This window comes from Amblyomma americanum, chromosome 1 (genome assembly GCF_052857255.1).
Source record: "Amblyomma americanum isolate KBUSLIRL-KWMA chromosome 1, ASM5285725v1, whole genome shotgun sequence".
NCBI lineage: Eukaryota > Metazoa > Arthropoda > Arachnida > Ixodida > Ixodidae > Amblyomma > Amblyomma americanum.
The window spans coordinates 479,080,031-479,152,119 of NC_135497.1; the positions used below are offsets into that span (position 1 = coordinate 479,080,031).

The 72,089-nt window shown below is 45.7% G+C and overlaps 1 protein-coding gene across 1 annotated transcript; it reads left to right on the top strand.

Annotated features, from left to right (window-relative positions):
• The first annotated feature begins 6,426 nt into the window (after positions 1–6,426).
• LOC144116063 (spastin-like) lies at positions 6,427–34,789 on the top strand. Its single transcript, XM_077650722.1, has 11 exons — positions 6,427–6,624; positions 9,458–9,693; positions 11,074–11,319; positions 16,935–17,081; positions 18,032–18,107; positions 20,203–20,294; positions 21,321–21,400; positions 24,798–24,920; positions 26,411–26,481; positions 30,486–30,526; positions 34,200–34,789. Exons 1-11 carry the CDS (start codon positions 6,528–6,530, stop codon positions 34,320–34,322), a joined length of 1,332 nt encoding a protein of 443 aa, XP_077506848.1. The 5' UTR covers positions 6,427–6,527; the 3' UTR covers positions 34,323–34,789.
• The last annotated feature ends 37,300 nt before the right edge of the window (positions 34,790–72,089 follow it).

A 72,089-nucleotide genomic window follows, 5' to 3' on the forward strand; every position in this document is an offset into this window, starting at 1 on the left:
CGGCGCGGTTCAGGTGTCCGTCGATATGTGACAAATACTGCGCCATTTCCTTTCCCCAAAAAACCAATTATTATTATTATTCACCTGCTTACCCATGATCCCTCATTTATATGGCGCACTTCACGCCATCAAGAGCCAACGGAAGAGCAGTCTGTAACATCAGGCTCAATATTTATCAATTTTTACCGTCACCACAAAGAAAGCTGTTCAGCTCATTATGCTCAGATTTTTCTCACCGCGGCGTGAATTTTCGGAAGTTCCGCGGTTGACAATTATTGATTCCTTTCCAACGTGTACTACCCTGCCTTCATTGTTTCATTCGGAAATAAGCTCCGCGTTTAGTTACCACTCGTGTGTGCCAGGAAATTTTCTTAGTTCTTTTGGTGCGAAAGCAGTTCTAGCTGCACTCCCCGGCTTACAGCGGTGGGTGTGAAGCCTCTAGAAACCTTAATCGCGCTGGGAGTAGGAGGTGGCGTCCAGCTACAAATGGAGGCAGTTATGCGCCTTTCCTTTTCTCGAAACTAGCGGAAGGTTTAGACTGTGTTGATTTTAAGGAAAGTAAAGGCGCTTGGCTCCCGGGGTCAGTGGACACCTAGCTCTATCGCGCGGTCAGGTAGTTGTGGTGTCCACCTGCCAAAAAAAAAGTGCTTTCGCGCAATATTTCGTGCTTAGCAATTCTAAACCGCCAGCCATACTTTTTTTTTTTGCTTATTCTACAGTGGTGGGAGCGCGCGCACGTTAGATCGATAGTGCGAAGCTGCGCGTCACCGTAGGCAGCTCGAATGGTGGTTCTGGCGAGTACATTTCGCGGTTAGGTTCAGTGCCTGATTATGCCCAGCAATAGACGGCGTTCGAAGGGTCTTGTTGCTTGCTCAGCAGCACCAGGTAGCCGGAGGAGGGGGGGGGGGGGGGGGTTATTGCCGTAAACGCCGCGTTTTGCTTATCGCGTACGATCGACACATGTAGCGCGCGCCTGACCTGATATAGTAGCTGGACCCGACGACCGCAGCGCGCAATTTGCATATCGATGAAGGAAGGAGGGTTAGAGGGGGTCGCCCTGCGGTGACTGCCGCGGGGATCCCACGGGTCTCAGCTTTTCGATCCGCCCGCTCCTCGGCACGACGTCGTCGCGTGCTCCCTAGAGTCGTGCTTCCTTGCGCGGTGCCTGTGCTAACTCATGGCTGGCCGCTAGGGGGCTCTTCGGTTCCAATTTTGCCCGCCGTTGCGAAGATCTTTATCTCGGCTCGCGGTACTCTGCTTTTTTTCGTGTCTAAATTGCGGAGTAGGCTTGGGCCCGAAGCAGCGCGTTTCCTCACAACAGGAAAGGTTGTTGAACCTGGGGCATATGTAGTGGTGGTCAAATAAGGATGTGGTTCAGCAGTGCGGGTGTGAGCATTTAACATATATAGGCAAGCTTGCGTGCTAACAAGAAGCATGTGGTTATTGTTCATGCACCAGTAATGAGGACTGGCTCGAAGGGGACTGTATGACACTTTTCATTATAACAAGCGTTCTTAGAAAAAAATATTCCTTCCTAGATCTGTGCACTTAACTCTCATGTCTGACTGGGATGTCTTTGGAATATGGTGCCTATGTTGTAAAGAACTCGGTGATGAGGTTCGAAGCACGCAATGAATCATGCGATTTCATTACAGGACTGCCTATCAGTGGCTGCAACCAATTTATTTCGCTTAGTTTACTGTTGAAGCTGAAAAGAAAATGTAAAGTTAGACTAGTTAATACATGGTTGTAATAAATTAACTTTTCAAGAAGTGAACGTCAAGTGATACGATAGAAGACACACTCATAACTTTGAAATAGGCTGTTTATTTTTAAGGATGACTCAAAATCTAATTTTTCAGTTCAGTTTTGTTATATTCTTGGCCTTTCCCTGTAGCACAGTGTATCTCTGTCCATGGATAAAAGCAGGTGTTGAGTTTTCCGACTTTGGTGGCCTTTCTTGTTTTAGTGATTTTGTGATTGACTTTAGTGATTGTATGAGGCCCTGAGGATAGTGCTCTTCTCAGCAGATTTCGAGGAGTTGGCCATTGATTTGTACCGCAAGGGCATTGAAGAACTGCAGAAGGGCATTGCCATTGACTTCTCTCAAGGAAAAGGTGACTTCCCCAATTTCATTTGTCACCTGAGAGGGAATGTGATTGTGATCACTGCCAACCTGCACTCATTTTACTGTCTGAATGCTTGAAGAGAAGTGTTGTCATGTTGGCAGAGGACGAGAGAGGGACATAACTTTATTTGTATGGCTGCCCTCTAAGGCCCGAGATTTCCATTCAGGGGTACATGGTTAGGTTAAAGAAATACAAACTGTGAACGTCTGATATGGTAAAATAGTAGAGGTCAAGTAACTTAGGCCATTTGATGTATGATTTACATGCTTCGCAGTTAACCATTGGGTAACGTGCCCAAGCCTGCATTGGCACAAGGAAAGATAGAATTAAAGGCCTTTCATTTTTCATGACTGTTATTTCAGCTTCTTTCTGCTGTTGGTTTGTGACTAAATGAGTGGCTCAGTAAACACTGTCAGAGCTTATGGCAAATTGTGCAGCTAGGCATTTCGGTGCCGCAGGTGGTGCAGACATGTATATTTGGGTGTCTATATTTGGTTGTACGATTGAGACGTAAGCATTGAAATGTGACCAATAAAGATTCGACATAAACAGTATTGGAGAACAGGGTTTGCTACATAGAATTTAGGCAAGTCAGGGTCAAGTCTCAAAGTACTCTATCATGCTTGAAATTCATGTGAAAGGGCCTAAATATGCGAGATATCTAATATCGGGTGGCAGCAACTGGGGTTATTTTTTTTTAAATGTGAGGGTGTAACAAGGGCAGTGGAGTAGGGAATTATATCAGTTTCATGGGATGCTTCCTTCTTCCCTTTTGCTTTGTTGTGTACTCTGCACTTGTAGGTGCAGGCACTTTGCCCAGTCTTGTCACCAACTTGGCCCTTGTGCCGGCAGACGCAGGTCCCACCTGGGAGCGGGCGCATAGGCTCACAGACAAGATGAGGACGAACCTGCAGATGGCCAGGGACAGGCAAGACTTCCTAGATTGGTTGTCATTTCTTGTTTGCTCTTACCTCCTCCTTAGCCCCTTTCCTTTACTCCTTATGATACTATTTCATACATGGCGGGCAACACTTCCAAAGTAAGCATGCCTCTTTGCACTGTCCTTCCATGCCCGAAAAGTAGTTTATCACACCTCCGAAGTACAGATGTGCATCTTTCGTTGTATTGTGACTCAAGCACTGTGGCTTGTAATGTCTTGCACTAAATTTTACCTCTTAATATGTTTTGTCTCCCCCCCTCCAACCCTTCCCCATTGAGACCTTGAAAAATGAGTGACGTGCAGTGGAGGGATATGCCACTGGCGAGACTATTTGATCAGACTCCATTTGCGCCTAATAAGTAGTTCACCATCAGCAAAAATAATAATCGGGGGATTCAAGAACTGAACTGCCCTACTGCCTTAAGCATGATTTGCAGTGCGAAGCATGTCGTTTTTTACTGTTCTATGCTTTCGTTAAAACTCTCGCTGAGGCATTGAGAAGTATGAATGATATGCAGCATGTTGGCATGCTTTTACGGGCGCAGTATTTGAGTACCTTCCATACTGCTCCATGCTAATTAAGTATGAAACAGAGTATAGCTCCCTTCCTTGCTTCCTTCTTTTCCTTCTTCCTCATTGCCTTACTCACTTCCTTACTTGCTCCCATCTTCTCTCGCTTTGTGTCCGTCCTCTGCCTTGCTCTTTTCATCACCCTCTTCCTAGCTCCATTCCTCGTGCTCTGCTCCTTGCGGTTTCGCACCAGTGGTTTGCATGTTTTGGCCACTTTGGTGATATGTAGCCATGTAGACCAAAGATTCTTGCAATATCACAGAATTGGTACTGACCAGGTTTCTTAACAGTTTGCTTGTAGGCATTTTTTCGCGTGTTTATCTGTGTGACATAAGGACAGTGGCCAAAAGGGACCTCCCATAAGTTTCTTTTGATGGTTCAGCTGCTTCAACATGTTGGCGTGTGCTGGGAGTGATTTCCTGAAACTGTTACTTGGGGTTATGCCCAAAGTAACAACTTGCTGTTGGGCTAGTCGGTTCATAATGAAGTTTGAATGGCGCAAAGAAACAAAAACGGAGACAGACAGAGCATATTAGGGTTATGCCACCTGCTGGTGATTTGATGGGTTCATGCACCAGCATGTTGGGCTGTCTTGAAGCATGATGAACATGTGTGCACAAGCAGTGCTAAACACAGCATTTCATGCATAGTGTGAGCATTTCCTGCATTTTTGTGCCTTTTGCCAACAGCACTTTGCTGCTCGTTGCTACATGGCATAGCATAATGAAGCACGGCTTGTGTCTAGCACACTTGGGTTGGAAACTGTGGTGAAGCATCAAGAAGGTAATGAAAAATGCACAAGAAAGACCACTTTTAATTTTCTTTATAAGTCATGTGAATGCTTATTATGGCACGGTGATTATCAGCTGGCTTTTATTTTACTTCAGGATATGTGGAAGTGACAGTGCTAATATCAGAATCACGAGCTTACAAGGAGCATTGCTGAAGTTTTGAGTAATGGATCCATTGAAAAGGAACTTTTTGGCTCAAGTAAAACCTCATCCTTCGGGCCATTAACATTGCACTAGAGAACATTGTGAAGGATGATGACAGTGTCAGGAAGCTTAGCATAATTGGTCATGTCAGGCAGGAGTGGGAGAGATTCTGCTGTATTGTTAATTTCAGTATCTTGCACGTGTAATGGTTTGTATGAATAAGTTCAAAATTTTGACCGTAAAAATTGCTTGTTCAAGGGAATTAACAGGTTTTTGCTATATTTGTAACTGTGCCGGACTGCCAGAGACCATTGTTGACCCTTTGTGGCATGATGTATATGATTGTGCATGCGTCTTCTCAAGCTTTTTTCGAGGCGTTTAGAACTTTCTTACAAAGTCCGTAATGCGGCCATATTTGTAATCCCAGCTACACAGAATGGTAGGGCGATTTTATGCCTACAAAAACGTTTCACGGTGCGCCTGGGAAATGTGGTTGGGTGCTGTACGTAACTTCTTTAGTCTTTTATGTGGTGGAATGCTTTGGTAAAAAAGCTGAAGCTGAGTTTTCGTTGCAGAAATGGCTTCAGGTGCACAGGAAATATTTAATTTGGCCTGAATGTGTCTTTTCAGACAATGTGGTCGCCTCGGTGGCTCGGTGGTTATGATGCTCTGCTGCTGGCCCAAAAGATGTGGGTTCGATCCTAACCGCGGCGGTCGCATTTCGATGGGGGCAGAAGAGTAGTGGCCCGTGAACTGTGCGATCTCGGTGCACGTTAGAAAACCCCAGGTGCTCAAAATTATTCCGGAGCCTTCCACTACAGTGTGCCTTATAGTCTCAGTTCCTTTGGGATGTTATACCTCATAAACCAATTATAAAAAAATACGGCTTCAGTTCCATAAGTGTGGAAATGTGCGGCGCGTGTGAATGTCTAAATTTCTTGCGCCATTCATGTTGTTTTCGTGAAACAGGGAGCTCCAAATATACGTAACTTTCTAGATTTTTCTGGGTAGTAAGTAATGCTTATGTGAAAGTATTAACCAACTGGTTTCAGCTGGGAATGGGCTGCAAGCAAGTTTACCTAGTTGCTTATTTTAAGTTAGCAAAGCAAAGAAGCTGACCATTAACTAACATTTCCTGGACATATAACATCTGTTTCCTTGTAGAAGCTTTAGTATCTTATAGTAAACTTTTGGCGTCCTACTCTTACCGTTGCCACCCTTGCCAGCATTGTAAGTTCTCATGCAGATGGTTGCACAAGAGGCGTGAGGGCTTTGCTTGCCTGGTTGAGAATTTTTTCTTACACCACTCTCCTGTGCTAAGTTGTTCACTATGCAACACTATACTGCAGGCAATGCTTTCAATATTCTGTTTATGGTGTGTGTGCATACTTTGTGCCTAGGATTATAAAAGTTGTGCCATTTTGCACGGCTTTGCCCTGTTGCATTTGTCGTAGCAGCAGCCAAAGCTCTTCAACTACCCGCAAAGCTTGGAATACACCAAATTTTTCAATACTGTGCATGCTGATTAGACCGAAATGTGGATATCAGCGGAGTCTTCCACCATCTGTTGCTATTAAATGAACTGCATATGGGTCTCATAAGTGGTCACTCCAGAGGGGGACCTTGGGGGGGGGGGGGTGGCACACTCATATATTCAGATTCTGTTAAGAGGCTAGCTGCTTAGAGGTGGCCTGATTTTGAAGCAGAATTTTGCGGCCGATGTGGTTGACGAGAGCTCTGGCAGCGTAAGCATGCTACTAGCATGTTGCATGTTTCTTGGCCATCGTTGCATGTGCAGAGAGCATGGTAAAGATTGCGCACCTAGGCGAGGACCTGCCCTGGCATGCGGGTGTGGCGCGGCCCCAGGGTGGCCAGAAGCGTCGAGCGTGGCAGAAGACGGCACCCGGCGACGACGCCGCCTCCGCGAACAGAGACGGCCCTTCTTGGCTGAAGATGGCGGAAAACGGAGGCATTACCGCCAATGGCCAGTCGCATGACAGGCACAGGCGTTGCAAGTCACCCATGCTTACACCCCAAGCACCCTCTGGTGGTCAGTCTTGTGCCATCATTACGCTTTGCCGTCTAGACTACAAGAATTAATTTTGCGTGCAAGTGTTTGTTTGGGAAGTGCTGGCTGCCATTGCAAGCTGCTGTGCTGGTTACGCAAAGTGTGCCCTCTGGCAGTCGTTTATGTCGCCGTGGAAAACATCCAACTCCGTGCCATATATTTGTGACGCTGACATGATAATTGAGGGTAGTATAGTGCAAACTTGCACTTCACAAGGTTTAAGGTGCCCGTGATCAGGCTTCGACATCTTGAAGGAGTATAGACACCTAACTTCCGGGTGCACATTTTGTTGTTTGTAATGATGCTTAAGTCATCATTATACATCGATTACCACTTGGTGTTCTCCTGCGACCCCTAAATAATTTGTAATTAAATTTTTCTTGTTCTGTTTTGGTTTGGTCTCGGTTTCAACAGCCAAACGACTGTGACATGGTTATAGGTCACTAGAGACATGAAAAAAACTGCAATAAAATTATTGCTTCTACATTCTTTGTCATTCCGGCTCTTGAGGAAGGCTGGTTTCAGCACTCTAGTGAATTCATTGCACTGGTTTCAGCACTGTAGATGATGAACCAGTGCTTATATCGATGTTTATTTCATGCCTCGCATGACATAAACCCTCACTTTGACGTCAGAGCTATTGTTCAGCTGTGAAAACTGAAACCGAAACTGCATGACTGAAAAACTCGATTCTAATTTATTTAGGGGTCCTAGGCAAATACCACATGGTGGCTCATCCATACATATTATTGCCTTCCGTCTCATTGTAGATCAGAAAACATACGCACCAAAATTAGGTGTCTATGCTCCTTTCATTATTCGCAATATATTGGATAGGTTGGTTAGGGTCGTCTTAGAAAAGTACTGCACGCAATGTGTGCCACAAGAAAACAGTAAAGTTCAAAGCAAAGTGCGTCCTGCACTCTTTTGCCATGGCTGATTTCCACATTGACAGAGGTGATGCCAAAGGCACATGCATGATGAGCAAACCCAGATGTTTTTTGGTTAGTCATTTTGGAGCGACTGTGACACACTTTTAGTGGCATCTCATGACCTGCACTATGCAGCTACCACGTGCGCTTTCCCCATCGCGTCTGTTCATTGAGTGTGAAGAGGAGAACCTTGCTTTGCCTTTGGACATGTTTGCGGTGGAGAGAAAACTATGTGTATAAGATATGGTGAGCATTTTAAATCTGTATGAATGGCTTGGGAGCTTATGAAAATGGCACACTTTGGGAGGACTCAGGCTAGTGCAGTCAGGGCTCATTAATTGTACCCCTGGTAATCCGGAAACCTGGATAACTTGAATTGCCAGCGCGGTCCTGGCTTATACCCATGTTAGTCTGGCGTTGGAGGCTCGGTGATATGGACGCTGCGGGTCTCGCACCGGTTAATTCGAGCAGGATTCCAATTAAGGGCAGCCACGTCCAGTAGTGACCACTTGGGCAAGCGATCGTCATAGGCATGTGCTCAAACCTGAATCGCGTGCTGTAGAGTCGCCCGCTCACATGTGATGTGCGTGCATTGGAAGGCGTAAATTAATGAAAAACGGTCAGTTGCCTCTACGGGTAGTTCCACCGCGTAGTTTAGGTTTCGGTTTTCAGAACTTTGCGCCAGCACGTGGTGACGGCGGCTATCAGCCGTGCATCAGCCAGGCAACCGAACCCAAGTTGCATAGAAAGTTGCATAGAATTCGAATGCAGTAGAACCCTGCTATAGTAAACTCGAATATTGTAGAAACTCTCATGCAGTAAAGTGAAACTGCGGTTCCATTTCGCCATAGAGGCCTGCATTTTTTTCACTGTTGTATTTTTTTTTCAAAAAACTGCTGTAGTAGAGCATCTGGCTGTGGCGACGCAGCTTCCGCGTAATGATGACTACCCGGCACGCGCAAGGCCGACATTAGGAGGTAAATGCATACCAAAGACGATAAAACGATGCTCTTTGAGATAGCTTCACCGCCAAGCTGAAAAGCTGTGGGGAGAAGCCAGATTCTAAAAGACCTTGGGCCGGGAGGCAATGCGCGCGGCGCGTGCAGAAAAAAAAAATTAAGCTCCCATGAACATGCAAAGGAGGCGTGGCTCGCTGAGAAAGGGAAGACAGTAAAAATGCAGTGAAAGGGTAGAGAAGGGAAGAAACGGGTGAACATTCGCATCACGGCAGCGCGAATCACCGCAGCTTTCGATGCATAGGGAAGCGGCAATGGAGGCGGCGTACATGGGCGGTACCGTGCCTCGACTGTGTCGCGCGTCTTATTGCCTTTTAAACGATGCTGAGGTTGCTGAAAATGACGCCGTGTTCACGCAAAAATTTTGTTTTCACATGAAATAAAATTATCGTTATATTCGTAGTTGCATTGCATTTGTGCATTATATTTGTATATTTGCATTGTATTTGTAGTTGTATTGTATTTTGTGTACTTGTGCACTTCAGGATGTGTAGAAAATTGGAAACATGATAACATGAAATGTGATAACCAAAAATAATTATCACATATAAAGGGACAATAAGAACAGGGTAGAGGGTATTCGTGAGTGTTTCTTTTATAAACCAACACTGACTTTAATGAGCTGCGAATTAATTACCAAAGAGCATCCTCAGAGCCATGCCATCCTAACAATTGATATAGTAAAAATCCCCATAGTCTCTTTACTACAGAGGGGTTCTGCTGTAGCACATCTGTTACCATGCACTTGTCCAATTGTCAGCGAATTCTTTTGTGAATTCCCCAGAGCACACATGCAGGTGTTTTTCGATGGCCTCGAATGATTTAATATTCTTGATGTTTAAATTTTTTTCCTTATGCGAACATCAGCGACGATAAAAAAGCAGACACCAGCATGTTCACGAGGAAGCATGGCTACACACGGTGTCCCAGCACAAGCTCAAACCCTGCCACGCAATGCACCATCTGGTCCTCGGACGACAGCAAAGTCGCCATCGCGGGTCGGCGGTCAGCCGGCAAGTAACTATGCAGCTCCAAATCCGGCGCCAACGGCAGCCAGGCAGCGCTTGGGGGCGCAGCAGCCAAATGCTCAGCAGCAGCCCAAGGTGAGGAACCATTGTTTGTGCTTATTTTTGGAGAGCGAGCTTGGCAGGCAAGTTTTGAACCAGCTTTTTCATATCCTTCAATTCGGCAAGGATTTACTAGGTGTTTGTTTTCAAATTCAATATGTCTGTAAATTTCATTGAAGTCTAAGTCTTTTCATGTTGTGCTTAAAGGACTCCGCTAAGGGGCGTAAGTAGCGTTTGTTAGGTTTTTGCACAGATATCAAAGGGGCACCATATTGTGGCTTGCACTACCTGAAGGTTTCACCAGCTGCGTGCATCTCCTGGGCTGCCACCACTCCATGTTTGGCGCGATTCTGGTGCTTATAGGTGCTGACCTGCCCCACTGTCACTACTGGTCGCGAGGGTTGGAACAGTTGCTACTGTGCACGGTTTGCTCTTGTTTACTTGTTGCGCCGCTTAAAAGCTGCTTTTTATGTAGAGCTGTCCTGCCTGTCTACGTTGAATGGCTGTATTGGCAAACAAATATAACACGCGTGGCAGCATGTCGACTCACATGAGGCTTGTGCGTTACATAGAAACATCTAGCTTACAGAGCCGTGCTGGGTGCTTATAGGCTGGTTATATGTAAAACAAGTTTATTACGATGCTTTGAAAAGTCAACTTTGAAATCACATGGCATACTCTGCTGTGTCATTGTCAGGTATATCATCTTTAGAATGACGTTCCATACTTGCACGATGTGTTGTAAGATTTACTTGGCTTTTCTTTACGAAGGAATGACATCACAGGTGCACTGGGAAATTGGAAAACTACTTTGAAAACTTTGCATGTATTTCTTTTGATATGGAACCTCAGCTTTTACCCCACCTGGCAAAAGCAGTGCCAGCGCATCTCGTTTATGTCACAGACCGATGTTGGTCTGTAGACTAGAATTCAGAGCAGTTCTTGAGCGTGGCCATTTTCTGCTGACTTCTTTTGACCTTCTGAAGCTTGATTTTGGACAAAATATGTGTGTGTTTTGTCCATGCGGTGCAGCGGGGGACATTTGGAGTGCCTTCATCATCATCATCAAAGGAAGCTTTATTTCATAATTCAAAAAAAAATTGTACAATATATTTGGACCGATAGCCTACATGGCTAGTGTCCGGTCCAATACAAATCAAGTCATTTAGGCATTTAGGCAACCACATAAATATGTAAAGTGAGAAAAAAATGAAAACAGCGAATTAACACAGCAAAAGCCTTGCGGGGCCTAAGTTTCGTTCAGTATCCTCTTTGTTAAAATCTAAGTTTTTCCATTGACCAAGGGCGTGGAATGCTGGTCAGGTGCCAGAGGGGGGTTGAGTGGGCGTTCCTGCGGGCAGCATGAGTCTTTTTCGTTCCCTTCTTACAATAAACTATTGCCACCAACTGTTATAGGGCCGGCAGCAACCGCAGCCGTCGCCATTGTCGCGGCCTGGTGCGCGTGGTGGCTCCTTCCGGGGTGGCAACACTGCAAACAGCAGGATGTCCACTCTCAAGGGTGTTGATTCGAGGCTAGCACACATGATCCTCGATGAGATTGTGGACGGAGGACCCACAGTTCTCTTCAGCGACATTGCCGGCCAGGAGGTTGCCAAGCAGGCTCTCAGTGAAACGGTCATCCTGCCCACCGACCGGCCAGAGGTGAGGTTGGGGGAAGGTTACCATATGTGTACGGTTGACAGTATTGTGTGACCTGTTCAGTGTGCGGTCCTCATGCATGGTTCACTTGGTGTTTGTAGTAGTTACTTGGATCGCAATAAAAGCGCATGAGACAATTGCTGTTCATGCAGTAAATGTTTTTTAATGTGTGGGGACTGGCCAGGAGTTTGAGCATAGGTAGTTTTGCGAAGCACAGCTGAGCTTGCCTAAGCACATTTGTGTTGTAGGATTTTGCGTGCTGTGGAATCTTGGCAATGATACGAATTGGTGAAATTCCTCCGCCAAAGTACATTCTGTACAATGTACTATCAGCAACAAACGAAACGTGAACAAGAAAACTGAGAAGGCAACTGAAAAACGCCATTATATTAGCTCCTGGACAGCCAGTACAACGGAGTTGAACACTTTTGAAAAACAGTATTCGTGCTTCCGGAATTATTAAATTACCCTTCACCAGTATTGAGCTTTCCTTGCCTACATGCTTATTTTGTGCTTCGTGGCTCAGTTATCTTGTTCACGTTTCATCTCTTGCTGACAGTACAGAAGAATGGTTCATAAGCTCTGCCACGCCGGTGTGGGTGATGCGAATGAGAGAACTGTAAGCAGCCAACAGCAGCATTGAAAAAGGAGGCCAATACACAAGGAGGAGACAAGCCCTCCCTCCCGGCTGGTCTCCTTGTCATTTCACTTGAACACAACAAATGTTCTTCCACTGATGGGGCTTCTCACCCCGTGAACCAGCCAACCGACCAGTCCTATGGCGGTGACATCGCTTGGTCTGTCCGCATTTCTTGCGTCTCCACGCACACTTGTCGCAGTCATCGTCTCGCCCGCACATTGCCAGCTTGCCATGGACGAAGCAGTCCGCTTAGTTCACTCACTAGCAAGGTGTGTGGAATTTTAATTATTTGCATCTGTTCCAACAAAAAAAAAGGTCGCATATGCGGAAGGTGCTCTTCTAAGGAAAAACTAGAGTTCTTAAAGAAAGTGGATGAGGAGCCAAAGAAAAATGCAAACGTCCCCCATGAAGCTAGGCCTATAGTGCTCTCTGTTCTTGTCAACTATTGGTCAGAGCGACCAGATCATGTACAGTGTGCAGCACTTTGGCGTTAACGCAAGACGCGACGACATGCCCATCATGTCGAGGTGGTGGAAGTCCTTCTGACACGGCTTAAACATTGACAGCATTGATGGCAGTTTTGTGCAAAAACACTTTCAGCATGGAAGATTGTCGGGCCTCCAGTGGTTGAGTACACAGGCATGGCCTTGCCTACAACAAAGCGAAGACGGTTGAGGCTTCCATTACGGAGGATTGGATGTCAATGACACTGCCGACGCTCATCGTGGGCCACCTGGGTCGCAGAATTGTCTACGTGGATGAGCCTGAGCTATTTTATAACCTGCAGTCGAAAAAGAGCCATTGTATTAAATTCAAAGCCTGCCACGGCAGGCAAAAAAGCAAGCAGCAACTGTATTTTTCTGCTGCAGTGCTGACTGCTCAGAAAAGATGCCACTGACAGTCATTGGAAAATTCACAAGCCCCGATGCTTCAAGTTATCTGGTCGGTTGCCTTGTATCTATAAGACAAACAAAAAGGCTTGGATGACGTCACCGCTGTTTTCGGAGTTGGTGCCGAATCCGGATAGGAATATGTCCTGATTGTCCCGACTGTTTTGATTTTAGATCAATGTTTAATGTGCCCACAAGAGGTTATGCTGCAAAGTGTAAAAGTTTTTGCCGGAAAATGTTAAGTCATTTGCAGCCTCTTGATTCTGGCATTATTAAGAATGTTACGTATAGCTTGAAAAGTGTCGGTGTGCCTCCTCTTATCGAAAATCGATTGAAAGGACTGAACCTCCAGATCAATCTTTTGGGCTCTGTGCGCTTCATCACAATGCCCTGGCAGAGTGTGTCTCTTACGACTATAGCCAACTGCTTCAGCTAGTGTGGTATGTTCAAATCCAATTTGGCTGCCTCAGATTTGATTCCCATTGAAAACTGGGACAGACTTTGCGTGGACTGCTCTGCTGACAACTTTGTGACTACTGATGAGGATCTCGCAAGCTGTGGTCTGCTAACTGCTGCCGACATTGTAGAGAATATGGCAACATCTCAGCCTGAATTCGCAAGCAGCAATGATGAAGACAGCTGCAACTGCAGCGATGATCAGCCACTGGCAACAGTGGAAACGATGCATGCCTTCGGCATTCTGTGGCATGTTGTGGCATCAGACTATGCGTTGGAAACACTTGTGCTGTTATTTTCTCTTCAAAATTGTTTGCTGGCTGACCTGGTAGAGCTACGCACCGGCAGACATCCGGGGCTTGCACACAAATGAATTGCTGTATGTGGGCTTCATGGTTGGAAAAAAAACTTGATTTTGCTTGTTTCTCGGTAATACGAAATTTCAATTCATGCATATATGTACTTGTTTTTGCAAACCCGGTTTTTCACAAAAAAGTCATGGTCTGTCGGAAAGATAACCTGGTTTCACGGACCTTCGAGTGACCTCATGCCCATCAGCAATTGTCACCATGATGGAAATTGAACTACAGTGGAATCCAGATTATATGACTTTCTCGGGCGAGCGTCGTAAAATCTGAACATAAATTATGCCTATAAAAATACTACTTTTTTCGCGCGACGAGTTTACGAGAAACTTCAATGTAAACTACTAACATACTCTGCAGGGCTTGGAAACCGAAATTACTAAAAGAGTAAATGCGATAAGAATTAATGCTGCAGTACAGGTACCAATCATGCTTTATTCAAACGGACCTTTCCGGCACTCCGCTGCCCACTGCCGCAATTCCCGCCAGCCGGCGCGAACATTAAAAAGAGTCTGTCAGTTTCTTTCGGACCTTATTTAATCCGTGAACTTGCAAAATCTTTCGCTCTAGTTGGGCAACGTCTAAAAGGAGGTCCTCTGCGGCGTCGCGTGAACAGATGAAGTTCCGGATGCCGTCTATGTGCCGTTGCACCTCGGCGAATGTGGTAGGCACAGGCACGGCATTTGTGTCGTCGTCGTCGTCCTCGTCCGATGTCGCAGTGGTGTCAGCACTAGGCAAAGCCTCCGTGATTGCATCATCCAGCGACACCTAGCCGCAGATCGCAACGTTGTCGTCGGCTTCCAGGTACTCGGCGAAGGTCGTGGCGAGGTTTAAACCCTCTGAATCGTCTTCGGTGAAGCCTGCATCGGTCTCAAGCGGCATCGAGGTCGTTGCGTCCCCAGCAAAGGAGGCAGTCTCTCGCTTAAAGCCACAGTGCTTGAATAAGTTGGCGGTTGTGCTTTGCGACACTGCGTTCCATGAACTGGCTATAAAATGCATGGCGTCGAGCACAGTGATCTTTTTTTCTGACTTGCTGCGCTCCATAGCCGCCAGCCGACGCTGCACTAACCGCTTCCGGTACCCTTGCTTCACGCACTTAATGATGGCGGCATCCAGCGGCTGCAGCCGTCTTGTGCAGTTGGGCGAAAAAAAAACAACATTTACGTTCCTCAGACTGGACGTATCGGGTGGGTGGCATGGTGCATTGTCCACGAAAAGCAATATTTTCCTTGCCTTGGAAACCATTTTGCAATCCAACTGCTGCAAAAATTGCTGAAGAGCGAAGACGTCACCCATGCCTTTTTGTTAAAGTTATAGCTGCATGGCATGGTCTTCAAGTTCTTAAAGCACCGTGGCTTTGCAAATTTTCCGACAACGAGCACGTGCAACCTCTCGGAACCGTCCTCGTTAGCACATAATAGTGCTGTCGCCCGCTCTTTACTGCGCTTGCCACCATGACAGCTGTCACCTTTAAACGCAAGGGTTTTTGCTCGGGCTGCATATGGTAAAAAATACCGCTTTCATCGGCATTGAAAACGTCGCATGGCTTGTATGCAGCAATCATCTCTGGCAGCGACTCCATCCACTTGTTCACCGTCGAAACGTCCACGGAAGTGCTTTTTCTGCAGGAGCGGCTGTACACAATCCTGTTTCGTTTTTTAAAGCGATCCAGCCACCCGTTCAATGCCTGAAAGTTGTTGATGCCCAGACGCAATGCCACAAGGTTCGCCTTTTCTTTTTGGATGGCACCGTCCGCATTGATCGCAGAGCTCCATGCCTGATGCAGCCACCTGACGAGAAATTTTTTTAGCTTCTCATGCTGTCCTTCTTTTGCCGCTATCCACTTGAGCCCGGACTTGTTGGCATTTTGCAATATCACCGCTTTGTTTGCCAGGATCGTCTCAAGCGAAGATTCGGGTATGTTAAGGTCCCGGGCAATGCTGGCTTTCGCGCTCCATGCCGCTTTTCTGCTTCCTCGATAATATGGAGCTTATCACCGAGCGACAGAACTGCCAGCATTCGGGACATCGTGCGTCGCGTTGCTCCACACAACTCAAAACCTTGCTGAACACTGGCCGCTAGGATTACGACGAAGATCACGTGCGATGAACCTAGGCCTATCCACGCTACCTTGTCGGCGATCTGCTGCTAGGAAACTGGAAAGCAACGCTTCCCTAACGCGACGAGAGGCGACGCCGCCGAGAAAAGAGGGAGCGAAAGGGAGAAAGTGATTGTGGAGAAGAAAACGCGCTATTTCAGCACAGCGGGTGTCGCGGAGGGCAGCTGGTGGGGGAGAGAGAAACGAACTATGAGACGAGGCAGGAAAGGAAGCTGCGCCCGCTGGAGCAAACCGATTGAGCGAGGTCAAGCGCTCCGCATGCGGAGAGACGGCGTGAAGAAAGAGATCCGCGGCTTTTTTCTTTCGCCCGCCGTTCCGTCCCGCGCTTCGCGAGAGTCATATGACGTGGGTCCGGTGTAAAATTACATTGGGTAACTAAGGTTTTTAATGCATTGCTTCTATGGGGACTTCGCCGGGTCTGCGTTAATCCATCGTAAAGCCCGGGTCGTCGCCAAACCGGGGGACGTATAACCGGGGTTCCACAGTATCTGTCTTCTGGCTGGTAATGTTTGTTGCATGCTAATCATGGCGAGATACCCTTCTTTCTAGTGTTGTTGCCTTGTTCATTGTCATTGCCAAGTCATGGGTGCAAGGTAACCAGCTCAAAGATTGGGCACTTGCTTTTGACTTTTCTTTGAAATGATGTGCAAGACACCAGAAATATGCATCACCACATGGACTTTGCCTAGGCCTGGTTAATAATTTATAATTCTTTCTTCTCTCATGTTTTGGCTTCAACAGTCTAACCCAAATGGCTATGATGTTACGGGCAAGTTGAGACTGCATGTATCGAAGGAGGGGTGTTGTCCTCTTGGCTTTTAGGGTAGGCTGACGTAACAGCTGAATTAAAATAATGGAAGCAGTTATCACAGCACTGATTTGATGTGCCTCATTTGACCTCAACATTGTCTCTTCTTGTGTCTGACATTGTAGCCACCGTTCAACTGTTGAAACCAAAACGTGTGAGAAAAAACTGAGGTACGACTTGCTTACTGGGCTTAGGCAAAATCAACATGGTGAGCCATGTATACTGTCTTGTGCTTCTAAGTTCTACCCATTAAAAGAAGCATTCAACCAGACTTTGGTGTCCTCCAAACTTATTCCCTTGCCACATTTCACAGTTACGTCAAATCGTTTTTCCCTCTCAGCTGTTCACTGGCCTGCGAGCACCGCCCAAGGGCTTGCTCCTGTTTGGTCCTCCTGGCAATGGCAAGACCATGCTGGCCAAGGCAGTCACCCACGAGTCCAACTCAACATTCCTCAACATCAGTGCTGCATCGCTTACATCAAAATACGTGAGTGCCTGCTAGGGGGATGGGGGGCAGAATTGTTTCTGGCATGGAAGCTGCTGTCACGTCCAACACTTTTAGGTGCTGCTCATTTCTGTTGCACAAATATTTTTTTCTACTAGAGTAGTCTGTGCAGGCCTCTGAATGCCAGTCAGTCAGAATTGAGGTGCTAATCTCCAGTGGTTATTTTTCAGACATGTACAAAATTTCCCACGAAGTGTTCAATGTGAAAACCATAACTTCATATGAGCGGTCCATCCTGGATATATCGAACCTGGAGGGTTTGAATGCTAAAATGTAGCACTGGTGTTCGAACGCATGTTCTCACGTGTTCTCACTAATGGCTGACTTATTAAGATTTTCACTGAATGTGTGGTCCAGGCAATCTTGGAGTGTGCTGTGGCATCAGATTTCTTTTCGCTGTGTTCGACTTGGTGGGTGGTCTCGGCTTTGTCTGAAAGCAGTAGGGTTTGCCACTGTGTTGTCATCTTAACCACACGACGCACTTGCCACGATTCTTGAAGGATGAAGTGCCAAACAGCAGCAGGTACGGGGACATTAAACCTCTTTAAACCATAAAACCAAAATCATGGTAAACGAAAATGGGCCTTTAGAGCTTTTGTATCTTAATGATATAACTTCATTACTACAAGAGGATTGAAAAAGGTAATTCTCTAATTTTGTAAAGGTAACTTGGCCCTTGGAATATTTATCGCAAGGGGAAAATGAACCATGGCCTACAGTTAACCTTTCTTTATTCCATTGCTTAACAAGCCCCTCGGTTTGCTTTGTTCAGAGCCGCCAGTGACATTTACACTATAGCCATTTGGTTGGAATAATCAATTTATGCTTTTAGCTTCTGCAATTTATGCCATTTTTTGTGTTGCTCATGATTGTACAGTTTTTGTCTCATGCCATCTATTTTTTTCCCTCCGTTCTTGTTCCTCGGAACGAAGGTTGGCGAAGGTGAAAAGCTGGTGCGAGCTCTGTTTGCTGTGGCACGCGAGCTGCAGCCAAGCATCATCTTTATTGGTGAGTGGGCTCTGTTTGGCATTTGTTGCATGTACGTTTTCCCCTGCTATGTTTCTGCAGTGACAGCTGTATGGGCTGTGCTCGGCAAAATCGTATTGTGATCGTAATCTGCGCTGTTCCCCTTTCCGTCCTCAGACCCTCTTCCTTGTCTCCTTGATTCTCTCTCTTGTCGTGCCTGTCACACTGGACGGTGTGCGCCATGCAGTGGCTGTGCATGGCCATGCATGGAATGTGTGTCGGCACTACCATATTAAAATCTACACCGATAGTTTCTGTAATAGGTTGACTCCCATACGTCCTATAGGTCCTATACTCCTGGAGGTCAGCTCAGATTAAAAGATTTTGTTGTGTTCATAAAATGCAGGGACAACACGTAAAACAGAAAAAAAAGGTAGCACATAGGTGGCTGGCACCCCCACGAAATGCCAGCAGAAAATGGCACTGTAGCGGTTACTATTCGCAGCTGATGCCTATAGAAGTGCACATGAGCACGGGCTGCCTTTTGACTTCGCTTTCTCTTGTGTGGGGGCGTGGGCACGTTCCATGGCTGTGCAAGTTTTTTCACACGTGGTGTTTCGCCGACATCATGGCACTAAGCAGATGGTGTCAATATAGCGCCACCTTCAAGCAAAAGGTAGTGCTCATTCCAGAGCAGCCTTCAATTGTGCAAGCCGGTCAAGACTTCGGCGAGCCCATAAAGAATGTTCATCTTTGGAGGGGGGTGATCTTGCCCCGCAACGGGTAGGGTCTTCACAGGTGCGAAGAAACGCAGCCATTCCGCAGTCGAATCGGTGCTAGTAGAGTTTGTAAAATCGTGGAGGTCATCGGCATTTTCAGTGACAAAAGTACTACAGGACTAAGTGAGAGCTGGCAAGAGGCTAAGACATTCGACGGGACCAGTGAAATGCGCTAGCTAACTCCAAGAGGCTGCATCCAGCGTGCATCACTAGGAGTTGTAGCTAGCTGGATCTCTGCGGCCCAGGATTATGTCCTGGAAAGCTTGGTTACACGCTCGTTCCGAAGGTGCAGCATTCCCACTGCATTTGCTGGCACAGTAGATTGTGCACTGTACAAAGAGTACAGCGTTAAGGAGGACAGCAATGATTTGTACAAGTGAGTGGGAGTAGGTTCATGGAAATAAATTCCATTTGCGTGCTGGTGGCCCTGCTGTTGTTCTGGTTTTTTTTGGGGGGAAAGTTATTTTTTTTATTTGGCCTTCAACTTTCAGATGTTGGCTTAGAATTGTGGGTGACTTAGATTTGAGTAAATCCAGTACACCTCTGTGCCATTCCAGTGGCCTGCTATCCTAATACTTTGTTGTTGCTCCCATTGTCTACAGTTCTCTGTAGCCAAAAATTTTGGTTGCCTGATGTGGGTCTTAGCATTGCCATTAGAGGCCCCATTGTGAGCAGCTGCTGGTGTTAATGTGAGGCAGTGTACATGGAATAGCCACCTGCCATAGTTGGCATAGTTGGCAAAATTGTGAGAGAGAAATGCGCTCTCAAACTGTAGGGGAGAGAGGATGGAGAGGCCGGAGATGGCTGCTATGGGATGAAAACCCCCTTAAAAAAAAGTGTTGAATGAAATGACTTCGTAAAACAGATAATGACTAATGACTCATCAGCGAAAAATGAAAATCAAATAGCATTTTCGCGAATGTGCAAAGTCCGATGAAAAACTTTGCAACAACACAAATCGCTGCATAGTGGAGAAATGCTCTTAATGCTGATGCATTGTAAACATGTAATGCAGCTAAGCACCCATTAAATTCGTGATCCTTCAAGTCTTATATCGCTTGCTGTCAGCGACTCCTCTAGCTTCACAATGGATTACTCTGACTTGCACATTACTAATTCTGTGCTGCACATTAGTACTGAGATATCAGAAGGGATTGGCAGCGTTAAGACTACAGTAGTGACTGGCTTAGGTGAACGAATATAGAAGGGCCGTCAGTTGCTTACCAACTAAGGGCCTATCTCTTGTACACGTTCTGTAATCAGCCTAAAATGCACCATGTTTGTGTTGACTAAATGCATTATACTCTCAGTCCTTCAAATAGATTGCAGACTTTGTGTTGTGCATGTTCCTTGCGCAGATGAGGTTGACTCCTTGCTGAGCGAGAGGAAAGATAACGAGCACGAGGCACCGCGGAGGCTCAAGACTGAGTTCTTGGTGGAGTTTGATGGGGTGAGTCTCAGCCATTGAGCTTCACATGTCTCTTTAAAGCACTGAGTCATTAGAAATGTGCATGCAGAAACTTGTCGACGTGGGCTTTGCAGGCTTCTAGTGGGACATGCATTGGCACTATTGCCTCCTTAAGCCGTGAAACCTTTGCATGGAGGATGGCATGGTAGTTTTATGTATGGTGTGCAACCTTTGCATAGTAATGGTGTTAGCAACTGCCTTGGTTCCTGAAGGCTCAGTGGTACCCAGAGCATGGGACTTCCATGACGTTCGCTTCCTTCATTCGGCCATGAAGCCGCCGCCGTGGTTCAGTGGTTATGGTGCTCGGGTGCAGACCCGAAAGACGCCGGTTTGATACTGGCTGCAGCGGCTGAATTTAGACGGAGGCGGAATGCTGGAGGCCCGTTGTGCTGCTTGATGTCAGTGAATAGTAAAGAACCCCAGGTGGCTGGAAATATCTGGAACCCTCCACTACGGCATCCCTCGTAGCCCAAGTCACTTTGGGATGCTAAACTCCATGAAACCAATCCAAACCACTATTGAATGCTTTTCCTGGGCTTCACATATGCGGCAGTGTTTGTGGAGGGCGAAAATTACAGAAGGGCTTGGGTGGGTGGGCAGCCATCACAGTGGGTGGCTGCCACCATGGGTAGCCGCCATGCTTTTGTTTCATATGAAAAACCACTAGTAATTAAACTTATATGTGTTTTAACAATTTCAAGCACAGTTCTCCTGCACTGCGAGAAAAAAAGTTGCGAACATCAGGTTGACCCTCATTACCATGAACTTTTATAGCATCTCGGAATATCAGTGTCGTCATAAAGTGGTCTGTAGCAAAAGAAAGACGTGTACTTTGGCTCACATCAAGACATGGGAGTAATATTTTATGCATGAACCTTTTAAAAGCTTGGCATTCCCCATTAGATTGTCTTTGTGCGTTGTTTTACAGCATTCGGATGGAGCTGCACATTTTGTCACAATGAGAACTGTCAGTGACGTGGTTTGATGAGCTGGGCTTTCTCAATGCAGCTTCACACGGGCAGTGAAGAGCGGGTGCTCGTGATGGGAGCAACGAACAGGCCTCAGGAGCTCGACGATGCAGCGTTGAGGTGAGTTGAAAATGGCTGAACTTAATGCGAGCTGCTTAGTCCTCAGCCCTCCATGTTAGCTGCACTGTATTGACGTCATGGCAATTTGCAATAAAAAATCATTAATAGATTTGCTAAGTATTGCTCGAGGAAACTATACTATCCACGACAATTTGTGATCCAAAATCAACAAGATCGTGAAAAATGTGACTAAGAATTAAGTACAAAGCTATTTATTGTTTCACTTATAGACATGTGGGTTAGCACTCAGTGGCACAAGATCTGAGGAACTTGTATGGTGCTTGCAGACTTGTATTGTAATTTGTTTTGTTTTCAGCGTAAAATAAACTTGGCAACTTATCCATGCTGTCCACGCCAAGGGTGAAAGTAACCGGAACCCCTTCGTTGTCACTGTCACTCTTTTCGATGCTTTGCCCCCTTGCACTGGTGAATTGCGGAAAAGCCACTCTGGCGGCTGACTGCTGCTGGTTTTCTGCTTATGTCACGTGCCTCGACAATGTATGATCCAAAACCAACAAGATTGTAAAAAATGTGACTAATACCCCTATCACACCGCATGTTTAATGCCTTTCGCAGCGAATGACATTGCGTGTGAATGGCGTTTTTTTTTTGCTGCTACACAGGCACAGTCGATGAGATTCACAGCTAACTACATTCCCCCATTGAATGAGTTTCCCGAACTCATGCACGCACGACCTGTGTAATCTAGACGACAACGCCTTGGTGAAATTTTACAAAATGTACAAGTTAAAACAAAATATAATCAAAGTAAACATTAACTGTAACAAGGTAACCATGTTCACCTGTGTTCTTCTTTTCCTGGTGTCTCATACTTTCGCTGGGGCAATTGTCTGTAAACATGAACTTTTGGATCATTGAACTTCTGAATTATTCTTCGATTTAAATCTGTATTTGAAGCGATTTGCACAACTATACTCTTCCTAGTCGCCGATGGCTGCTGTCGGTCTGCCGTGTTTGTTTACAAACCGCCCTCTATCCTTCCTTGAGATGGCATGGTCGCAAATTCCATCCACCATTAAGGTTCATCATGGAGAACAACCGTGCAGCTTCGCCAGCCCAGAATGAAAAACAGAAGGCACATTCAACTGATGATGCAACGTGCGCACTTCCGAAAGTGTGGAAGACCACCTCAGTGATTTGCGCTGCAAGCGCAACATGCGAGTGCATATTGCCATTCGGGAGACCACCTCAGTGATTTGCGCTGCAAGCGCAACATGCGAGTGCATATTGCCATTCGGGAGTTCCTCTGTGCGCAAGTTATCAGCAAGACTAAAGGAGATAAAATCCAAGATCAAAAACCTTGGAAACAGGTACCGGTTCGTTTGTTTGAACTGTTTCCCATTAGCAACTGTCAAAAATTCACCGATATCACAGCCCTCTATACTGCAGACTGCGGGAGGCATCGCGGGCAGGAGAGATCATGAGTGGCTTGGAGCCTGTCTTGCTTTGGACATTTCAGGTGTTGCAAAAATTTTTTAGTCTTTTAATGTTTAGCAATGTGCTACTAACAATAAATATACATATATATGAAAAATCTGATTTGTAACGCTTTGTTGTCATAGCAGTTCGCCGGTGGACATCGCCATCAATTCCAAATGCCATTTTGTGTACAAATTTAGAACGGGAACGCCAGATCGCAATGACATTCAGTGCGAATGTAATTTCTTGCGAATGACATTCAATGTCCCGTGTGACAGGGGTAAAGAATTAAGTACTAAGCCATTTATTCAGTTTCACTTCCCATAGAGGTGGGTCAGCACTTACTGGCACAAGATCTGAGGAACTTGTATGGCGCTTGCAGACATCTATTGTATTTTAGTGCGAAATAAACTTAGCAACTTATCCATGCTGTGAACAGCAAGGGTGAAAGTAACCGGAACCCCTTCGTTGTTGCTGTCACTGCTTTGGATGCTTTGCCCCATTACACTGGTAAATTGCGGAAAAGCCACTCTGGTGGCCTGGCTGGCTCTCTGCTTATGTCGGCGTGCCCCTCTCCCATGCTTGGCCCACAAATATGCCCGCGAACTTCCGGGTGGCCACCAAACATGTCTCGCATCAGAATTGCTGAAACATTTAAGATACCAGAAAAATCGTTATTACCCGGTGACATATTAACCAGAAGGAAAACTGTGCAACTCTTCTGCGCATTTTTATTGCTCTGTATCTTTGAGTGTATGACCTGGAAACATTTGGTGAGTTTCTACTATACTTGTGAAAGGAGCTAGTGGCATCACTATATGCATTTCACTCAAGTCTTTCTGTCTACAGAACCTTTATCAGTGAAAACAGCATTTTTATCATTCAGCCATTCAGCCATTTATCATTCAACATTTTTATGTCAGCCAGTTTAATTGCCTTGTTATAGATTGTCTTACCCATCAAGCGCTGGGTAAAAAGGGGCAGAAAAATCCGAAGTTAATGCCAATTTCCATTAATGCTTACTGCCTTAACACTGTTTTGTGTCTGGCAGCATTCGAAATCTTACGAAGAGCACATGCGGCAGGTTCATGACTGGTAGCTTTAACAGATAAAAACTCCAACTTGAGTGCTGTTCTGGATGATTCCTTCCGAAGCATATCTGTGAAAAAAATTTCCCTGTAATTATAATGCTATCAAAGGAATGTACAATATATTCACTGGTGTTTGTTGGATTCAGTGCAAAAAACAAGCAGCAAAAACCCCCTCTCCGACCAATTGAGTTATTCTGTTATCATAGTTGTTCTCCACTCATGTTCAAGGTGATTGACCATGACTGACCATTGGTTGGAGGGCATACTCTGAAGAGTATTTGCTGCAATACTATTTCCTGAGTTACACTTTTTGACAGAATGATTTTTGTTCTTACAGTAGGATACAGCTTAAAAAAATAAGCTGCAGATGGCACCAACCCATGGCCTGCAGGGGGTTGTGTTGCTCCCCTAGCTAATCGCAGTAGTGAACGGAATTAGCAATTGAATGTTTTATTGCAATCAACCCACCAGAGGCATCAAAGTTCTTGCATTTACAATTTCGCCTATTTTGCATTTTGTTTAGATTAAAAGGAACTGCGTGAAAGTCAAGAATGGGGGCAGAGCTTCACTGCAGACTGAAGATGTTTGACCAGAAGGCAGTGAAGCAGGCAGTGCCACAGCACTATGCTTGAGCTAAACCCGTCAGTCTTATATCAGGCCGTCGTCACCTGTCGTGTCGTCCCGTGTTTTCTGCTTTCTGCCATGTACCGGTGCAAAATATTGTTTCAGTACAATCTGCACTTTTAAGTACTTTTTGCCTTGAGGATGCGGTATCTCTTTAGGAGCTGTGTTGTAACCAAGCGCCATTGTGACTGCAGAGTTGCTTAGTAGTGTGGCTCACTGTGCATTGCATTTGTGCATTGCAGACGCTTCACGAAACGGGTGTATGTGACGTTGCCTGATGAAAACACCCGGCTGGTTCTCCTGGAGAAACTGCTGAAGAAGCAGAACAGCCCACTGTCTCTGGACAAGCTGAAGTACCTGGCAAGGTACCCTGCCATGCCTGATTGCCTTTAAATTTGGATTTGGCTTCTTAGTGGTTCGTTGTATCACTTCATATTGGATTGGGTTGTAGCTAGGGTTTATGGTTGGCAAGGAAGAAGTGGTCACATTTATTGTGGCCAAGTGTTGATTGCAGCACCAGGACGTGAGAGGGGAATAACATGGGGAATAAGAATGGGGTGGAGTGCATTTGGCAGGCACTCACAGGTGATGAGTACCAATATCCCTCAAGAGAAAAGTATATAACAGCTGTATCTTGCCGCGCAAGTAGGGCCAGAATAATGGAGGCTAACGAAAAGGGGTTAACCAAAGGGCTAACTAAAAAGGACAATGCAGCGAGTTGTGGAGAGGGAAAGTAATAGGTGTAACAATAAACAGACAGGAAGAGAGCAGAGTGGGTCAGGAAAGAAGTGTGGTTGGGTCCTTTTCGAAATCAAGAAGAAATGGGCTTGGGCAGTTAATGGTTCTCTTTGGCTCTGACGCATTTGTCTACTGCCAGCCGCGTTTCAGAAGATTTTAATGTATTGCTTTGTCAGTCGTCATTTGTGCTCCGGGTCCGGTAAGCAACCGGAGCTCGTTCACGGCTACATTCAAGATGGCTGTCATTCTTTACGCCGAAGAAACAAACAGCTGCACCCTGGGCCGCAATTTCAAGATTCGCAACAGGTGATACAGGTGTGGCAGCTGCAGCGAGGCAAAATTTTCAGCTGTCCACGCGATGTGATTTGGCTGCAAAGTGCGGGATTTCGCTGCACGACAATGTTAGAACGACGAGCTGTCGGACCACAGCAGCGATCACGATGGCAGCGCTAGTGAGGACGATGGCGCAAGTGTGGATGAGTAGTCCAGTGACTAATACATTTTCGTTTTGGAATGTGCCCATGGGTGCATCCGTGCTCGACGGCCGATAGCAGCTGGCGATGAGTGGAGGCCGCAGGATAGTGCTCTCTTTTAATAAATCAGCTGTGATTGGCTAAATGATTTCAAATTTCATTTTTTTCTCATGTTTTGGTTTTAGCAGCAGAGGGGTGGCATACAAAAACGGGTATAATAGCTGCTTGTAATTTTTTTGTCGTTGATCTCAAGTGGGGTGGCAAAGCAAGCACTGATCTACTCATGTAATTTAAAGTCCTCTCATGCTTCTTATTGACCATTCGGCTGCTGAAAGTGATGTTGAAACTACATTTTAAAAGAATTGGGATACTTACTGCACATAATACCATGTGGGGGCTCATTTTTTTCACATTGTGCTTATCATTCCAAGTAAAGAACAAGCAACCAAAAATTTAGTGTTCCTACACGTTCAAGGGTGAACTGTCTGCTTACTGCAGCCTCACCTCTAAATTCCATTGATTTTCTTTTCTGTGACCCTCCAATACCCTCCTCTCTAATGGCTCTGTTTTCTACTCTGCCCTCGTTCCCTCCTGATGTGTTTGTCATTGTGGGCAACTATGAAGAGTATTTCTATTTTGTGCAGGATTACCTCTGGGTACTCGGGCAGTGATCTAACTGCCCTAGCAAAAGATGCTGCCCTGGGACCAATCAGAGGTAGGTTTTTAGGGTTTTGTCTTCTTACTTTTTCTTGCCTATGCAAACTGAGTCAGTAACCGGAACACTATTCCGCAACAGTTGCATTGGTGTCTGCAGTGCCTGAAGCTTGGCACCACAGCATGTTGTTGCACAAGTGCAGCAGTATATGCTTGCTTCCGAAATTTCACATGTCTCTGCATCCAGAGGCATGTGAATTTAAGTGGACTTGCCATACGGAGCCCAAGGACACAGGATCTAATGTGACCACAGAAGAAGCTCTATGCTGAAAAACTACGCGTAGTCAAAATTAATCCAGAGCTCTCCATTATAGCGTCTCTTATAAGCCCAAGTCTGCCTTTGTTATGTTAGCCCCCTCAGTTTACAATTTTTTTTGTTTTGGTAGCCACCACCATAAAACGTTTCAAGACATCCTCTAAAAGAGGGAGGCAATATAACTTTGGCTGTACTAACTAGCTATCAGCACAGCCCAGTCAACCACTTTACATCCAGCAGACCTACGACGTACGTCACTTTTTGGATATACGGATATCCGTGGGAGATCTACCGATATACAACGGATCTTCCACGGACGTCTGACGGAGGTACATGTGTAACTGGAACAATCTACCACGGACATCTGATCCAGATATCCGAGGACATCCCCTGTGGATCTAATGAGGCAATTCGCATGTCATGCCTTCTGCACTTTCATGAAGCAGGCCTTGGTGATTGCAGCCAGTAATATATCTGGCAGTTCTCGTGGACTTCGATTTTGGGCATTCTGTGTGCTTTTTATACAAGTCCATGGGAACTGCCAGATATATTACTAGCTGTAATCACCAAGGGCTGCAATCACCGTATGTCCATCATATGTCAGATATGCATGCCTCTAAAGAAACCGCCACAAAAGAAAATGTATCAGTTTGAAGACAATTTCATTAATGACATTAAAGCAGCTTTCAATCTTCAAGAATTATTCAAGCTGGTCATGCCAGCAGAAGTTTCATGCTATGGGAAGGGTTACTGTGTGCAGACAGAACTTTCATGGTTGAACTCTGTATTCCAAAAAAGGATGCTCTGAAAAAAGAAAAAGACACAAATACAATACTGTTACTGAACAGTTGAGCCAATTTTTTAAGTGTGAGATACTGTAAGTAAAAATGTTAATGAAAGACAATACCAGGAGAATTTCATCATTTTAACCCAGCCTTGCTGCAACATACCAATGCAACTCAGTGACGTGATAAGAGGTACACAAGCATTTACAATGCATATAGCACACAAAACAAAATCGGGCTAGTGCCATAGTGCCAACTGCAGCTTGCAGAGGTATGTTACCTTCTGGTTGCAAAGGTCTGAAAAAGGGTGGGAAAGCACAAGCAGGCAATTTTATTCCAACCAGTTGCATTAGAAAAGACAATACCACACTTATGTTTCCCTACATATTAATAAAACAGCATTCATTTCCCCTAATGATTCTAGGCTTTTGATTAAACTGCTTTGGCTAAAATTACAGTACAAAAATGTTTTTTCCCAAGAACTCTCATCCTGAAAATTTTTATCCATCACTGTACAAGTACACTCCATAGAGCAAAGAAAAAAGTGTCGATTACATGAGGGGAGGATGCTTGCAATGGAGTTCAAACTTACCTGCAGGCTGCTGCTGTGCAGGTACTGTATAGATCATAAGTCAGTCACATCCACACTGCACGGCCAAAGAAATAAAATAGAGAGCAATTCGTACTGCACTTTGTCAACATAACGTTAGATGCCATGATGCAGCAAAACATGATCTTTGTTGACACCCTGCCCACAAGGTTCACTGATAAAGCACCATCTAGCATATTTGATGATCCACAGCTCTGCCTGAGTAAGGGAGAAAGGTCTGCTCACAATCCAGCGACATGTAGCTCTAGGGGTGCCATATATGGTACTGCTACCTTGCACAGCATTGAACCCTGTGGGCATGAAATGTTTGACAAAGCTGTACCAACGCATTGCATGATCTGACTGCACTCAGTGCGCAGCGATAGGAAGATAAGTGAAGAATGTGTGACTGGTGTTCGCAGATTTTACAGCACACTTCAGCTCTCCTAAACGATGCTACTGCACAGTGTGAAGTACTGTGCAGTAGCAAAGTACTGTGCAGTAGATGTTTGGAAACATTCACTCGACACACCTAACATTGAAACAAGTCAATCGATTAGCGGTACAGGTAGACAACTTTTACATCATTTTCAACTTAACTGTGCTTTTCATGACATGGCGTTATTTAGGCACCAATACACTCCACACACTGGCCAAATCCACACCGCAAAGGCAGTAAGAAACATTATTCTTTCCGTGCTTGTCTTATTGCAGTTGAAGAGCAAGTGACAGCGTGACGCTCTGGTTTCCGGAACTTCGTGGTAGGCTCGCGTACGCGGGAGAACATGTTTGTGGCAGCTACCGCATCGTAATTGTAACTTTCTTCTCCATTGCAAACAAGTGCAACAGAGTGTAATATTATTGCAGTGCTTCACGCATCCCACAGAAACGTCCTCATAGTAATTTTCAAGCACAGTTACTTACCTCGCAAGTGATAACACCAGGCCATTTCTTTCATCCGAAGCAACAAAGCGTCGGCGTATCGGCAAGGGATCACTTTGGTTTCACAAGAGATTCAGGTGCAGGAGGAGGTCTTGTCGAGTGTATAGGTGACACATCACGTTTCCAGTACAGCCGCAACCACATAACAAACAAACTGCACACTGTAGCAAAAAAAACAATTGAGAGAAGAGCATCGCACTGAAAAACGACGCAAAGACAGCAAAGACTGCGCCGGAACTGCTGACTGACGGATTGGATCGACTTTTAGGCCTATTGCCACTATCGCTCTGCCGCGGCCCCTGGAAGGAGTTTTAGCTTTGATGGAAGGCTGCATGCATCGCTGCATGCCTCGTTTACCTCGGTGGAATGCTGAACAAAAGGGCGTTTACTATGAGCACTGGTGCCAGAAAGTCATGCAATTAAATCGATGTTCTTTCATGTGAACACAATATTAAACTAATTGCTGGTATAGAAATCTGATCGCTGAATTTGGTCATTTGCAAAGTAAAATACCTTTCATATTTGTTGTCTGAGGGAAAACAAAATATGTATGTGATGTAAGCTCAAATTCCTAAAGGAATATTCACGAATACCCGTCAGACGTCCGTACGTGGATATCTGCCAGCCATCCGATAATGAATGTCCCTCGAACATACTCCGGATCTCCAATGCGTATATCCAGATATGGATGTCCATGGGGATGCTCCATGGACATCCTCACGAGGCACTGGAGATTCGGATCTTAATCGGACATACCACTGACATCCGTGGTTGACTGGGAGGTTCCTAAAGTAGCTGTGAATGCGCTGTTATGTCACTAAACCTTCCATGGGTGGTGTGCCTGAGATTCTGATGACCAGTGTAACAAATTTTCTATTGCTGGATAATGCAAAGGTAGGGCACTGGATTGAATGACTTTGGATTTCTTGATTCCTTAATTCAGCATGGCTCTTACATTCTGTAGCCTTGGACGTGAATTCTATTTTCATCTGGGGCCAATTGTATAGGTTGTTACGGCTACATGCTCGCAGCACAGTGGAACATGCTTGCTGTGCTGACAGGTGGTGGACACCTCTGAAGCTGTTGCAAATGGTTTTTAATTACTATTACAATGGTTAAACGGAGGACACCCAGTGAGAGGTGAAAAATGGTAAAGGAGACATGCAGAGAGCAGATTTTTCAGGGCACAGATGGGAGTTAATGAGGAGGAGGGTGTTAATGATGTGTTAGTCAAAATCGAGAAGAGGGCATGGGCAGGGCATGTAACATGAAGTCAAGATATGATGGCTGTTAAAGCAACGGAGTTGATTCCAAGCAAGGTGCAGCAGAAAGTCGGGTGGGCGGACGAAATTAGGAAGTTTGTGGGGATACAGATAGGAGGGCGATAATGATGAAGATGAATGTTGCTGAAGCTTTGCTCTTGTTTTCTGCAGAACTGAAACCTGAGCAAGTCAGATGCGTGGATCCCAAGAAGGTATGCCCACTGTAGATGTGTTTGTATTTTAGATGCCTTCAGGTTGTACGGGGTGTAAACCCCAAGGGTTTTGTCTGGGCACAAAAATGGCTGGTCAGCTTCACCCCTGTTACGTGAAATACTTAGCTGCCATGGAATGAACAGTTGGCTCATAGAATACAGTTCTGTTGGCTATTCTTTAAGGCTGGATTCTTTAAGGCTGTATCGGATGATTGTATGAACCCTTTTGAAGCTGGCAGTTCGAAGAAAAAAAAAGAAAATATGCATTGTTGGAGCTTGAGTGCCACAAACATGTGGTGTGCACCAAGGTCAGAATTTGTGCGGAAATTTCAACCTACAAAAAAATGAAAAATGACTGCACATAGCTCCAGTATGAAAAGAAACCAGTTACCTGCATTCGGCGAATGAATATGAACTGTATAACTATAAAGAGTGTTAAACGCGACAGTGTTAAATGCCCTGTTCTCCAGAAAATTTGATGTCGTGTTGTTAGCAAAACTATCATGTTCATGGCTCTGGCAGGCGGTCCCCAAAGAGCAACCTGGGAGGAAGGTTGGCCCCTTAGGGCACGTGACCTTGTGGCACTGTCACAACCTGCCCACCGTGGAAGGTGGCAGTTTAATTTGCCTGTGGAAGGTGGCAGTTAAAGGTGGCTTAACTGCTGCACCACTGTGCCAGGAGGGGTATGGGAACTCCCAGGGATCTATGAATGTAGAGTGACCTGCATATATGGTAATTAAACCATTACACTACAATATTTTTCTTTTGTTCTGAATATTTCTTTTGTGAATGGGTAATACACAGTTTGTGAGAGTTTTAACTTTGGGGCACAAGTGGCAGGGGAACTCATTCTTGTGTGCAAGCCCATTTATGTTGGAGCTAGATGTGCACGCACTGTCGTAAGCTTATGGAACACAACCTTGACAAAGATGTCAATAATCTTGCATCCGAGGACACATGCGTGATATTAAATGGCGGATAATGATGAGCCAACTGCTGTTCAGGCCAGGGGCACTGTGGGAGTCGAATGATAATTCCTTTTCATTAGTAGTAACAGGACCAATTGCAGTAGAAGTTGTTCAGACCGCCCGTGTGTGAGCTGCAAAGGAAGGTTGGGGCTTTTTCATAGTCAATTTTTTTCTTCTTCTGAATTCTGTTCGCTCTCTTCTGTTTGGCAGACTCGTGGGTCTGGCTCTGATCTGAGCGTGAAACGATTGCGGAGGTGCGAGATATGCTTCAATGAGAAAAAGGCAGGTGGACGAAACAAAAAAATTCGGTACCAGCCGCTTTATCACTGACGTGCTGCTGCTGCTCAGAAGCTGACCATGCCTGGCCGCACTCTTGAGAACTGCTTTCTGTTTGGCTTGGGGAAGCTACTACCATTAACTGAGCGTAACATAGAAGAGACCTGAATTTAACTTTGGGAAACCACTCTTGCAGGTTGGTGGTGTGACTGGTTTCTGTGTCAGGATATACAGTTACAGGATAGACGGGTGCGGGATAGAGGGGTGCGGGATAGAGGGGTGCGGGATAGAGGGGTGCGGGATAGAGGGGTGCGGGATAGAGGGGTGCGGGATAGAGGGGTGCGGGACAGAGGGGTGCGGGACAGAGGGGTGCGGGACAGAGGGGTGCGGGACAGAGGGGTGCGGGACAGAGGGGTGCGGGACAGAGGGGTGCGGGACAGAGGGGTGCGGGACAGAGGGGTGCGGGACAGAGGGGTGCGGGATATACACTGCCTTAGAATTACCTTACTTGTATAATGAACCCACTTTCCTTTCCAGAATAGTATATGGGAATTTGGTGGAGGGTTTGTTCTGCAAAAAACATTTTATTGAAATTTCATATTCTAGATCAGTCTGTTTGTCCATTAGCAACAAAAGCATGTGGTGGACAAGTTATGTCTGCATGTTACAAGTGTTTGTTTGGCTGGTGTTAAGCTAGGATCTTTCATTTCAAGAGGTGTTTGCTGTATCACGACACGATCCGATAATTTTTTGATAGTTTCCAGGCGATCGTGGCAAGATGAACAGGATAAACAGCCCTGAAGGTCAGGTGCGCTTTTTTTATGCAAGGTAAAAAAAGTAAATTTTAAATGACAAAAATGGGTGCTGGGTTCATTATGTGAGTAAATGCTTTAGTCACGTATGCGACCAGTGTATTTACTCGGCCAGCTGCAGTCAAACCTCGTCCACAGTGCAGTTGGTAAGTTGGTAAACGGGTGGCAACTCGAGCGGCCCTTACTGTAGTGTGGATGGAGACCTGATGTTTTAGTGCCACTCTGAAAGCACTCGAGCGGTTCCGTATGCCGTGGAGAACGGCCCCCCAACCCTTTTCTGCACAGCACCTTACCTGATCTGTGCAACCTTGCACAAAGCCTTTGGGTGGTTTGAGTGACCTCCAGAGGATCTGACTTGCTTCAGCTAACAAAGGAGCATAAGAGTATGATGGCACATGTAGTGATCTTTGTCTCTTTGTTATAGCCGGCCACTCTTACTGTGCCCCTTTTCTTAGTTGAAGCCTTTATTTCTCACATCACAAGATGTGGGAGGCTGTGAGGCTTGGCGCTGTCTTGAGAAATTCGATGTCATGTCTGCTCTTACAGTGGCTTCATTAGTGGCTGTGTACTATGTGCAGTGTACTGCTGACTGCGCTTTACTTTCGTTGATTGCATGAAAGTGAAGGACTCTCCATACTGTACTGCTTATGACCTAGTCGTGACGTCAAGTTATGAAGATCACTAAGGAGACACCTTCTCGTCAAGAAACATTGTCCTGCTGCTAAAGCAAAGCAGTGAATGCTCTTTAAGGAGACCCCTCAACCAATGATGACGACCTATTGCCATGACTTCATGGTCAGTTGCTTTAGCTGCACCCGCCACAGCTAGCCATTATTGTGCACACTAGTAGGTGCAAAGCAACTGAGTGCAATATCTTTGCTATAGCTCAGTGCCATTGTTTGGAGGGCCTCCTTTGAGGAGCTCACCCAGCCATTAAAGGCTCACTCAGCCATTAAAGCTCTCCAAGAGTGATGAAAAGGACATATTTGGAGAAAAAGATTACGTCTGCCAGAACAATGAAATGGGAACTCAATCACAGGTTTTTATGGACAGGCTGTGTTTGTTGGGTGTCTGCTCGGCACATCTATTAATAGTGATTATGGTGGTATGACTCCAATATACCTTCTATGCAGCTGCGTAACAAGCTGATGCGCACCCTGAAATGCTGGTCTGGCTTTGATCTGTCAAGAGTGTGAATAACTACTATAGTCTGCAAGTGAAGGTGGAAGGCGAGTGGATACTCAACATTATGCTATGTCGAGAGTGGAAAACGAACAGTATCCTTGCTGGAATTATATACACTGCATGTATTGAGTGTAATGCTAGGTTAGCTTTGGTAGCTTAGTTGACGCATGTTTTAGCTTCTACGCCTTACAAGGCCTAGCTGCTACCAGAACACCATAGCTTTTTCGACATAGTGCATATCACGAGAAAATGGGATTAGTCATGTTATCGGGGCACATCAATCTGTGTTCTGATCTGCCACACAAGTTGTTTTTCCTGCTTCACACTTCATGTTTGGCAGCTCAGTTTTTTGCTTGCTTACTAAGCTGGTTGTTCTTCTTTTGATTGTGTGTAATAGTGGCTGCATATGTTTTTCTTTTTTTCCTTGGTCAGATGCGCAACATCACCCTGGAGGATTTCATGACGTCACTGAAGAAAGTGCGCCGCAGCGTCCCATTACAAAGCCTAGAGTTCTACGATCGGTGGAATCAGGAGTTTGGAGATATAACCGTTTGACACTGTTCATGCCGCGGCTTTTTTGGCTTTAGTTCAGTGAGTTATACGACTGGCTCATGTCATCTTTTATTTGGAGACATGAACCATTGTACATAGCTTCACAATGTCTTTCGTTGTCTCTGGCCGCATGCTCATTTTCTCTTGCTGTTTGCCACTTTCGCGGTAGAACCTCGGTGCGTGAAATTTGTCTGTTAGGACAATGAGCCTGGATTGCAAAGTTTTTGTTTGGGTGACCCATTCATTTGTTAGCAGTGGATGTGGGCTTGCCTTGTAGGTAATTATTGGAGTGTATCTGCAGGGAAAAAATTCGGGCTCTTTGGTTGTACATTGCTATGTGAACCTCGTTATTGTAGGTGCAAAAATTAAAATGGGTGAGTTGAGTGGTGCTTGTTTGAAGCTTGTGATATTAATGCTGGAGTGGCTTTTGTCTTCGTTGATTCAATGGCTCATCATGGAAAGGGCATCCGGTCTGATGACGGGTCTAGCTGCAAGAGTGTCGGGACAGATTGTTGCTCATTAGCCACTGTGCATCAAACATGCTGGATAGCCTGCAGTGTGGCAATGTTGAGGGTGGCACTAAATGCTTTGGCAGTGTTGTTTGTTAAAGTTTGGAGATGTAGCATTAGTGGATTTAGTTACAAATTCATCGGAGAGTGAAGGTGGCTTGAGCATACTGCTAAGCTGCCTGTGGAACTGTCTTGCACTGAAACTTTGGTGGGATGATCCTGTGGTTCGTCTGGTTGTCAAAAGTTCTCATGATTTTGTGCTGCCTTGCCTGCCTCCATCATGCGTAAAGTTGCAACGACTGTCCCATGGACTGTGGTGCCATATTCTGGTGAAAAGTTGCAGCAGCCCTGAATGGGATCAGGATTCATAAACTTGTGGAGCACTGTGCTTGAAGAGGTTGTACAAAGCAGAGGTTCTACTGCATATGCACGTCATCATTGTTAAATATAGCACCAGTCCATAACTTCACACCTGCGCACAATCCTCCTTTGAATGGATGATGTGTGCAACGACCACGCTGCACTCTTCCTTAGGGGCTGCCATCCCTACTTCCCTACAGAATAAAAATAGGCCACTATAGATATATATATATATATAAAGGACCAATACGTATTACCTTGTTTCATAGTTTTTTTCTAAGATAGGCACTGATTGCTTAGTGAAGGAATCTCCTTTTTTTTAAACAGCCACATTTCAGCATGTTCTTTTCCTGACTTTTGGAGTATGTGCAAGAGGCAATTAGATGCATTTAAATGCTTTTTGGTTGCAGTAGATGATTTTTCGTTGCAGTAGAAGAGCCCCAGAAGTTGAGGTGGGACCATCTTCGTCCTGAGGTGGGACCATCTTCCTCAGGAGGAAGATGGTCCCAGCTCAACTTCTGGGGCTCTTTGGCGTCCCTGTTCCTTCCTGGGGGCACGCTCGCAGGATGTGCAAGATAATGAAATCAGAAGTTTGGAGGCGAGTGAGGCTCTACTCAGACTGGCTGAAGTTCGTCTTCCAAGAATCTAACGATTGGGTAGCCGCAAGACGGTTTCAAGAATACAAGCGACTTTCAGCGCAGACGACAGAGTTTTTCTGGCAGAGAATGCGTCTCATGCTTCCGGCAAAACTCCGGACAACACTTACAGAGGGTTCCGTCTCGATACTGGGCAATATCGACCTTCCTAGTAACGTCAAGGAGACGCTGCAAAAGGGACCGAAGTTTTGCTTCGAACCTTCAGCAAGACGTTCTGAACTACTAGCCATGGTGCGCCGTGTAGGGGTGTTTGCCTCTCTACAGGACAAGGAACAGGCTGTCAACGATTCTGTGGGCTGCTTACTGCAAAACGTAAGTCGTTTCACTTCACGGAAGGCCCCAGTGAAGAGACTTGTGAACTTCCTGAGCACCAACGACCTTTCAATAATGGAAGCGGACAAGGAGGGCGGCTTCGTTGTCCTGCCACAGGGAATGTTTGCTGAAAAAGCCCGGGAAGCTGTCTTGAAGAACTTTCATCCGATTGAATTCCAAGGGAAAATACAGCGAAAGCAAGCTACCAGGCTCCTTAAGAAAATGAACCTTAGTTCTGCCGCGCTTTCGGTCTCAAATGCCGAGAGGGACTCTTTGGAGGTGTTTTTCACCAGCAAAACACACAAGATGGATTGCCCACTTCGTGCTATTATTTCGGAGAGAGGCAGCTGGCAACACAATGTGGGATCCTTTCTAAAACCACACCTGGACAAACTTGCAGGCGGTGATCCTTACCTCATCCGCAGCTCGAAGGACCTGGTAAAAGTCCTGGAAGACGGAATTCCGTTATCTTCTAAGCCTTTTCCATCGACGTAGAAGATTTGTTTTACTCCGTGCCTCATGATGGTTTATTCAAAGCAATCAGAGACAGTATTGACGAACATGGTGAAGTTGACTTCCAGAATACTGCTGGCATTAGCACAGAGCAGTTCCTAGAACTTTTGCAGTTTTATCTTAACTCTACCGCTAGCTTTCATGACGGGCAATTTTATGTTCAAAAGTCTGGCATTTGTATCGGTTCTTCTGTAGCTCCTGTTTTGTGCGACATATTTTTGGCTTCCTTTGACAGGCGTCTGAAACTAGAGCTTTCAAAGCATCCGGTGTTCCATGTGTTTCGTTATGTTGACGACTATCTTGTAATATTAGATTACAGTACTAATCTTGACCTTGACAACACGGTTGCTAGCATTCTCGCCACCTTCTCCTTTGAGGGGCAAGGACTCCGTTTTACTCATGAAGTAACAAGGGACAACCGCATTCAGTATCTAGATTTAAAATTGCATTTTTCTGATGTTCATGTCTGCTGGGCTTACAGTCCCAGGTCCAACAAAAGCCTCCTACCTTATAAAAGTGCTCATTCGAAGTTAGTGAAGCGTAGCATTAGCATGTCGTGTTGTTTGTCTGCCCTTCATAAGTCATGTGTTCACTCTCTTTCATCTAATTCCATAATCAAGTCAAGCGACTTGAATCCGGGGGCTACCCTCAGGAAGTAATTCGCAGCTCGTGTGAGTGCCTTCTTCAGAGGATGAAAAAAGCAATAAGGAAAGATCCAAGTGCATACAGGACCCCTCCCTTCATCATGCCATATTTTCACTGCCTTTCCCACAGCATCAAGAAGGTGGCAGGCAAATATGGAATAAATGCAGTGTTTTCAGCGCCTTGTAAGTTGAAAAAAGTTTGTCCCTTGCTCTCGGAAGAGAAAAAAGAAACAAGATCGGAACGCAGGTCATGCAAGAAGAATCATCAGACCAAGTTCACCAGATGTGCCTCCGAGGTTATCTACCAAATACCTCTATCTTGCGGGTGGGTTTACATCGGCCAAACTGGCCGGTGCTTCATTGAGCGAGCCCTTGAACATAGACGATTGATGCACACCGGCACAGGCAGCAATCTTCCATTACACTGCAAAAACTGTGACAGCCGCAACTGCGTTCCCTTCCTAGACAAAACTGCTTTCCTCTCCTATGCACGCAGCAAAACTGAAAGGGAGGTTATCGAAGCTTTCCTGATAGCCAAAAAGGGTGACGACTGCATTAGCTCGCCCTCGCCCTCGCTGTCGCTATCGACACCAGAGCAGAGTTTTTAGAAGGGCTTGTTCGTGTTCACATCGGATCTGATTTACCTGTAAATTTCTGCTGCTGTTTCTATCGTTGAACCCTATGGTGATAGTGTTTTTCTTATTTTTTCTTATGTTCTCTGGCCTTATTAATGATGTGTTTTTCACAAATAAAATCAGTCTGCGCATTGTCTGTCGATTTGTGTGCCTCTCGTCCCGTCTTGTTCGCGCAGTTTATACCCTTTCTGTTCATCATGAACCAACTAGCCCGCCAGAACGTCCTTCTTTACTAGATCACACTACTTTGCAATCTCCTTCCGAGTTTGATATATCCAGGTTTGACTGTATTTCATCATCATCTTTAGCACACCCTTAACTTCCAGGCAGCATGAACACAATCTCCATCACAATCAAGGCTGCTCACATGCACTAAGGCTTCTAAAACAAAAGAAAAGCTCAACCCATACAACCACACAAATTGGCACTGAAAAGTTCAATATGAGGACATACTATTTACATTAAAACAAGCACATAACACTCGCACAGGCAAACATGTACGACCGTCTTTCTTTACATTCAGCATCATTTTGTATCCAAATAGATTATGCAAGTAGCTCTACAGTACCTCTTACAATGAAGTGATCATTTCTCACCCTTCAAAGAAACTACGTCTCAATGCAACACACTTTCACAGCCCTGAAAGAATGCATTGCTGGGCAATTAAGCATGAAACCCTGTCACTGAAATTACAAGCTGACCATCTGCCCGAACTTGTACAAAATCAGATCAGCCTGTAAGCTTAGGAAGTTTACACTATGAAAGCTAAAGAGAACTTATATTATGGTCTCATTTGCAATATCAATATTTGTTTCTGTACCTCACGAGCATGGCGCAAATGAACTGCTGCGTTGTAGAGATGCTGTGCTGTCGACAGCAAAATTTAACACAAGAGAACTCAAATGGACCATCACACATTACATTTACATACAAGTTAACTTCACTGCTTTCGTATACTCAATAATGACCCTTCTAAATTTTTCAGCAGTGACAGTTGTCCTTTTCATTCTGAATCGGCTTAGCTGAAGCAAAGGCTACTGATATAGTTGTCGCATGTGCTGAAGAGTTCAGTTTTCAGAAACCTTATTCCAGGAAAGCACAGTGGAAGTGCACCGCATTTAAAAAAGGCATCAGGTAAGTCTTGAAGCGCTGAGACGCCTGTTTTGTGCACTACTAATAGCCTTCAACTATATACTGGCAAAAAAAAAATCAATTTACTCAGAGGCTTATCATCTACTGCAACCAAAAAGCATTTAAATGCATCCAATTGCCTCTTGCACATACTCCAAAAGTCAGGAAAAGAACATGCTGAAATGTGGTTGTTTAAAGAAAAGAGATTCCTACACTAAGCAATCAGTGCCTATCTTAGATAAAAACTATGAAACAAGGGAATAAGTATAGGTCCTTTATATATATATATATATATATATATATATATATATATATATATATATATATATATATATATAGTGGCCTATTTTTATTTTGTACGGAAGTAGGGATGGCAGCCCCTAAGGAAGAGCGCAGCGTGGTCGTTGCACACATCATCCATTCAAAGCAGGATTGTGTGCAGGTGTGAAGTTATGGACTGGTGCTATATTTAACAATGATGACGTGCATATGCAGTAGAACCTCTGCTTTGTACAACCTCTTCAAGCACAGTGCTCCACCAGTTTATGAATCCTGATCCCATTCGGAGCTGCTGCAACTTTTCACCAGAAGATGGCACCACAGTCCATGGGACAGTCGTTGCAACTTTACACATGACGGAGGCAGGAAAGGCAGCACAAAATCATGAGAACTTTTGACAACCAGACGAACCACAGGATCATCCCACCAAAGTTTCAGTGCAAGACAGTACCACAGGCAGCTTAGCTTAGCACAGTTGTCTTCACTGCTAGGCTTTAGCACGGTTGTCCTCACTGCTAGGATTTGCTGCATGGAATATCGGGTCAGGAGATCCATGACCACCCTCAAGCACACCCAACGTTCGCCTTGTTGCGCCGTTTCACAGCTGGATATACTGAATGGTTGGGAGCAAAATTCTAGTTTGGTGTATAGCGCGACTTCACTGTTAAATGGGTTTTTCAAGATTATAATCTGTGTTTGATATTGCCAATAATTCAAAAGATCTTGGTTTGATATATCGAGGCTTGACTGTATGTCTAGGGTTTATTTAGGCTTTGCCATAAACTGGTAAAGATCTGTTTTTGATTCATTTCGGTTTTTGAGATTCTGACGAACGTTACTGGTTGCTACTATTGAGGTTCAAAGTGTTAATACAAGTACATGACAGATGCACTATTTTCACAAGTGTGCAAGTTTAAAATACCACCACTAAGGATGGATTCTATAGCTTACTGTTATTATAATGCCTACGATGCTTGTTTTTGTTCATGCTCTAAATTTGGGATCAAATTTTCTCACAAGTAGTGCACTCAGCTTAACTTTATCTATCTGCTGTCACGCCCTGTATATGGGTAGTTGCAATAGAGATCTGTGATTTCTCGTTACCCACACCTAAAAGTGTGCCGTCCTAAGGCCTATCTTATATTTTTTTGTTGCCACCAAGGTGCTAACGTTCGGTTTGTAGAAGAGGTGTGTATTTTTAATGAGTGGTATTTTTAATGTACAAGAGCAGCAGTGTGAAAGACACCGGAAACAACGGCACATTGAAAGCTTGGAAAGGTGCCTGAAGGTTGTGTGCCTAGAGGTTCCGCCATTGTCGTTTGCCTTACGCACCTTTGAACGAGAGAAGTCAATTCAGCGTTCATTAAGAGGAGTTAATCATCGTTGTTTAACCTGTTGAGCGTATATAAATGAATTATTCCTCTGCATGGCTGCATTCTAGTTCAAATTCATCGTGGCATGGCTGGACCTGTTCTAGCTGTTTTGTAAATAAGCCGAAAGAATGATTTGCTGTATCCTGGATTTGTAAAGAGTACTTGCTTGCTTCGGCAAGCAGCATGACAACCATAACAAATTTACATAATTTTCATGCTCCGCATCGCCCTTTGTGTACAAAAAAAAATTGTCAGGCTCTCGCTGTCGATATGCTCGTGCCATTCGAATTTGCTTAGCAGCAAACGAATCGTGCACTTGAAGCGGATGTACGACACTTGCGCCACGTCCACTCTGCTCAGCGTCAACGAAAGATGAGGCGTTAAGCGAGTGCGACGCGTGCCGTTAGATGGAGTGGCGATCGGACGAAAGCGACACGAGGGTTCATACGTTGCAAAAAGAAACAACGTGCACTGCACACGCATTGTCTTTCTGTCAGCATGGTTTGCTCTGTGTATATTGTACATTTTTTTTCTTTGGCTCCCCAAGTGTAGTGAGCGTGTTCTGCTGGTTAAGAATTCCTTGCGCTAATCTGCTTTGTAAAAAAGCCACTGCTTCATTACCATTTATTTTAAATGGCTTGTTGATATGTTAGGGTGCGAAAGGAATGTTTTTCAAATAAACACTGTTCTTACCACTCAGTATCTTGTGTGCTTTCCATTAGTTATGCAAGCACGATTGGAAAATTGTACATGTATCTACTATACTCGAGACTGCCTAAAACCAGTCCTCTGTTTTGCTCGGCTTGATTTTTTTTTTTGCGTAACTTACCTCACCAAACTCAGTGCATGCAGACTATTTTTTGCTGTGCACAATAATTCAGTGTTGTTTCATCCTGTAATGCCAGGTTGTTGAAAACATCGACTGGAAGTTAAGAACTTCCAGCATATCATTGCAAATTACCTTGTCATTCCAGGAATCGAAGATTAAAAAAGACATGATTGCTACATAATATATTTAGGTTATTGAATATCAAACTATTGCTCTACTCTCCCATAGTGGTCATAATCATCGGCCCATTGTGGTTGGCTCAGTAGTTAGGGTGCTAGGCTACTGAGCTGCAGTACCCAGGTTTGAACCCGGCCGCGGTGGGCGCGTTTTGATGGAGGCGAAACTGAAGAGGCACCAGTGTGCTGTGCGCTGTCAAAGCACGTGAAATATCCCCAGGTGGTCGAAATTATTCCGGAGCCCTCCACTACGGCACCTCTCTCCTTCCTTTCACTCCTCCCTTCCCTCATGGTGCGGTAGACAAGCGAGACAGTTATCGCGCCTTTTAAATCCTAATAACCAATGAATCACGGAAATGCAGCTGCATTTTAGCATACATCATTCAGAAAGCCCCCCTCACGCTGAGATCTTGATAGCCGGAAGGGTGGGGCACCTATTGCAAATAAACAATGTCATTCATGCAATACCTCGGAAAAGCTAATTATGAAAGTGCTTGGTAGAGTAGTAGATTTAATGATTCTTTGCTAGTAATAGGTGCCGTTTACAGATGACTGACAGAGCCTGAAAATTAAAAATGCAGGACTTCATAGTTAATGATCGCCCTAAACTGACGATTTCAGCCTCCTGAAATTGATTGCAGTGCATTGGCTATTGGCGGTAAAGAAGTGCATAGCTGTGACCGCCGCTCCTGCATATAATGTTCAGAGTTTCTGACCCAGATTGTTAACGAACCTACTCGAGTGCTAAGAAACTCTATCTTGCCATCCTGTCGGGCTCACTGAACCCATTAATTACTGTAGAAAGCATCTCTGATCACCAGATGCTTGTATTAAAGTTCCCAAATTTTAACATAAATACTGAACACTCTTCTAAATGTTCCAATTAGAGAGACAACCCTGAAATAGCTTTAGACAGTTTTTTTCACTGCAGCATCACAATGCAATAATAGCCTGTGGATAAAATTAACTGATGAACTTGTGCATTGCAAAACCAACTTTATTCTGAAAAGATATCAAACGATTAAACATAGAAGTCCATGGGTAACAGGCTCGATAATTCTTCTAGAAAGGAAATTTATTAGATGGAGAAAAAGCAATACCCCAGAGGTTCTTATACCGGCTCATCAACTGAAGTTTGAAATTAAGACAGCGATGCATACATTTTTACTGACACATTGGCAACTTTTTGGCAACTCGGCCCCAAGTGTTCTTATGCTGTCTGACAGAGCCAAAAGACACCTATAAACTGGAAATTGCTGGAATGATCGTCGTGGATGAACACAAAAGAGCAGATTCATTCGCCTAATGTTTCCAACCTGTTTTAAAGGGAACAAATTCCGTAATTAAGCATAAAAAAGTTCGAACCGGGCCATATATCTAATGTGTCTCTAAAGCGATATGCCGAGCAGATAAACTTTTTCTGCACACAGTATTTGGTGAGTCAAAACGGCCGCACTTCGTGCTGAATGAATGAATGAAAAACTTCATTGGAAAGGAGGATTCTCGCGGTGTAGGTGGGTCCCTCGATCAGTTCACGGCCCCAGTAGCCTTTGCAGTTTTGCGAGCCCGGTCGATCAGCTTGAGCTGTTCTTCAGGCTTCGAGCAGGACAGCGCAGCCTCCCACTGCTCCGGTGTTCGTGTGTTGTTTATCGGCGCTGCCTGCGTTTTCTGACAGGCCCGTGTAATGTACGTGATAAAGCATTGAGTATTCCCTGCAGAGCGGGCATTTGCTGTCATATGCTGAGGGATAGATTTTGCTTAGTAAACTGAGATTGGGGTATGTATTAGTGTGCAGTTGTCTCCAGGCAACCATCTGCTCTCTACTAAGGTTTGTGTTTGGAGGGGGTAGGTCCTCCTGAGGGCTCGTTGGTGTTCCAAGATAGTTCCATACCGTCTAGAGGCTGCATCCAACGTTTATAGTCTATCTATAAACGTTGGCTGCGTCCAGTTCCCCTTCCGTGTGTGCCTTCCGGTGGGCATGTGCTCGGGCATACGCCCACATTGTACTTCCTGCTGACTGGCTTAGTGTAAAGATGAACCGCATTTATAAAGAAGGAAACAAAATGCTAATTTACAACCGCAGACAAGTACATCTTACAAGGGGTTGTTTCAAGCTTATGAAGCACATTTTTAAGGCAATTTTGAAGTAATTGGAAGAAAGCAGCAAAGAAAACAAGCAACACAGTTTCCAATAAGGCTTTTTCAGCAGTAACGCAGTTCTTGGAAATAACACTTCACGAAAGTAATAAATTCCCGAAGAAGTTGATATGGTATATTTATTGATCGCTGCAAACTTATGACTGCGTCGTGTACTGCAAATTAATTCACAAATTAAATCTTATCCGCTTTTATTCCAAAGTATCTTAAAAACTCGCCTATATAATACAAGATTTTTTCCAGATTTTTTTTATCCAATTACCTGCAGCACCACAAGGGCATTATTGCGGGGAGGACATTGTACAAAAACATATGCTGAAAATTAGCTGGTAGCAACAAAGCATACAGCAATTTAGCACTGAAAAGTCGGCGCAAAACAGCAGGCTTGCAAGCGGCTTAATAAAAAAAAATTACACTACAGCAGGAGATTAATGGCACTCTATCCAGTGAAACTGCGATGCGGCATAAAAGGAAAAAAGTGAAAGGAATATGTTTCTACAACAAATTGGGACGATAGGAGGCACTGAAACTCTGCACACGTGTAGCGGAAGTACGCGGAGAAAATGAATTGCGGCAAACATATCAGTGAGACAGCGCATTTCAAGAAGCTTCAGCTCATGATCACATCGTTAAGAGCTAGTGAGATGTACAAGTGCTTGTTTATTCCTGTAAGACCAGAGTAAATTCGGAAAAAAAGGTTCTAATCTTTTCGGCTAAGTGGCGATGAGCTAGCGTTTTCCAGCTGAAGTTTTCTTTCATTAATGTAATACAATTGCGGAAGTTATAGATTCCAGAAGCAAATCTGGTAGCACGGTTTTAGATGCGTTCCAAGTTATTTTAGCTGTAAGAGGTTTGAGGGTCCCATCCCGCGCAAGCGAGTATTGGGCGAACATTTCTTTTGTAAAGGTGTACTGTTACTCTTTTTGAGGAATTATAAAAATTTTATCTTATTAATGAGGTTAAGTGTTCTAGATGATTTTAAGGTCAAATATTCAATATGTCTCTTCCATGTTAAGTTTTCTGAGGCATAGACCCCAAGATATTTGTTACGTTAACTTATTAATTCCTTGAACAGGCTCGATTCAACCTTTTCAAGTGGTAGTCCTTTCAAATTTTAGTCTGATTTCACCGGAAGACGTTTTCGGTTAAATGATACGAATTGACATTTAGCACTGTTCAGGGGCAGAAATAATTTCGACCGCCTGCGGATATTTACCGTGCACTGACATCACACAGCACACGGACGTTATTTCGATGGAGGCGAAACGCAAAAGGCGTCCGTGTGCTGTGTGATGTTAGTTCATGGTAAAGATCACTAGGTGGTCTAAATTATTCCAGAGATCTGCACTACGGCACCTCTTCCTTCTCTCACTCCCACCTTTATCCCTTCGCTTACGGCGCGGTTCAGGTGGGTTCAGGTGCCCGCTGAGATGTGAGACAGATACTGCGCCGTTTCCTTTCCCCAACATCCTATTTTCATTTAATTTTCACTGTTCACTGATATCATTTTTCACGCCAACCCTGAATTGTATATAAACATTCTGTAACATCACAGTCATTGTGAGTTCTCTGGTAAATGGCACAGTACTCTGCATATACCCGCATAATAATCACACTTTGAACTAAAGACCTTTTACAATATCATTGATCAATATCATAAATAATAAATGCCCCTGAACAGACCCACTTCAGACATGTAGATCCGTTGATCAAAACATATGCTTAGTTCGCCCGAAGAAGTAATTTCTATTCGAAGCGATTATCGTAGGGTGTATAAAGAGACAAAATAATTCATCTAAAAGAAGGCATGACGTACGGTATCGAAGGCATTCAGAAGGTCTAAAAATATATGCAGCCTACCTGAAATCCAATGTCGAAAGAATAAAACAGGTCGTCGCAGAATTCCACCAGTTAAGTCGCCCATGATGAGCCAGGTCTAAATCCATGTTGGGCATTTGAAAAAAAAAATATTGTTTTGAAGGTTTTCCATCACAGCACTATGGTTAATGCTTACAACTGTTTTGCAGCATATGCAGGTACGAGAGATGGACCGCTTTTATGATTAGGAACGACGTTTACTACTTTCCACTGCGCAGGTAATGGTATTGCTACATAATGATTTGTTAAACAAAAGGACTAAGATGCACTATTTCTTGAGAGCAAGCTTTTATTACCTGGGATGGGATACCATCGACCCTCAGCAGATTAATCTTTTAGATTAGAAAGCAGTTTGAGAACACCGTTATATGTGACAGGTACACCATGGGCATGTTCTAGTACGCTATTATATTCCAGGCGTCTCACTAGTGTATGCAACAAGAGGGATTTAAAATAGGAATTCAGACAGCAAGCCTTCTCATAATCACTGAAAAGATGTTTCTCCATCAACTAATAAACTAGGGGTCACCTCTTTGCTCTTAATTTTATAAAAAAATTCCAAATTTTTTTACCTTGTTCCTTTAACATTGTGTCAAGCAATGAGATTTAAATTTAAGTTGTTTATTGACCTTGATTTCTTCCTTAATTTTATAGCTTACGTAGCGAATTTCTTTAAAACACGTTCGTGATTTCTTAAACATTCAGCATACAGGCGGCGTTTCTTGTTAATTAGCGCTAGAATTTTCTTTATTCACTCATGGTTTATCGCTTCCTTTTCTGCATGTTAATAGTGTGACAGTGTGCTGCGAGTCTGGAGGGCTGCTATGTTCGGCTACATCTTTCCTTTGTGAGACCCCAGAGGCGCTTGAGTAAGAGACAGTGACCTCAGGAATCGTCGGGTGTCGGGGTCCAGTGCTCATTAGGGGTCCGAATACCGACAGTGGCCCGGAGTACTACTGCTGTAGGCTATACTCCATGGTTGGCCGATGAGCTGTCGTTGAAGGGGAAGTTGTGTGAGCTGCAGCGTGGAATCACGCGGAGGGGCGAGAGCTACACCACCACGCTGAAGGGAGCACGGCACAGCGAGGAAAGGTAGAGCAACAGGAAACGAATAAGGTGAAGAATATGGGATCTTGAGGACAGCTTTAGTGGTGGCTGCAAAGAAGCCTTCCTTGCTCGTATTTTGAACCTGCCGAAGTGTTACATCCATGTGCTCAGAATGCAAAAGCATGCAGTATGGAAGAGCAGAACAGCTGGCTCTGTCAAGGGCCCTCTCCTTTGTGGCGTCCCGTTCTGAATTGAATTGAATTGCCTGTTGGGGAACGGAAATTGAGCAGTATCTGTCTCACATATCGGCGGACACTTGAACCGCGCCGTAAGGGAAGGGATAAAGAAGGGTCTGAGAGAAGAAAGAAGAGACGGTAGTGGAGGGCTCCGGAATAATTTAGACCACTTGGGGATCTTTAGCGTGCACTGACACCGCACACCTCACGGGCGCCTTTGCGTTTCGCCTCCATCGAAACAGCCACCGCGGTAGGGTTTGAACCCGGGTATTTGCTCTGACCACAAAATATGTATAGCGTCGCTTCGCAAGCAGCGAAACTGGTTAGTCGAAGTTCGGGCCGAGCTCGGCTCAGGTGTTTGCATGCTGCCTCACCGTGCTGCATTGATGAATACTGGCTGCAAAAAAAAAAAAAAAATTGACAACCTATGAACATCAGACGTGTGTTACAGGGTAACGACGCTAATTGAGATTCGTTAGTTTTTTCATGGCGTATACAACATTCAATGCAACACCCATTTCAAACAAAAGTCGCGTTATCAAACGGGTTTCGCTACAGGATACTGCCTAGAATTTTCAAGGGCTACACATGGGCAAACCATGGTTGAAAGTTACTGAGGTCGGTGACACGTTGGCTGTACACGTTGTCCCGAGATCGTTTGCCGATGAATGGTCTATGTTTGGCAACTGTAAATGCCCAACCAAGGGCGAAAATGGCCGGCTGAGCTCGGCCCCAAATTCGACTAACCAGTTTCGCTGCTTGCGAAGCGACGCTATAAAAAAAAAAATGATGGCCGATTTGCGTAGTTACGCCAAATGCGAATTAGGTGTGCTAGCAGTTCGGTTTTCTCTCCGGTTCTGGTGTTCAGATCCAGCGTTCACAGAAGGCAGTCGTTCGGATAACGGCAATGGCTTAATGTCTATATATGCGGAATTGGTCATTCTCTCCATTCATAGATCCCTGCGAGTCTTCCTACCACTCCTGGCACTGTGGCGCAGCGGTCAAGCGATGCACCACTGCCCTGCTATATGGCAGGTACGGCCACTGGTGGAACTTGGGTTGCTTGGGCTGGGCTGCGACCCAGGTTGGCCTTACTGAGCATCCTCTCACGATTAAATGAGCTGCCGCCTGACACGGTGGGCAGGTTGCTAAAGAAGGAGCACATTTGTGCGAAAGACGAACCTGCGCTTCAGCAGCAGGCTCATCTTCGTCTTTCGGTTATGGTTGAGCAGCGTGCCACAAAGCCGGCTTCAGACAAACAGGTAGACAAACACGCAGACAAACAACCAGCGGCTAAATACAGGGAATGTCCAGTATAAGTGCTAGCGCACTAAAACGCAAAAATGGGCACCTGAGACATGTAAATAGTTTGTACATATTACTTCTCCCCCTGTCCTCTATTCCTGTCCCCTCACCTCTTTCATTTCATTTCTCCATTCTGCCTGCTGTCCTTTATTTCCGCTGCCCCAGCTCAGGTGCTTCAGTATCGATGGCAGATGCCGGGGCTAGCAAAAATCTTTTCCTTCCTTTTTACTATTATTTTTAATAAAACCACTACCACCACCACCACCTGAGACACACTTCAGAGCATAAATATAAGAACTCGTGCAAATTTGGGAGAACTGAACGAAGAACTCACGCAAAACTTACAACGAAAAAAAAATCTAGCCACATCAGAGACAGTATTCAAATTACAAGAAAACGAAGCGACGTGGCTGGGATTGCACTCTGGCGCGCGACATTAGGTGGAGAACGAAGAAGAAGAGACGGAGGCTTTCCTTGCGGAAGCTTTTGGATTTAGCTCCATTATTCGAAGTCTAGAGAGCTTTTGCTTCAACAGAAGACACCTCTTCGCGTACACAATGGACCATGAGGAGCAGCAGAAGGTGGGAGTCATCCGCAAGCGCAAGAGGTCTTCTCTCGTCAAGGACAGGAAGCAGTCCGCGGCTAGCACAGGCACCTCTGGGCCCTCTGCAGTGCCCATGGCAGAGATGCAGGGCGTCGGCTCTTCTCTGCAGAAGCCAAGTCTGACCGGTGGCGCCGATGCCAACTTGCTTCCTATTGCTGGACCGGGTGTCGCTTTGGCCAAGCCATCGAAGGCGTCCTCATCTCGCCGCTCCGCACGAAGCAAGAAGCGGCGAAAGCAGGGCTCGAGAACGTCGTCTTCGTCATCCTCTGCGTCGAGCCAGCGGTCGGAAAACGAAGCTGTCGAAGATTCAAGCAAAGCAACGGCTCCCAACCCTCCTGAATTCAAACGAAGCTACGATCCACCCGGGTGAGCACATCTCTGTCCGTAAGATGAGAGTCGTTGATATATAACGCGGGCTTTTGAGGTAGCAGGCGACTTCTCGCATGTTTCGGCTGTAAAAAAAATTGCTCTTTACCGACATTGACGCTCTAAATATTGCGTGAACAGTTGCAGCAATTCTCAATGTTTTATTTGCGAAGTTCGCATTTTTAATTCGTGGTTGTAGTCAGTGTCAGAGATGGTGGATTATATTGTTTTTCTCTGTTCTGTTGTACGTCTCGACTGATGACATTGTTGGCCAAATTTGTACAGCGTCTATAATTTGTCGTTGCGTCGAAAGAACTTCGAGCTCTTTCTTTAAAGACAGCACTGTCAACTTGGCGACTATCGGTATGGGCTGGCGAACTCTAGCCTTTCGCACCCCTACGTTGCTGGCCATTCAACAGATGCGATAAGTAATAAGGGCAGCTTATGACGTTCAAAGTACTGTAAACTGTGCAACCTACAAACCTGTTTCGTATTTTATGACGTTTTCTTAAGATTAGCAAAGCGTCAGTCAAGCTGTGTTTTCTCCCCCTCGTATAATATTGAAGCGAAAATCTTCACTACGCTAGGTAAAGCCGTCTTCGCGTAGGCCTGATACTGACCTTGAACGACCTTTAGCCCAACCAAGGATAGCCGTGTATGACCATATATGGTACCGTTATGGTGCCGAACTCTTGACCTCTGACCTTTAGTTGACCTTTGACATTGGGTGACCTTTAGGTTGACCTTTGGCCTTAAGAACATGCGATGAGGTGATGTGAAGCCACGTGATGACATCTGATGGGGGTGTCGTAAGAACATGTGGTACCAAGTCATAGCCACGTGGTCGTGTGGGTATATATGGAACGGCTGTCGCGATTGTGTAGCGGAGCTGCCATGGACGCGCCTCAGACGCTCAGCAAGCGTCCTTGCTTTGCGTTGAATTCCATGGTTAGCGAAGTTAAGCAACTGCCAATTTTTGAATGGAAAGGGTAGATCCAACTGGCTATCCGACGTTTAAAGCGAATTTTTCATGGAGCTCCGGCATTGTTTACTACTACGGGCAAAGCGCTGAAAGGCCTAAACAACTGTCCAAGAATACTGACCTAAACAATTACGTTGTCACCTACTGCAGCCGCAAGGATTCACGTGAAGAGGTCGCTGTTGATGGCTGCTCCGAGAAGAAAACAATGGAGGCCGCATCGGCCGCCGGAACAGTTGGCTTCTCGTCAAGCTCTCACGAGCGTCAGACTTCGTCCTTGGCGACCGGTGCCTCCAGCTCATTGCTAGCGCTGTTGGCAAGCGCTGCTACCTCAGCGGTATTTCAACAGCCAAGTGAGAATAATAAGCCGCAGCACGACAAGACGGTCACTGAGCCGTCAAATGACTCTGCGGCTACTCACGCAGGGCAGCAAGGTTGCTCCTTCGCTCAGCCATCTGATGCAATAGCGTCCAGTTGGAAAGCCACAGAAGAGGCGGAGCAGGAAAGCAAGGACACCGGGAGGACCACCACTGTCTCGGCTAGCTGCCATGGGCACGCTGGTTCCTCACCTGCAGAGCCGGCAGTCGTCACCGCTGTGGTAGAGTATCATTCCCAGGTTCTCGCAGAAATGCCTCTCGACAATAAGAGTACCCAAGCAGGGGCAGTAGTGCCACTAAACTCCGAAGCTTCTGCGTCGCCAATGCGAAAGGGCAACGACGGCTCTGCTTCGAAGCAGGGCCAGGATCCAGAGGAAACGGCGCATTGCGAAGATGGTGCCGTCAGAGAGGATCAGCAGCTTCAGCCATCAGCTCTTCCGGCCGCGTCACAGCCACTGCCAGCGCACGAACTCGAAGTCAGTGGCGCGTGCGGGAAGCAGGACAGGAGAGGCCATAAGCACGAAAGGGCTGACGACAGCAAGCTCGTTTCCGGCGCCGGTAGCGAAGCGCAAGCTGAGGACGCTGAAAGGCAGACAGGCCTCGGCTCAACAGTCAACTGGTCCTTCTATCGTGAGTCTATACTGCCTTTCTTAGAAGAGGCATTACTGCTAACGGCAGGTGAAATGCGCTGACTGACTTCTCCAGCGAGTTGCCTTTCACCTCAACGCACAGGGACGAGGTGATAAGCGCATCAGCGTTCCTTTTCCAATACTGCATGCCAAGCTCGCCCAAGATTTCGCATAAACTTTAGGCAACCCTTGTTCTGGAACTTGCAGTTTCCTTTCAAGAATTCGTCAATACAGTTCAAATGCGCATTGAAGAGAGGGACTGCTTACGCATTACCGAATAATTTTATTCTAGTGTACAAGGATTTATTTATGACAAAATACTGTTACTGTAACCGGTCCCAACACGCGCCGTGAACTCCGGTATGAAGAGCCCAGCGAGAAATGTCGTTGCATATGGCTCCGTTTGAATATATATTACCTTGAGATATCGAATGTTCATAAGAATTTTTCTGTCTGTTCTATCAACAAACAACAACAAAATACAGAGTAATTATACCCCGCGGTGCTATAAGCAGAGTTCGTGGTCCGTTTTATAGAACGTTGCTTGTCTCGTCGTTCCCTCTGACGTCAGGTCTATGAGAGTTCTATCAGGTCTCTGAAAGGTCTAAGAAGTCTATAGGTATGGGTATCTTTTTAACGCCCTTCACAGTGGCGCCTGCCGTACCGGATTTATAGTACCCGTGTAAAATATCTTGCTACTACACTCTTTAAAATAAGGGTAGCAAAAAGGTGGAAAGTGCACAAGTTACTGACTCTGATTGCGTTTTGCTACCTTTAACTCAACATTTACTGCCCTCTTCAAGGTGGTTAGCAAAAGTAGGCCCTTCCTATCATTTTACTATCTATAGTTAAGAAAGGGTTGCGAGCGTATACACATGCGTCTTTATGAACGCTGCCTATATAAGGGACACTTATCCGAATAAAACCAGTTGATAGCGCTCTTTCCGTCTTCATCGTCTTTCCTGCGTTCGGTCTTTATGTATGCGCAACTCGTTCTTAACAACAGCCATGCACCAATTCGCCCAGCAAGAAGTTGTTCTAAATTACTACCTATGGTGAGCAGCTAGTACCAGGTTAGCAGCCGTTCCTTTAACACTAAAATAAAGTCGTACAAGATAACTAACACATACTGTGCGTGATTAAAATGGTTTTGTAATTAAACATTTGTATTGCGTCGGGCTGTTACGTAGACTAACCTTTTCCTACAATTGCAACTTCATAATTTATGCTAGTATCTTAGTTCCACGGGTTAGAGCCACTAGCCCGCAACTGAGAGTCACATGTACGCTGTATTTAAAAGGGATAAAGATTTACTCATGCACGCGCAGTGCGCGTGTCGCACTAGTGTGATGGTCATTTGTGCTTTTATTGCATTCTGAAACTTTCAGTGTTGCCATAGGGTTGTTTGATGTCATGGCCGCACATCATTTGTTCCCGTAATGCCATATATATTAAGCCTAATACCCCTGTCGCACGGGCTCGTAAAGCTTGTGCTGGTTTCTACTATATTGGAGCACGGTTGTGCTGGTTTCTAGTTAGCAGTATGTTTCACTTATTGCGTATGGATGGAAAGTAGGAGCGTCCCCTTTGAAACGGGGTGATGGCAGTTGCCACCATGCTCAGCTTTTTTCCCTTCATTTCTGTTTAACTGTGTTGTAAGTTATTAAAATTCGTCTAAAATACGTCTTTTTAACCTTATGTCACCTCTGTGCTTTTGAGTCACCAATCTTCCAATCGCGTTTTGCTAATTTCCACCGCAGTTTTATTTACATGACTATTGTTATCTCTAAACCCTAGGGCCTCAGGAAGAGTGACTGTGCCTACATCGACATCGGGATGGATACCATCACATTTTAGTATGAGGCGTTCTATTTTTTGTACTGATTTACCGCACACAGCACATGTGTAATTTTCCGTGTTAATTTTTTTTTTGTAGCTGCGCGTTCTAAGACACCCTGACCAAGCTGCCTTTTCCACTATCGATATAGTTCTACGCTATGCTTCTTTTCCATTGAATCTATCCAATTTTTACCTTCCGCGTTTTTAACCTGTCATTAAAGGCTCTGTCTTTCTCTGGCCTTGTGTCTGGCATACTTACTGGTTAGCTTCCTAGTTATTTTCGTCATTGTGAGTCAACGCCCTTTCTTTATAGGTATTTAAATACTTTAGCTGCCATCCTGTCATCGTCCAATGCTTCAATCGTTCTTCGTGTAACATTTTACTCGGAGCTTCCCGTGCTTTGAACAATGCCCAGCCCATGTCTCCCTGCACTGCCTCGTTAGACTAACCTGTTCCTACAATCGCAACTTCATAATTCAGGCTAGTATCTTAGTTCAACGGATTAGAGCCACTAGCCCGCAACTTAGAGTCAGATGTATGCTGTATTTAAAAGAGAGAAAGATTTACCCATGCACGCGCAATGCGCGTGTCGCACTCGTGTGATGTTCATTTCTGCTTTTATTGCATTCTTAAACTTTCAGTGTTGCCATAGGGTTGTTTGATGTCATGGCCGCACATCATTTGTTCCCGTAATGTCATATGCCGTAATGCTGTCTATTGTGCTGTCCTGCGTTGTTCCCTTATTTGGGGCGATTACCCTATGCGTTTCCTAAATGACTCAGCTATAACGGATGCAATGTAGTTCACAGCGTCATTACCCTCTAAAAATTTTCCCTCGGCATCATAAATCTGTTCCTGCTTTCTATGATTCGCTTTACCCAGCCAGCTTATATTGCCGCGAATATTTGCAGTGTTTGTTCGTTTTTCAAATCTGCCGCCACACCACTTTATCGCTTTGTTTGCGACGCAAGACGCGACTAGATTTATCTCGATTGATCGCAGCCAGGCAGAGCTGATTCTACGTTGTTCCGGAATGTTCTAGTAACTTTGCGCTCTTTATCTCGAAAGTTCGCTATCAGCTTTAAATTGAGCACGGCCGACAGTGGCGGGCATTCTGTTCGACGACCGCCGAGCACGCTTGTCGCTTCGCCGCCGCCGAGTGATTCAGTCCATTTTGGGTGCAAGTCAGCCCAATAAACAGTTTTCTTTTAGAAGACCCTTTCGTCCGTCTTCATCGCTGCTTCGACTGCCGTCACCACTACGTGACAATATGGTTCCAGAATTTTCTTGACCCCCCCTCGCTTAGTTGCATCGCGAACTTCTGCCAGCCAGCGATCAGAGGACTGCTTTATTTTAGCCCGAACGAGGACCTGCAGTTGTTGTTTTTTTGTCGGTAAGATTCCCATTCTGGCCTATTTCCTCTTCAGATAACTGGGCCCTCTTTGCTTCTCTGTGTTCCGTTGATGTCAACCGTCGTTGTTCGGTGGTGTTTCTAATTTCCTTATTCCACCAACTTCGTGGCTTCCTCTCCAGCTGTTTACTCCTTTTACTTCTTTTATTTTTGTACTAATGAGTAGTTATAACTGATTATAGTCCCACTTTTCCATGGGGCGTTTCTCTATTGCTTCATCTATGCCAGCCGCTATTAGCGCTATTTTTCGTCATTTAATTTTGCGTACTCTTTTTGACTTCCCTTCATTTCTCTTTTGAGCAGCGCCCCCAACTGTAGACTAAAATGCTTATGATCACTTCAGAGGCTTTACTTCCACTCGTCGTCTATATCTATTATTGCGAGCTTGCTATACATCCCCTGCGACATTAAGCAGTGATCAATTGTCGTTTGCGTGTTATGGGACTCCCACGTGATTTAAACCTCACACTTAGTTTCTGTATTTGCCATACCTAGACTGTGTCGCTAACAGAACTCAAGCATCAAATTCTCGTTATAATCTGGGTATCCATCCAGATCCTGGATGTGGCCATTCATGTCACCCAGCAGAATAATATCGACACCTTCTCCAAAATGCTTTATATCGTCATTGAGCCACTTAACTAGATCCTTGTTTTCTTCTCTGCATTTGTCCTCTGTCCCTAAATAAACTACTCCTAGACATGTCCTTTTACCGGCAATTGTATCTGATAGCCAGACAGGCTCTTTGCAAGTTTACTTTATTCTTTGCTAATTTGTTCCTTGATGTATCAGCATACCTACTCCTCCTCCCTTCCTCTTGGTTGTTTTTCTGTTCCTCCCTTCCCAGACGTAGCCATCAATATATGGTGGGTCTTCTAGATCCCTGAGATGTGTCTCGCATAGCGCGTATACACCTACTTCTTCGTCCTTCAACTGCTGTTTTACCTCTAACCACTTCGCTCTCTTCCTACCGCCTTGCATGTTTATGTACCTGATCCTGGTGTTAACTTTCTTTTTTGTAGTTTTCTTCCTGGACCTCCTAGTGGCCATTTAGTTGGGGTCAGCCGCCATTGTTACACACTCTACTTTGCTCCTACCTACCCCTATGCCCTGAGCCGCAGTAGCCCTCTAAAAAAGTTACTGCCCGGCCTGCAGGCGCCAGCCGATCTCGGCTCCTAGCCTTTTATTAAAGTGGATGCCATCTCGTGTAAAGCCACCGCCAAAGCCTGCTCTATGCACTTCCGTGTTTATGTCTGGCACTTCAAAGCCTTTCTCCTGGCTTAACTTCCTTATCTCCCGGTTAACAGCCACAACGTCCGTGGCAACTTCTCCGTTCCGTCCTTGCACCTCCGGTACTGTGCACATCACGATCTGGACCTGCTGTGCTATCGCCCTTAAATCGTCAACTCCCTCCACTAATCTTTACACTACTTGTGCGGCGTCACCAATCAGTGTCATTCAGCCCCGCCGCTACCACTACCAAAGTGTGCTCTGCGACGTTCTCAGAAAGTTCGCTTTTTGTCTCTCAGTACTGCGCCCATTGTCCTGCCTGGCAATGCCCCGACTGCTACCCGCTTATCACCCTTTACACGCTCCATTATCGTTCTTTTGCACCTGCTCATATTTGAGTCACCACCGATAAGCACTAAGCTATTCCTCCCTCCTAACTTCCAGACTATGCTGCCTCTTATCAGTGACTGTGACCTCATTCCTCGGGATTAGCTTGTTCCCCTTCTCTCGTAGGGGGGAGGGGAAGTTCGGTGGTGTGAAAGACCGCGACACGTATTCAAGGCCAGAAAACTTTTTTGCAGTACATGTATCTGTTGCAGATTTTTCTGAGTATTAGCACCCCAGACCAAGCCACAATAATTAAGGCGAGAATTAAAAAAGGAATGATAAATTAAGAGCATCGCATATTATCGGAGCACGTGGCGATTACGGTTGAGAAGAAAAAGAATGAGATAATTTTGTGGTTATGTGTAATATGTGGGAGTCCCAAGGCATGTTTTCATTAAATATAACACCGAATATTTTGAACGTTGCTACTACTTCTAAAGGACGGGACCTTAAAGAAATAGTTTTGCTCAAATGGACTAATTTGTTTTAGAGCGTAGGATTACAACTTCCGGCTTTGTGATATTAATTTTTAACGCGATTCTCAGGGCTCATTAATCTAGTTGCTCTAACACGCGGTTTGCTCTATCTACCAATTCATCTATGTTGTCCCCAGATATGAATACACTAGTGTCATCCGCATAAATAACGAATTTTACGAGCGGTGCAGCACAATATCATTAATGTAGGTATTGAAAAGAAAAGGAGCAAGAATACTTCCTTGGGGAACGCCAAAGCAGACGGGCTGCATTTCAGATGTGAAACCTTGTAATGTAACTGCCTGTTTGCGAAATTCAAAATATGATTTTATTAGACTGCGTTCCCGCGAAAGGCGCATAGTTCTAACTTATGGAGTAGCAAATTGTGGTTAATAAGATCAAAACCTTTTGTGAAATCAATAAAGATTCCAATTACTATTCTGTTTTGTTCAAGCTTCTTCAAAATGTGTTCTTTCTGGTCTAGTAATGCAGATTCTGTGGATAAGTATTTTCTAAATCCATATTGAGAGCACGAAAATATATGGTTATCAGATTCAAAAGAAATAAATGGCTGATAGATCACGAGCCTAGGTTGGTTCGAAACCGACCGCCGGACGCCCACCGGTAAAAATGGGTACAAGCCACCCCCGGCCCGGCGCCCGGCTACTTCAGGGGTGTGTGCTTGGAGGAGGCTCCGCAAACCCCGCTGCGCCCCTTCGGGGGCAAACCCAGTTTCGAACAACTCAGCCTGCAAAGGTGCTTTGAGTTGCACTCCCAAGTGAAGAGTTCGACTCAAGGCTCGTACGCTCTAACCAGCGTCAAGTTCAACACTAAGGTCCTTCGTCAGAAGCGATGCAGAGTATCACTGCGGTCCTGGGCAAGTCCGGTTTTTTCGGCTGTCCTACTTTCTAAAGGACAAGACCTTAAAGAAATAGTTTTGCTCAAACAGACTAATTTGTTCTTAGAGCGGAAGATTACAACTTTCGTCTTTGTGATAATAATTTTTAACGCGTTTCTCAGGGCCCATTGAGCTGGTTGCTCTAACACGCGGTTTGCTCTATCTATCAACTCATCTATGTTGTCCCCAGATATAAATACACTAGGGTCATCTGAATAAATACCGAATTTTACGAGCGGTGCACCACAAATAATGTCATTAATGTAAGTATTGGAAAGAAAAGGAGCAAGAATACTTCCTTGGGGAACGCCAGAGTAGCACAAAAAGCCACAAATGGGCTTCTACCGCACGAGGCGGATTTAAGGTCGTTGACGGTGGAACTTAGCGCTGATCCGTGAGAGCAACTGTGGTCAAGACCCTTTTTACAAGCATGTCGCCCAGAAGAGCCGAGCACCAGGCCGGGGGAAATCTTGTACCGATTAAAAACCGATGGGTACCCAGCGGCACTGGGGATCGAAACCAGCACCTTCCGAATGCGAGGCGGATGCTCTACCACAAGGCCACGCTTCGGTGCACAGAAGCTTTCGGTCTGCCATAAGAGTACCCCCCTTCCCCCCCCCCCCATCCCCCCCCCCCCCCCAGCAATACACGGAGTAGGCCAGGGCCAGACCACTTACCAAGAAGCGAGTCCCATAAGTTGGAGCAAGCTCGACAACTGGTGGGCCCCCACACCAGAGACTGCTCTTGTACCAATTTAGGTTTTGTCATCCTCGGGCCCGAAAGCCCTCCCATCGAGCGTGGCGGGATGACCCACTCCTGCCACCCCGTTGGTCGTGTCTGGGTCCAATCCAGGAGCGTCGGATAGGCAGGGTCGCTAATCCCCGTGGTGCGCTTCCGTGCTGCGCACCCCTGCCAGACGCCGAAGCGCCCTTGACTACGGGTAATCTCTTCGTGCCGCGCTCCAAGCGAGAGCCCGATTCTACCAAGTTTTATTAAGCGTCTTGGATTTGACGCCGGCCCTGGTGGTCAGCCAGGACCTACCGCCTACGTACCGGGAAGCGCGAATGTGGGCTTCATCCCACACCCCTATGATCTCACAGCGGTACTACTCACAGACTCTCAAAGGACGCAAGCGCCAGTTCTGCTTTCGCTTCGCCCTTGATCTCTTAGCCTACTGAGACGCCCGTAGGCCTCAGCGTTTCCCAGAGATGGCCCTGGTTTCCCGGAGGGGGACCGAGGGCAGACCCAAGCAGCGCTCCCGAGTGATGGTAGGGCTCGGGTTACACAGGGACGCTCCTACCCCTGATGACTTTAGTCAGTGGGGGATTTCCCTGCAGCGTTTTTGCTTGAGACTTAGCCACTGCAGCCAGTCCGTGAGCTGTCATGGCGTATCAACTCTCTCGCTTCAGGTTATAGGGAGAGGGTTGCCACAGCCCTTCCTAGGTTCACCAGTGACAGTCGCCCCCAGTTCACTGGGTTACAGGAGCACGCAACTACTCCCGGCGTTACGCCCAGGGTCTTCATCGCCGAAGCCCGCGCCCCGCTAGGTCACAGGAGGGCGCTACCCCTCCCAGCGTTACCCGACCTCGGAGCAAACCTAGTACTCCACAGCCCCAGTCGCAAACTTAGACTGCGGCCAGGTAGCCAAACCCTCCGGTTCGGCAGCCGAGCCCAGGCGGCCCAGTAAATCCAGCCCATCATCAGCGAAACTGCCAATGTTCTGGTTGGGGCTGCGGTTCACCACCTCCAAACAACCGTCGGCCCCGAGGCGCCGTGCCTCCTTTAGGGAGCACAGATTAGCCCTATTTTCAATAGGGTCGCCTCGGTTGAGAGAACACCCATGTTACTGAGATCCCAACCTCAGACAGCCTTTCGCTTGCTTTACAGGCTCACGCCAACCGAGCCCGGCTGATGAAACGGAGATCTTATGCAACACAATCTCCATCTCCATGGAGTTCTCGGTCTGCCACAGAAGTCCCCCCCCCCCCGCCCAACACGGAGTAGGCCGGGGCCAGACTACTGTGGCCCCACCAGCTGTGGCCTCGTGGTAGAGCACCCGCCTCAGCTTCGGGAGGTGGGTGGGTTCGAATCCCACTGGCGGCCGGTTACCCACCGGTTTTCTCGAAATGGGTACAAGCTGTAACCCGGCCTGGTGCTCGGCTTGCTAGGGAACATGGCTTGGCAATGTAACCTGCTCATTCAAATCCCGTCTTTGTGGGCTTGGAAAAAAGGGCCACAAATGGGCTTCTACCGCATGAGGCGGATTTAACGTTGTTGACAGAGGAACTTGCCGCTGATCCGTCAGAGCAACTGTCTCACAAAGTCAGACAGCCGGGAAAACCGGACTTGCCCAGGACCGCAGTGATACTCTGAGTCGCTTCTGACGAAGGACCTTAGTGTTGAACTTGACGCTGGTTAGAGCGTACGAGCCTTGAGTCGAACTCTTCACTTGGAAGTGCAACTCAAACCACCTTTGCAGGCTGAGTTGTTCGAAACTGGGTTTGCCCCCGAAGGGGCGCAGCGGGGTTTTGCGGAGCCTCCTTAGTGTTGAACTTGACGCTGGTTAGAGCGTACGAGCCTTGAGTCGAACTCTTCACTTGGGAGTGCAACTCGAACCACCCTTGCAGGCTGAGTTGTTCGAAACTGGGTTTGCCCCCGAAGGGGCGCAGCTGGGTTTGCGGAGCCTCCTCCAAGCACACACCCCTGAAGAAGCCGGGCGCCGGGCCGGGGAGGGGAGGGGGGTGCTTGTATCCATTTTACCTGTGGGTGTCCGGCGGTGGGTTTCAAACCAACCACCTCCCGCAGCCGAAGCGGACGCCCAGACCATTAGGCCACGTGGGCACGCGCAGGAGACCCCTGGAAAGCAACATAGGACGCAGGTGGGCCATCTTGGTCACGTGATCTTGCGGCGTCATAACAACCTGCCTACCGAATAATGAGCGAACTGCCCTCCGTGGCAGGTGTCAGATTAATGGTTGGTCCCTAGGGTAAGAGCAGCCTTGGCCTCACCTGCACCTATCATTGCAGTGCAGTAGCGGATCGCTTAACCGGTGCACCACAGCGCCATAAGGGGTATGAGGACATCCTGCGAGATATGAATGAAAGTAGAGAATTATTTGCATATGTGGAAATTAACACACAAATAGGCTTGCTGATCACTGCGCGAGAGCAGTAGGCTATCGGCGCAGACGAACGAGCTTTGTGCTAAATTGCAACACACTGTCTCGCTGTGCACTGCACATCGTCTTCTTCATCCACTAATACTACTACTAGATTAGGGTCCATGTTCTTTGGCATAGGCCCTATGTTAAAGGCTTTTTTGAGGTGGTCGGGAACCTCCGCGTATCTATCGACTAGTCCGCGCGTGTCCCGACCTAGCCTTTTCAGGAGCGCCCGTCCTGCGGGGGTGCCTCCGAGTCTGGTGGTCTGTGCACCCAGCAGCGCTTCCGCGAGTTCGCTGAAGGTGTTGCTGACGCCCAACTGCAGGAGTTTCTCGTTGGACGTGTTTCTGGGTAGGTGGAGGGCTGTCTTGTAAGCCTTTCTGAGGATGGTGTCGGCTTGCTCTCTTTCCGCCTTGGTGTTTGCGTGGTACGGCAGGGAGTACGTCACTCGGCTGACGATGAGGCTGTTGACGAGTTTTAGGGTGTCTTCCTCTCTCATTCCGTGTCTTTTCTGGGAGACTCGGTTGATCATGCGGCCCACCTGTTCCGCTGCCTTGCTTAGCAGACTGATGGTGTGGCTGCACTTGCAGCCGCATTCCCAAAATTCTAATCATGTTCTTCTCGGGGATGTGTTGTCCCTCGAGGGTGACTTCTAGTGCTGCCTGGGTGGGACGTTTGCCAATTCTGAGGAGTTCCGATTTTTCCGTCGAGCATCGTAGGCCCCGTTCTTTGGTGTAGTTTTCCACGCAGGTGGCAGCCTCTTGCAGCCTCTCTTGCTTTTCACCGAGTGATCCCTGAGTGGTGCAGATTGTGACGTCGTCGGCGTACATCGCGTGCTGGATACCTTGGATCTTCTTTAGTCTGTTTGCTAAGTCGATCATTGCCACGTTGAAGAGGACGGGCGATATGACGGATCCTTGGGGTGTGCCTTTGCAGGGGGTGTGAAAGACGTCGCTTCTCAGCTCGGCCAGGCCCACTGTTGCTGTTCTGTTGCTTAGCCGAACAACCTTTTTTTCTTGAGGGGGGGGGGAGGGGATAAATAAACAAGAGACGAGGAAAAATCACTTTATGGCATTGTTTCGCGAGTTTTTAGTTCGTATTAAAATGCCTGTTTTTGTTTCGTTGCTTTTGCTTTTCGTTTATTTGTTTTTCTCTGCTATCATGTTTGTCATTTGTTTTTAAACGATTGCATATGAACCACCTGCTAGGTTCAGACATGGTCCGCAGTATTTAAAATAAATAAATAAGTAAATAAATAAATATGCATGCGACTGGCTTGAAAGCGAAGCGGTAGTCGGCAGAGATGGGCATCCTAACGAGGGCGAGCCCTCATGAGCGCGTCCTCACCCTCACCTCATGAAGATTTCACTCGGTGAGGTGAGGGTGGGGGAGGATGGGAGCATGAAAATTCATGAGGACGAGGGTGAGGGAAGAAAGACATGGTGAGGTGATGGCGAGGGAGGGAACACATGATGACGTGAGGGTGAGGGAGGGCGAGATGCACTGTCTGAGGGCGAGGGAGGTGGCAGTCGTGGCTTACGTTTTTTGTCTTTGGAGCCCGTTATGAATTCCCGCTCTTAAGCACTAGTTCTTGGGGTGAAGGTTCCCGGGGAAGACTTAGTTTTTGCGGTCTGGAGGTACACGAGGTGAACACGAAAGGCGGGGAGGCGAACGCCTTCTCCGTCACCGCTATGTACTACACTGCTAACAATGCTATGCCGAAAAAAACGCTCTTATAACTTAAAGAGCCTATATTTAAAAATTGTATAAAGTTTTAGGTGAAGCCCCCTGTATAGAGTGCAAACAAGGGGGCACTTGCCGGGCCTTGCGGGTGGCCGCCGGTCCAACAGGAACCGTGGTACCGTAGTCAACATTTTCATTAACAGCCCCGAGTCTGTCAGATGATCAGAGTGTGGAGTAAGACATGTAGAAATTATACCTAGTTAGGCGGTTGAATTTCCATGGAATGAAGCTTGATTGCAGCTCAGTGATGTTTCGAAGAACTGGCTGCGGCGCAAAAAATGCGTCTACGAAATTGCACTGTCAAATCAAAGCCTGTTGGCGGCGTTGGTGTGGAATTTTTTCATGCACACTGTGAGTAGTTCAGTACAGTCGTATCTTTTTTTCTATTTTCGCTGGATTGCAGTATAGGAAAGCGGTGCCGCAACGTGGTGGGCAAAGTCAGCCACTGTAGTCTTAGCGCGGAAATGAAGCAGCAGCTTAACCACCTTGGTCTGAATCATCGCCCGCTTGGCATTGCATTGTACGACGTGCTAAAAAAGGAAAAGTTTCACTGCTCTCCAAATAACAGGAACATCGCTTGGTTTATTTCTTTCCCTGGTAAGACCTGTGGCAGCGTAATTGCTCGCTTGATTTTATGAACCAAATTTCTTGCAGGCATGGTAGAGAATTGACACTCAGGGTTTGGATAATGCGTAGACGTGCAAGCAAAAAAATCACGGGCGGTTCTGTTTGGAGTTAGCCACGAATTATCGTGCTCTAGCACCGTTAACCCTGGGTTTGCATGGTTTATCTTCTTTCCGATTTTGCTGGACCTAAACTGGCCTACTTTGGTTGATATATTATATGGTCTTAGTTTGCATAATATTGCACCATTTCGGACTTGTACTGCGGTAAAATTGGTCATTCTATACATTCAGTTACCTGGGAGTCCTGATTACGCCCAAGCGCATAGGTGCAGCGGTTAAGCTACGCGTCGCTGCCCTGCGATTGAAGGTGCCGCCATTTGCGGTGCATGTGAGATCTATGTTGTTCCTGACAAACCTCTCGCGACTAATCATTAACTTGAACTGTCACGGTGGGTAGTTTGCTCAGAATCCGATGGGCAGCTTGTGATGCCGTCACAACGGCACATGACCATGGTTGGCCCACGTGCTAGAAGCAGGCTTCGGACAGACAGACAACCACTTTTCAGTGGATTGGAAGCGCTAGAGCACTAAAATCGCAACCGCAAGAATTGTTCAGTCGAGACTCGATGAGTTAGTGATTACCATTATTCAGCTCAAATGCTGCATTTTTGCGACCAGTTTGATTTTGAAGCGGCCTGAATAATGTTTTAATTTAAGCGACAGCATAAGGGCCTCACTACCGCGGAAAGCTCTAAAGGCTCTAAATAAATAAAAAAACTTTCATAGCCTGGCGAGTGGGATGCTAAACCGCGGCGGCGCAAAAAAATCAGTTGCGCTGGCCGCGCTGCTTCAGACCCCTACGCCATCGCCAAAGCTTTTTTTAAGCATGATTTCTATCACATTGCAAATATAGCCTATTTACATTAACTACCTTATTTACAAAAGCTTCTAGGAAACGCCACGAAACACATCGTAAAAAGACAGAGCAACAGAGCACTAGAGACGAGGTAAGGCTGAGCGCATCACCAAGAGGAAGTGCCACTCTGGTTTAAAGTAGGTCGTTTCATACACTTCCCTCAACTGAATAATCAGTTGGGAGAAATATTAACATCCTTCCTGAACGAACTGCCAAGCTCTAAAGCTGTGCTTGCGATGTCGTGTTCTTCGGCACGTACTCGCGTTTACGCGTGTTCAACTGCCAGTCTCTCATGCTGTAGTATGAAAGCGTCGTCTTCGTCACCTTTCATCCATGCGCGTGGGAGTGTCATCAAACGATCATGCAACAAACGGCACGAAATGGCGGGATATTAGATGCAGTGAAATTCGGAAGACCCAGTGTAATATCATCGGTTAATGTTAATTAAGCGGTCTACAAACTTCCCTTGTTTTGAGTCTATTCTGTGCTCAGCATTGTTTCTAAATGTTCTTGGCGTACATTTGTTTTTGTACACAGACACAACAACGCACTGAGTCATTTGAGCAGTGGATATAGATAACAATTAAATGTTATAAGTGCAGGGAACATGCATGCACGCAGTGCATGCCAGAAGTAAAGGCAGATTTATATTTTAGGGCTCAACTCTTAACTGTCTAGGTATTGTCCCACCTGCTAGCTCAAACGTCACTACACCCACACGTACACACACAAGAGTATAAGCATCTAGCCTCTCGCCCAATAGTCCCTTGATGCCTTGTCTTATATGTTTATTACTCATTAATATCGCCAGAAGTTGTCGAGTACAAAAATAGCTCGAGTTTTAAAACGAACGTTACTGAGGGCGAGGGAGGGCAAGCAAATTTTTGGAAGTGAGGACGAGGGTGAGGGAGGGCCATGGATTCAAAATTAATGGTGAGGGAGGAGAACTAAAAATGAGGGCATTTGCCCACCTCTGGTAGTCGGTGTACGTGCGCTTTGGAGAGTATTAAAAATCCATGAGATGGTCGATAAAGACTCGCATACAGCAGGCGAATGACAGCATCAGAAGGTCAGGTGAGTCATATATGGTCATTTGTAAACCTACTTCGAAGAAAATTGCCCAGAAAAGTGAGCTTTTCACTATTGCTTGAGTGAGCTATAGCGTATAAAGCTAAGTCGTTTGATGCTTTTTCCTGCTCATAAGTTTCATTGTCCATGCGCTACTTCAAGCACGATATGCTTATGACCACCTGTGGAGTAGGAACCGAAAACAGTTAGGCTCGTTTATACACGTACTGTCTCCTCGGAGCAATAGCGACTCCTTGTGCACTCAGTTTGTTAGGAAGCAGTCAATTCTTGCCAGGCGTCGTTATGTCTGATTCCAGTGACAGCGTAACCACTAATAACAAAAAAATGTAGTACAGTAGCAGAGTTTTGAGTAGTTTACTAGAGAAAAGTTCTACGGAATTGCAACAGAGAGAGTTCTAACCAAAAATCAACGATACTGCATGCAAATTAAAAAAAAAAAACTCTCGTTAAGACAAAACGAGGTAACGTTTTGTCATTTTTTCATGGTTATCTCGTTTTTTTCTTTTTGCACTGAGAAGGGGAAATTAAAACCAAAAAAGAGTCAGAGTGAAATAAAATTGCTATAATTATATTTCCCTACCGCACCGCTCCGTGAATAAGAAAGCGCGCGATCACAATACACGCATGCCGCAATGAAGACCCTTAATGAAATCAGACAGTCATGCACAAAACTCTCGTACTATATGCATGTCCAATAATTTTTCATAGCAAACAACGGTGCGTGCCTTTCTAGTCGAGACAAATCGACTTTATAGAATACAGACTGAGTGCCTGATAAGAACTGCCCTGTCCTGGTCCTCGAAGGGATCCACTAACACGTGGAAACACCTTGTTGCGGTGGTCTCTATGTAGTAATGGCAGCAGTGAACGCACACAATGGCGCTTACGGGTTTTTCTATCTTGTTATAGCTTGCAAAACATCCATGTAACAGCGTCCCTTAAGGCGATTCTTTACAGCACAACTGTTGACAGCATGTGTGACTATGCCAGCGGAGCAAACCACGCGGTTCCGCGCGCCGATTCTCCTATTTAGCGGTCACGCCACAGAGCGGCGTGGGTGTCGTGAAAATCTGCAATACAGATTCCGCTCCGTATGGAATGCCCTTTCAATCAAAGCAGCTTCTCCGTCGTTACAGCTCGGTTATCTGTCAATATACGCTAACTTGATTTGTCCAGAGTGGTTGATTAGGTGCAACCTGGTCTGCGAATGCAACTGAGTGCCGTGTAGTTTGTCGTCTCTTACCGGTAGCTCCTGCGTCGCCGCAAACACTGCAGCTCTGAACGTCACGTTCGTGACCGAGTTGAACAGCCGCGACGAACGACTCTTGTTTGGAGCCATGGTAACCCTGGTCTCCCTGCTCTGCTCCCTGCTGATTGCGGGTCTCATCCTGCTGATGTACGGAAAGCGCGTTCCGTCGCCGCTGGCCTGCGTCACTCCGGAGTGCATAGCGGCGCGCGACTACCTGGTGGCCTCCTCAACACGAGCAAGGACGCGTGCAGCGACTTCTACGGTTACGTGTGTGACTCGTGGCTGGCGCGTGGACCGGAAGGCGGCAGGTTCCACGGGGACAGCGTCGCTGCTTCACTCGCAAGAATAAACGAGTCACTCTGGCGCCAGACAGGAGAGAACGGTATGAGAGCCAGAACGCTGTGCGGAAATATTGGAGCATATAGATGGATTGCCTTTCGCCATAGTGGTCGCTGCGTTTCCCGTGTAGCTCTCGCCCGCCACTCAGAATTCAAAGACCTTGCAGAGATACTGGAAGTGGAATTCAGAGCCGAAGTGCGAAGCTTATAGTTGAAACGGTAACCGTCCGTAAGGTAGTTACAGCGGATGGAAGGCGGGTGTGCTGGAAGAGGTGAAACCAAAGCGGGGGGCGGTTACAGTGGAAGAAGGCGGGTACAGCAAGAGCGTGGGCACGCGCAATCGGTGCCTAATTTGCATGGGAACCAACTGGAGGTTCAAGGCACATGGTAACTGCGCTAGAGACACGGACAAAGATAGAAGGTGTCTCTAGCGCAGTTACCATGTGCATTGAATCTAAAGATCACCAACTAGCTCAGCTGTCTGCTTTAAAAACCAACTGGAGGGTCGTTTCCCTAGAAGGACAAAGGGGTTTGTGTGGAAAGTTTGGCTGTGACAGTGTAGGAAAGCGTACCATGGTATCCATCCGGAACATGATCACCCTGGAAGGAGAATGGAAGGTATGGTGAGAGCGGAGGAATGTGGCACGGTCCATCTGCAGCAGCTGCTGCGAAACGGACCGCTCAAAGAGATCATCGGCCGCGCTGCGCTTCTAGAGATGCAGACTGGAGAGGAGACCTACACGAAAAACGACTATGCATGGAAAACTAAAAGCAGCTCCCCGGAACTATGCAGATGTGAGATCACTTTCATATTCTCTACCCCAACATATCGTAAAGCATCATTACTTTAAGACCTGTCGCTGAATCTCAGTTAACCAGTGGTGATGGTACTGGCAATTTTTTTTGCAAGACATATAGTACCAAAATAACCGCTATTAAAATTGGATCAGCTTAGATTTCATTAAATGAAATGACCTGGCTGGCTTTCGCAAAGGGTGCTCAAATATGGACCACGTGTGCTCCACTTACAAGGTGGTAGAGAAGAGAGCAAAATGCAGTCATACTATATATATATATATATATATATATATATATATATATATATATATATATATATATATATATATATATATATATATATATATATATATATATATATATAGCTGTGAAAACATGAGGTACTTGACTGCTTAAAATAATATACATCGAAGTATACGCTTCATTTAAGGAAACATTTTTATTTGACTCGACGTTTCGATCGGAGGACCGATATTTTTCAAAAGATCGGTCCTCCGATTGAAACGTGGAGTCAAATAAAAATGTTTCCTTAAATTGAGCGTATACTTCGATGTGTGTATATATATATATATATATATATATATATATATATATATATATATATATATATATATATATATATATATATATATATATATATATATATATATCAGCAGACAAGTTAAAGGAAATGAGGGGCCCGTTTGACAAATTTATGAAGGGAGCCAACAGTCACCGAAACCAAGGTGCATAGGGGAACGTTAGTTTTTTTTTTTAATGTGTTATGCTTATCAGTAGGATAATAATTCTTAGATTAATAAATCGCTTAAAGAAAATTACTTATAAAGCAGCAGAAAAAACAACCATGCCGCCGGTGGGATCCGAACCCACGACCTCCGAATATCGCGTCCGGTGCTCTTACCAACTGAGCTACGGCGACGGCTGTCCAATCTGCTGCTCTCGTGGGTATTTATGTTTGCTAGGTGTAAGCGAGCCTTGAGAGTGTTCACCAGCGCCACCCTCGACCATAGCGGCGGACGTAGCACGTCCTGTAATACCGCGAGCGTGACGTAGAACGTCATCTAACGGCGAGGGCGGAAACTGTGCGAGAACCCTCTTATGCTACCTTTGGCATTAAGACTGCCAGAACCGAGACCCTCGTTAAGCTATCAGCAGACAAGTTAAAGGAAATGAGGGGCCCGTTTGACAAATTTATGAAGGGAGCCAACAGTCACCGAAACCAAGGTGCATAGGGGAACGTTAGTTTTTTTTTTTTTTAATGTGTTATGCTTATCAGTAGGATAATAATTCTTAGAATAATAAATCGCTTAAAGAAAATTACTTATAAAGCAGCAGAAAAAACAACCATGCCGCCGGTGGGATCCGAACCCACGACCTCCGAATATCGCGTCCGGTGCTCTTACCAACTGAGCTACGGCGACGGCTGTCCAATCTGCTGCTCTCGTGGGTATTTATGTTTACTAGGTGTGAACACTCTCAAGGCTCGCTTACACCTAGTAAACATAAATACCCACGAGAGCAGCAGATTGGACAGCCGTCGCCGTAGCTCAGTTGGTAAGAGCACCGGACGCGATATTCGGAGGTCGTGGGTTCGGATCCCACCGGCGGCATGGTTGTTTTTTCTGCTGCTTTATAAGTAATTTTCTTTAAGCGATTTATTAATCTAAGAATTATTATCCTACTGATAAGCATAACACATTAAAAAAAAAAACTAACGTTCCCCTATGCACCTTGGTTTCGGTGACTGTTGGCTCCCTTCATAAATTTGTCAAACGGGCCCCTCATTTCCTTTAACTTGTCTGCTGATAGCTTAACGAGGGTCTCGGTTCTGGCAGTCTTAATGCCAAAGGTAGCATAAGAGGGTTCTCGCACAGTTTCCGCCCTCGCCGTTAGATGACGTTCTACGTCACGCTCGCGGTATTACAGGACGTGCTACGTCCGCCGCTATGGTCGAGGGTGGCGCTGGTGAACACTCTCAAGGCTCGCTTACACCTAGTAAACATAAATACCCACGAGAGCAGCAGATTGGACAGCCGTTGCCGTAGCTCAGTTGGTAAGAGCACCGGACGCGATATTCGGAGGTCGTGGGTTCGGATCCCACCGGCGGCATGGTTGTTTTTTCTGCTGCTTTATAAGTAATTTTCTTTAAGCGATTTATTAATCTAAGAATTATTATCCTACTGATAAGCATAACACATAAAAAAAAACTAACGTTCCCCTATGCACCTTGGTTTCGGTGACTGTTGGCTCCCTTCATATATATATATATATATATATATATATATATATATATATATATATATATATATATATATATATATATATATATATATATATATATATATATATATATATATATATATATATATATATATATATATATATATATATATATATATATATATATAGCCTTCATAGACAAGGAGCTAGCAGTTGACTCAGTAGAAACCTGAGCAGCCATAGAGGCAATGCCTAATAGGGGTCTAAAAGAGGCGTACTTAAAGGGTCTGGAAGAAATCGCGGTTGCCTCGCGACCTCCCACAGTGACCCTTCATAGCGAAAGTGAGAAAACTGCGGCCAGGAAAGGCGTTAGGAAAGGAGACACGGTCACCCCGGTACTATTGACTGCATGTTTACAGGAGGTATTCAGTGAACTGAATTGGGCAGAGTTGGGGATAAAAGGCAGTCCGAAATACCTTAGTACTTGTCGATTAGGTGACGAGGTCACCTTATTAACTCAGGCTCAGGTAAAGAATTTCAAAGCATGATCTAGAAAGCAGGCAGGCAAAGCAATTAGTTTGTAGAAAGAAAAATAATGTTAAACAATCTCTCAACGGAGCAGCAGTTTACGGAAGGCAGCGAAGTGGAGAAAGTGATAAAGGAACACATCTACACAGGGTAGGTAGTGAGTGAGGATCTGGGCCACGAGACTGAAATAATTACTAGAATAATGAATTTGATGTGCTTTAAATAGGCATTCTCTCGTGTGACGAACAGCAGTTTACAGATGCCTCTGAAGAGGAACCTATATAGCACCTGTATCTTACTGGTTCTAGCCTAAGGGGCAGAAACGTAGAAAGGAAAGAAAAGGGCCGAACTGAAACGCGTCAATAGGCAGCGAGGTGTGGAAAAGAAAATGATAGGCGAAACGATAAAAAAAATCCGAAGGGAGAAGAGTGGGTAAAGGAACAAAGGTGAGTATTGAAGTCCCAGTCGTAATCAAGAAGAAATGGGCTTAGACAGGGTAGGACGCTCAGGGTCGGTAGTAGGAGCGACGCTTGCGTCACGAGGCAGGCGGTCGACGCAGATCGACCGCAGTTCGGTCTGCTCGTATGAACCCATCTTTAAGGGTAGCGGACGGAACTCCAAGAGAAAGGAACTGCAGCAGGAGGCTGCAGAAATTTAGGTGGGTGGATAGATTAGAAAATTTCAGGAATAAGATGGCTGCAGCAGGCACAGAGCAGACATAATTGGTTTGGGCACGGGAGGGGCTTTTTTGCTGCTGTGGACTCATGATGATATTGATCAAGGAAGATTGATGATGGCAGAAAGAAGCCGCTCTAGGAGGCAGTTAATATAGAGAGGCCAATAGAAACGATTTATGAATATTGCTTCATAGCAGCAGGTGGGCTAATCACTGTAGTTTTAATTCTCCTCTAGAGCTTTCCATTCTACTAGTTATACAGAATGTTCACAAATGACAATCGGTTTTCTTTTGGACAGCCGTTACCTAGAATGTTAAATAAAGTTTGTGAAATGGCGAGCCACATGGCTATATTACTGCTTCATAGCTTTTTGTAATTTTACGATCGTGGGACTTTAAGTTTGTAGTTTGGTTTTTGAGCGACGGCTGTTCTGCAGAAGATTTCACGATATAACCGCTTTGCCTCCATGGTCATATGTCATAAGAGCGAAATGGCATTTTCACTTCTTGGCCATATCATTGCGGTAGGTGTGGGCTTTAGGGGCGTTATGACCTGGTGATAGGGTGCTCTACAGAAAGGGCCATATTTGCCCATAAGATGTTGATGGTCTTTGGAATCGACGTTTTTGAAATAACGACGTAGTGGTGGTTTAGTTTAATCATTCGTCTACTTCCTCGCCTGTGGGGACGGTGAGATGTCTTACAGTATTCAACATCACAGGCAAACTCTTCAACAGATCATTCAGAAAGCCCCCGCTTACAAAGTTCGCGTTCCAAGCTTACATCTGTATTCAGATTTATTTGCCCCAAAGACTGGTACGGACTGCAACCACCTTCCCACCTCCACCGTGTCCATCACTGTGCCCGACGGTTTCATGTCTGCAGTGTGTATATATATATATATATATATATATATATATATATATATATATATATATATATATATATATATATATATATATATATATATATATATATATATATATATATATATATATATCTTATAAGAAGAGGGCACAGGCGAAAAGCACTTTATTACTAACGTTTCGGCCGGAGTCCGGCCTTCGTCAGAGTGAACAATATCGTTGTTGGCGGGAGGCTTTTAAGCCAGCAACTTTCAGAATATCAAAACCTTATCACGAGAGGGAACAAAGTACACAAATCATGTGAATGCGTGGATACAATCAGGA

What these genes read in the sequence shown, in the direction of transcription:
- LOC144116063 (XM_077650722.1), top strand. Translation starts at nt 6,528, where the DNA reads ATGGCGGAAAACGGAGGCATTACCGCCAATGGCCAGTCGCATGACAGG. An exon ending in ATGCTCAGCAGCAGCCCAAG is followed by an intron (nt 9,694 to 11,073) that starts GTGAGGAACCAT and finishes CAACTGTTATAG; the next exon opens with GGCCGGCAGCAACCGCAGCC. An exon ending in GATGCGTGGATCCCAAGAAG is followed by an intron (nt 30,527 to 34,199) that starts GTATGCCCACTG and finishes TTCCTTGGTCAG; the next exon opens with ATGCGCAACATCACCCTGGA.